At 43.8% G+C, this 72,089-nt stretch overlaps 1 protein-coding gene across 1 annotated transcript; it reads left to right on the top strand.

Moving 5' to 3' along the window:
- Positions 1-18,590: 18,590 nt before the first annotated feature.
- APLN (apelin) lies at positions 18,591-57,754 on the top strand. Its single transcript, XM_069212970.1, has 3 exons — positions 18,591-18,804; positions 49,934-50,105; positions 55,769-57,754. The coding sequence occupies exons 1-2, from the start codon at positions 18,738-18,740 to the stop codon at positions 50,098-50,100; spliced, it is 234 nt and encodes a 77-aa protein (XP_069069071.1). The 5' UTR covers positions 18,591-18,737; the 3' UTR covers positions 50,101-50,105; positions 55,769-57,754.
- The last annotated feature ends 14,335 nt before the right edge of the window (positions 57,755-72,089 follow it).

The raw sequence follows: 72,089 nt of genomic DNA on the forward strand, positions 1-72,089 counted from the left end.
TGTCATGGCGGTTCAACTGCTGCATCCTTGGCGGTTCGACTGCCAGAATATGATGCTGGTGGTCGAACTGCCACAAGACCGACACCGCTGCCAGGATCTTGGATACCGATGTGTTGACAGTGAGGAAAGCCATTGTCAAGCACAGCTGTGCCGATGTTGACACCGCTGGGCTGATCATGACTTGCCATTCTTCCTGCTTTTTCATGGCAGGGGCTAAGCAATTAAAAGGCTGCCAGAAAGGTTGAGACGGAGCCATGGGGGGGAGGCTTGCACCAGACATGCCCATTTCATAAGCAGTGCACAGGATCCCCTGCCAACACAGTCAGAATGCACAATGTCTACAATGGCAACAATGTGCATTCCAACTGTGCTGGAGGCACAGACAATGCGGCGGCACTGGCCTCCGTTCTCCCTTAGAGCCAAAGCCAATGCTGCTGCACTGTCTCCACTGTCCGCCCCCACAGGAACATTATAATAAGGAGGTGGGGAGGCTGCCGGCTTAGCGGCTTCCTCCCCACCACCGCATTGGCGGTCCAGCGGTCGGACCGCCAATTTCGTAATAAGGCCCAGAATAGTTACACAAATATTAAAATATAACATTTCTCATCCACAACAAATAAATTAAATATGACTTACTGTTCTGTAGCTGCAGATCCTTCTCACTCAGTATCCTTGTAGTCAAAAAAGTATAATCCACCAAAAATGGAAATATATATATTTTTTTTTTTTAAAGCCCCCCCAAAAATGCAAAAATAAAATCAATCCAATAGAGATCTGCCAAAGCAATAAAAAATATCTAGGAACAATAAAAAAAACAGAAAAATTGTTTAAAAAAGGAACGCTTCTGGAAAACCAAATAAAAAGGAAATCTAAGTAGCAAATGTTGGTTTATTATAAATCAAAACAGACTTCCTTTAAAGCAAAATGGTAAATACAGATGCTACATTTGTAAAGAAAATCATGTAAAGTAAAACAGAAAACCCACCCACAAAAAACATTACATCACCAAAAGTACATATGCATTACACTTGGAGCCTCATTAGGGGTTTGGCAGTCCGAGGATCGCCATGTTCGCGGTGGCAGTCCAACCACCAAAGGTTGGTGGAGAAGACCTCCAAATCATTGGCTGTGATGCAGAAAGAATCCTGCCACAGCACCGCCTGCACCGCCAGTGCGGTCAGACCACCGCGGTCGATTGAAGCTATAACCAGTCTGGTGGAGACCATGTTTCCACCGGACTCATTACGAAGTTGCACACCGCCAACATTTCTGCCACGGTTGGACCACCATGGAACACCAGGCAGAAATGAACAGTATAAAAGAAGACGCTCATCTCCAAGAAGCCATAATCGTCCGGAGCCACCAGGAAACCACAACTAGATGTCCTCCTGCTGCTCCTGCTCACAGAAAGACAATGGAATCATCGGCAAAGAGGATGACAACAACCATAAGTTCATACACTCACCTGTTGCATTTGTAAAATGTATAATTTGAACTGTAATATAAAATACCACAGGGAGGGGGGTGCAAATCCTATACTCACACGCAACAGTACAGTGACATACACACTCACATACAGCAACAATTACACCCACACCTTCACAGCACGCACACTGCAGCCAGCACACACACACACCATACGTCAATAACACACAGTTATACACGGCAACACAGCACAGGCCCAGCCTCACATCACACATTCAACATACAAACTCATAACAACAACCCCACAACCGCACAAATAGAACCACATGTCAAACACTCACAACATACACTTGCCAGGGACTTCACACACATACAACACAATATACAACCATCTTTGATGGAACACACACAATTGCACTATTATACAATCTAGAAAGCGACACACACATCACACACAGTACACCAAACCTATCATGCCATGCACAATACACGCAGACTCAAACAGTCTAAACACACAAAGCACCACAGCACTACAACAAACACGTGTCATCACTAACACAACACACGACCATTACAGCATTTCGGCTCCATACACATACCCATCACACAAAATACACCCTATTCCTGGGGAATAAAAGCACTGCATCCAACCTCACAGACTGCTCAGACAATACCGGAAGCATCATGCAGCGTGCACACACACACGCACACACAAATACTGGCACACAACCAATGTCAACCAAGAACAACTCAAATCTAGGAAAGGAAAAGCAAGACAAAGATGTAACCAGAAATACCAACAACTGGTTGGTTTAATTTTAGGAAAAATATAGGGAATTAAATAAGATTGTCCAAGGCCATAGGCCAATCCATTGTCTTTAGAAACAGCACCAAAGGCACTAATGAGTGCCCCTACTTGACTGCTGAGGGAGTGGTTGTTTGACGTTTAGGTGTGGATCTCTTGGGCGTGTATTTGTGGAAGGTATGCTTGTGGGAGGTGGGTGTCTGTTAGTTGGGTGAGTGGGTGTGTTAATGTGTCTTGGGCTGAGGGGGTGGAGCTGCTTGGGGATGCAATGGTGGATGGGTGGCTGTCTGTTGCTGTGGTGACTACAGGCATGGTGGATGTGCTGCATGAGGGCATATCTGTGGTGACTTGGATGGATGTCTGAGAGTCTGCTGGGGTGCTGTCTGTGGGTAGGATAGGTGTGGTGGCTGGATCTGTGAATGTTGGTGTGGTGTCTGCAGGTGTTACAACTGTGATGCTGGGAGTGGTGGGGGTATTAGGGCAGGTCTTGACTGTTGCTATGCTAGCAGGTGAATGTTGTCTGTGTGCGTGCTGGTGGTGTGTCTTGTGTTGCTCATGTTTGTCTACACTACCCTTGGATGTTGAGGTGGATGCATGCCTGTCTGATTGTGTGCTTTGGCTGGGCCAGGGAAGGGGAATTCGGACTGGGAAGAGGAAGGTGGAGGGGGATGGTAGACAAGGGGTGACTGGCTGCTGTCAGTGTGGAGGCCAGAGCCTGAAAAGATCTCTTTAGGCCAGCAAGTGCACCATGAATGCCCTCCAGGAACACATTGCTCTGTTTGTGTTGCCAGTCACTGGATGACATTCATGATGGTTGACTGACCCATAGAGATTGACCTCAGGAGGTCAATAGCCTCTTTACTTAGGGCAGCAGGGCTATCAGGGGCTGGGGCAGAGGTACATGCAGCAAAGGAGATGCCCACCCTCTTGGCATGGCCAACTGGGTGGTGAGCTACAGGAAGGGTGGTGATAGAATGGGGTGGCGGACAGAGAGGGTACTGAGGTGGTCCCAGATGGGTCTGCCACCACTAGGAAGTGGCCACTGGAGGAGGATTCCAAAGAAGATGAAGTGGATCGGGTCTGCCCCGTGGCACTTCCCTTGCCCTCCGGGCCACTGGGTCCCTTGATTTTGGTGATCTCATGACAAGAGGTCCCGTGGCCAGTTGCTTCCCCACTCAGCTGTGCCCCGTCTCCTTTGCCTGCTGGGGCTGATGGTGAAAAACAGAAAGTCAGGTATGGTCATCATATTCACAAGATAATGCTTCCATAATACAGTAAACATAAGTCTCATTACATCGTGTTCACCAACACCACCAGAAAGTACCAGTAAAGTGCCAACAACATGTCACAACAAAATATGATCTATGTCCATTAATATAAACATTGTTATACAGCAGCTAAGCTACACAACTGGCACCTATAATACCGAGAATCAAGTTGACCAATCGCACTGACCATACCATGAAAAGGTGACTTTGCCACATGATACACGTTCCCTATACACAAAAACGTAGTCAAGCACCAATCCAGCAATAGTTTAGGAATGTGAAATTGCTTACCACTAATCAAAAACACATACTCAATACAGTGTAGATAAGCCATACCTTCTTTATTTCACACAGTTACAACCATACACTATGGACATATCGAAACTTCCTATAGATTTCAATTTTAGGTTAAGGAATCAGAACACATGTCACACACACATCCACCAATAGTGATGTATCAAGGATTGAAATTACAATGTGTACCAAGTCATCTAGGTCATTGGTCTTCTGAAAATAACCTTTACCAGTCAAGTAAGAGCCGAGTAAGCTTAGACCTATGTCCCACACACAACCACAAGATGTCAAAAAGACTGTACCATACATATGGACTAGTACACTGTGCAGAAAGATGACAATCAGATATATCTAATCATGCAATTAGTCCATCAATAGGCCACTGACTGAGTGGTAATATCACTACACACACTTCAGACATGGTAAGCCTTACATCAGTCTGCGTCAGATTCTCAGACATTGGTGGCTCGTGGGAGGAAAAATGGGTGGGGCGGCACAGTGTGGGACAAAAAAATATTTAATAATTTGTTTACAAAACATACCTTACTCGCCAGACTGCTACGATCTGCTCCTCGGTCCTCCACTGCAGGCATGGACTCCCAGACTGCCCTTCATCCAATCCTAACAGTGCTTTCATGCTGCTGGCAGTGTGAAAGCAGCGTTGGGATTGGACAGAGAACCCAGCCAGGGCGCTCCAAGGCAGAGTGAAAGTCTCTGCCTGCTTTTTCCAACCAGCAATGCAGTGCCGGGTCGGAGAGAGCCTAGTGCGCATGTGTATTTGGCCGGCCCGAGACGGCCAGCCAAACAAACATGTGCACTGAGGGGGAGTGCTCTGCACTCCCCCTCCGTCCCTGTCATTGCCTGTGGCCCCACCCGTTTTACACCCAGTTTGTTATCGTTTTCTTGTATAAGTTTTGCTGCTGCTGTCGAGGGGGATGACGCTCCTCCGCCATAGTGGAGGAGCCACCCCTGTTCCAGAGCCAAAACACATGTGTTGCTAACATGATAGGTACACCTACCATGATGCAAGCCACAAGCCTAGATACACTTACAATACAACTCACATGTATATGTGAACTATCACACTTGTACCACATAGGTGTCATTGCCAACATTGGGTTCCCAAAAAGCCAGGACTCAGTTGCCACATCCTTCATAGCAACAGTAATTAGACATAACTATTCCCACTGTTGATTAATTACTGAGCCTTTCAATTGATGCATGGTGTTGATACATATCTGTCAAGAATGTAACTGTGAATAAGCTACCATTGCCTGTGAATCACGCCTACTACTGTATGCCCAAGGACAAAGCTGTGCTGCCACTTTCCACTAACAAAACATTAGCAAGGTAGTAACATTGCTCGCCTCTGATACCAATATATGTGTGCCCATAGAAATGTTGCAACACCTCAGTGGTATCCAACATGCATGTGGTCTACTCTGATGGAACTTTACAAATGTCTATGTACATCCCTCACTTACCAAGGGGGACTCCCTTGTAACAGGGGGGAAGATGTTAACCTTGACTGTCATGTGACATGTCAGATGGACATCACAGCCCCACCTGCTACTGTCACTTATCAGAAAGCATTAGAAAACTAGAGATGACATGAATATGTCTGACTCCATGTTGTACACAGACAGGAATCTTGAGACATTGCAGAGGACAGAAATCAAGTACCTACACCCCTTACCACCATGACATTGTGAGGATTGAACTGTTGGTGGGTATGTAGAATCACCAGTGTAGAAAATGCTGTATAACTGTACACATATGATGCAGTCATATGTGCACCATAATATGCTATTATACTTAGGGGACAACATAGTTGAGTAAAAGGTCTCCAAATACATTGGTATGTGCACACCTGAGTGCTATAGATGGCTACGGTACACTGATGTGTACACAGGAGATCTGTGACACTTTGCACTTACCACATTGTCAGAGCTAACATTCTGTTCCCTCACTCAATCAGCTGGTAAAGGGACAAACATGAGTTAGATCTGTACTTACCCCCTTTCCGCTGCTGTGCTGCCTTCGAATGCCCATCCGACTCAGGGTAGGCCACCGCCAAAATGCAGGCCATTAGGGGGGTCATGGTCTGATGGGCACCCCATCCTCGTTGGGAGTACATCCCGAGTTAGGCCTCTGGGGTCTTTCGGGCCCAACATCTCAGGTCCTCCCACCTCTTCCAAAAGTGGGCATTTCACCGACTGGGGACCCCCAGGGTCTGCACTTTCTTGGCAATGGCATGCCAAATTCACTTTTCTGATGGGCGTTGACCTACATGGACAACACAGAAAAAAAGAAGATCATGTCTGCATGTACCATACTAAAACAGGCAGGGTTACCCCCTAGTTAGTACAAGAAGCCAAACACAGATAGTCTTGAACATCGCCTCCACTGATAGATTAGCCTATGCAGTCATGCCATATGTGAGGTGGACACAGGCAGATAACATGCATCTCCAGCACCAGCTTTCATGTTATCACATATGACCAGACAGCAAACACATATGCAAATATGCTATTTCAGGAAGAGTCTGGTATACCAACTCCACTAACCTTGTGCAACAGTCACAAGGTGGGGCAGGGAACATACATCAAACACTCTCCACAATGTCTCAGCACTCTAAACCTGTCACCAAACATAAGTACGTGACCAGGAACATATCCCAATCTATCACAACTTTGGCACCCTACAAACTTTAAGGATACAATTAGAAACATTTCCCATTAGCATGTGCTTAGAACAACAAAGTATAGCTGTGCTAATGACATATTTATGAACATGGTGCACTTACCTGCTCCTCTTATGCATACAGAGCTGTCCAAACAGGTGTATAACCTCCACCAACAGCTTCTCCAGCTCCTTGGGTGAGAATCCAGGGGCCCTATCACCTGTAGGTCATTGCATGATTGCTCCCAGAGGCAATGGTATTTGTGCCTATTATATGTGAAACATGACACCTATGTCATTATCATAGAGACGTTCAGTGACATGCGTATCCATATCCATTTCCAATTCATTAATGAGGTAAGGGGATGACATTGCAGCAATAAGCCATTATTCCCCTAGGTATGTCCTGTGTACCATGTTTAAACGTTTGGATATGGCATGTCCACACATTATGTGTGACATATGTATTTTCACACTTACAACTGATAGACATACCTTCTTATATTCCTTCTTCTAGTTACCATGGAATGAGAAGGGTCAGACAACCTCTGGTGTACCGTCTACTAGCAGACCTGCATACCATGGAGGATTGACATGTCATCTAGATCTACCGCCTGGTTAGGTAGACAGTCAGGGATTGCTGTTGTCGATTGGAGCCAGATCTGATGCCTGCCATTCGTCATCCCAAAAGCATTCCACACATTGTGCAAGTCATGTCAGTGCTGAACTTCCTGGCCACAGGATCCTTTCAAAATCCTGTGGCCCTAACTGCAGGGATGTCAAAGCCTATGTTCAGTTTGGTGTTGAAGGATGCTCTCTCAGCACTGTTGAAACACTTGGACAGCTACATCCGATTTCCACAACGTGAAGATTTGACCCATGTGAAGGCTGATTTTTTGATTTGGCACATATCCCACATGTGGTGGGAGCTATTGATGGTACCCATGTAGCATTGGTTCCCCAAATGGCAATGAACAGATGTATAGGAACAGGAAGAACTACCACTCCATAAATTTCCAAGTAGTCTGGCGGACCTCTACATTTCCCAAGTATGTGCAAAGTACCTGGGTTCAGCTCATGATGCCTTCATCATGCGTAACAGCAATATCCCACTGCTAATGACATGGCAGTGCACAGAGAGGGCCTGGCTGATGGGTAAGTTATATATGCGATGTGTGTCAGTATTTTATGTCTGCTGCCAAATGTAGGGATGTCCAAGATTAATTTTGCAGACATGTAACTATTCCTTACAGGGGATTCTGGCTACCCAAACCTTCCCTGTTTGTTTACACCAGTGAGGTTCTTGACCACGCCAGGGGAAGTTCACTTCAATGAGGCCCACAGAAGAACAAGGCATGTGGTCAGCAGACTCTTGGGCTTCTAAAGGCTAGATTTTGTTGCATTAATAAGTCTGATAGAGCCCTCCTCTACTCTTCCGCCAAAGTGTGTCAAATCATTGCTGCCTGCTGCACGCTCCACAACCTCGTCCTGAGACATCAGATCTTGGATATACCAGATGAGGGGGAGCCAGCAGTTCCAGTGGGTGAGAATGCAGAAATGCCAAGTGAGGATGACTGTGATGAGGATGAAGGTGGAGACATATGGGCAGATCTCATAAATTAGTACTTCATCTGACTGTAGGTATATATTGTTCTGTAAAGACAATGACTCAGTGGGCGATTGGGGGGCTTAGAGATGTTTGAGATGGGTCTTTGTATTACCATCAGACAGGACATATCTCTGGTGCATGCAAAATTGTACATAGAGTTGTGACTATCGTGATGATCTCTTTTGTTCATGTTTGTTACACTGAACAATCAGTGTTACTATTGTGTTTAGGACAAGTTTTTATAAGTCTTCATTACCATTAACTGCCTATACCTTTTGTATTGCATTTTTACTTTGCATAATTCTCACAAGGTCATCCTCATATGGTCAATTCTGAATTGTGTCACAAGCAGGTGGGACTTTCAGGTCTGACATGTGAAATTAACATGGCTAGATCTAGGTACTCTATGGTATCATATTGATGATGTCAGAGTTCCATGCCCAGAATGTCAGGACACTGGGATGGTAGTGTTCTGTTCCTCACAATAGACCTGTGTGCCATGTTATCTGGGTCCAATGGTATCATGTGTGTGATCTTGTGTCTCTGACATGTCATCCTATGCAATCCATAATCTCAACCTTCTCAATGGTTTGATGAATATACTATTTAACTGGTATGTAGCTGTCACTGTGTTTCCTCATTGCAGGCCACTGTGAGTGTGTGTCAAAACTGACATAGGTGAGCAGCATGCCTTCAGATACCTGACCATGGTAAATGGAAGATCCCATGACTGGGCACAGTTTTACTGACCTCTGTCTGTATTATAGGGTATGTTTATTTGAGAGGTATGGTATGGGTATGTGATAAGGCTTTAGCTGATGACACATTGACCAAATCTGTTTGCCTACTTGAATAGACAACGACTGACATGTCCCTGAATTCATTTGTCTGTGGGTTGCTTGTTATTCACACCTATGCTGAAGCATTAAATTGTGAAGCTGCACTGCACTGTGTGATCTTTGGCATCTATGTGCAGGAAGGTGAAATAAATAGAAATAGGAGTGTGTTCATTTGTATCACTGTACATAAATATAACCCAGATTCTACAGTATATGTGAGATGGGACTTAACAGAATTGGTACATATGTGAATATAAGGTTTAAGCAACATATTTCAGAGTTAGCTGTTTAATATAGCTGAAAACTGATTCCAAACATGATATGTGGTTTAGTTGTGTTTATTTACAAGTACACAGGAAAATTATAGGATTGGGATCAAATCATACTGTGCTAATGGTGAAGGGTTCAGTCATGGTGGATGAAATCATCAAGGTAGCTGCTACAACATTTGGAGTCTCAAGTCCAGTGCCCTTATACCACTGGAAAACGGAGAGTGGTTGTAAAACAGTCAACAGGGTGTATCTGTGACACACAAGGGGAACCAATGAGTGGAAAATCACTTCCTGGCAGTGGTTGAAGTCTTGGCATCTGCTCCTCCTGACTGTTTTGGTGGATGTCCACGTTTGCAGGGGGTTCCTCGGCTACAGAGGCTGTGGTATATGAGGCATGTCCTTCCCCTTGCAGACCCTCCATTCCACTGGCAGCCACAGATGTAGAAGGGACTGATATTAAATGGTCAATGGAAAGGGTCTGCTGTTGTGGACATAACTTACTCAGGGTGGTATTAATGTCTCTCAGCATTCCTCTGAGGGAGGCCATGTTGGCATTGTGAGCCTCCCACTTTTGCAAGACTTCCTGGTGGTTGTCCCTCTGCAGCTGCTTTACCTCCACCACCTTGGCAAGAACCTGGCACATCACACCTTGGGTCTGTTGGTAGGCTTCCAAGACTTGGTAGATGGTGTCCTGGCCAGTTGTATTCCTAGGAGCCTCAATCCGTTGGCCACCATCCCTCCCATGCACCCTGTCCCCACATGTTGGTGCCCTTGGCACAGTTTGCCCACTCCCACTGGTGCCAGGTCCTTCATTGTCAGGGTTTTCTAGTGGTGACTCCGGTACCTGTACTGGGGGGCACGTGATGGTTGTAACTGTCCTTGGAACACAGGTTTATGGGTGCATGCTTGTTTGGGATGTAGATGCAACAGAGTTGGGAGGAGTCAATGTAGGCAGGGTGAATCTGACAGTTGTAGACTGACTGACCAGGTGTCCCAGATGGACCAGAGTCATCCTCAATGTCCTCACATCCAGGGGTGTTGTCATCACTGATGGCTTCATCCAGGGGGAAGTGGCTGTCTCAGGTGTAATCTCCATGGTCACAATGGGTAGGTGACCTGTTGAGGAAGTGGAACAGACAGTTAAATGTAATGCAACATGTGTATCAAACCTTCACGGGTAGATATGCTTTGAGCTGTGTACAGAGGGGCTTTGCTTAATGCCCTGATATGACAGTGACACCTGCTTTCAAATCTGTAGTACAGCTATATGGGATACAGAGATTCCCTATATCATACAACTCGCTGCAAGATATCAGATTAGCATGGCAGTTGGATGTCTGTTGATAGACTCATAGCTTGTCTGCTGTTTAACTTTATATTGTTCATGTTACCTCCCAGTTAGCAGTAGCTCAGTACTGAGTCACCAGACAGCTGCAGAATGCAAATTGGAAACTGACCTGTCAATCAGCTTAGGAGTGACCATTCTACCTGGCCATATGTATCAGGTTACACCTAGTACAGCATACTGCAGATATTTGAATTCTCCCCAGGTGAGTATATTTCAATGGGTGATGGGAGGTAAAAGGACCATTTTAGCAGAGAACACAGCTGTAGCTGTGTGTTGGTGGTATTCTACCAGCAGATGCCCATAGCATTGCTGTCATTGCCCATGACTGTATAATTGTTGATCATTCAGGTGGGTCTAGTTGATTGTGTAGTTAACATGCAAGGCTGCTTTCATTATGGTACACTGTTCTGATTTGCTTAAAGGTAGAACAGTGCCTGCTGGGAGTTGTAGTGCTGTCAGTCCCTATACTACCTATGCCATTCACACACACTGTACCCCCAGGTGAGTTTAGTTGACATGTGGAATGCCAATGAGGGGTATTTTGACAGTTGAACAAAGGGGTGATGAGTGTGTTAGCTGTTAAGATATCAAAAGTTGATCAGTGAGCATGCAAGACGGAACTTTATTGTGACATTTTCAGTGCTTTGACTAACCCGACTCCACTCCCCCACATATTCCTGTCAAGCCCTTCTCCTCCATGATCTGAATGATGGGGGAGGAGGTGGCGACCCACTGCCAGTCTTGAGGACAGCCAGCTGGTGCCTTGCGGCCATGGAATGTACCTTACCCCTGAGGTCATTCTTCATCTTCCTGATGTCCACCCTTATGCGTGGATAGCTGCCTACAGAATTCACCCTGTCGACTATTCTTTGCCACATCTCAGTTTTCCTGGGAAAAGAGGTTTGTTGGACTTGGGTTCCTAATAGGTGTGGCTCTACTCTGATGATTTTGTCCACCATGACCCTCAACTCATTGTCTGTGAAGCGGGGATGTTTTTGTGGGGACATGGTAGTGGTGGACAACACAAACAGGTTTGGGTGCTGTGTTGTGTGTGGGTGACAGGTGGTATCTGATGTGTGGAGAACAAATTGTGTGATGTGTATGATGTGCAGGTGTGAGGTGAATGGTATTTTAAATGTGGAAGGGTGCCTATTCTATGGTTCTGTATTTTGAAATGGCGCTCTGTCTTCTGTGTGTGGCATTCGGGTTGCAAAGGATTGTGATATGTGAAGGGGTGTGATTTATAGTACTGTTTGTGGATGTGTTGGGTCTGTTGAAGTGTGTCAGGAGTGTGGAATTCAAACTATCCAATTTAGTGTATTGTATTACTGGGCTGACCACCGACCGCTGTGGATCCTGCACCGCCATTGACTTTCCACCATGGAATAACCACTATTGTGATTTGTGGGTTATAATAGGTTCAGAGGATCTTTGAAGGGCTGACGGAGCTTGTGGTGGAACCACCTCTTTCCCACCCTTCTGAGTCCTGGTGGTGTTGGGATTTTGGCTGGGTTTTGGCAGTCCTGGCTATGTGACTCATAATACGGTGGTCTGTATGACCGCAAACATGGCGGTCTTTTTGTGGCCCCCACCACGGCGGTCTTGCCAAAGGACCGCCAAACTCATAATGAGACCGTTAATCATCAAAAAGCAAGTAACATAACACTGTATCATATGACATATTGATATATTTCTAATACACTGTATGAAAACCTGAACCAACACTCTAGAGAAAATCAATACAATTAGTACAACTAAATGTACTGGACCCCACAAACAACACTATAACTAACCAGTAGAACTCTGACACTCAAAACCCTAAAAAAAGCTTTAAAAAGGGCTTATCTGTTCTAACAATCAGCAGCGCTTTACTGCAACCTGGATCCCAGAAAATTAAGCACAAATGACGCAAATAAACTACAAAATAAATGGTAACATTAAACAAAATTGCTACTACATGAAACTGAAAAAAGACTATCTTCCAAAAGAAATGAATGGAAAAATAATTTTAAAATGTTGAGTAATGTTTTTGTAAAGTATAAATCAAATAATAATATAAAAATATACATATATATTTAATATATACTGGAAAAGTATGTTAAACTTATGTTAAGAAGATGTAAATGAAATAATTTAATTAATGTTAAAAAATGTTTAACAATAGAAACAAACCTGAAAAATGCAAATCATACAATACTTTTTCAATTTGATTTATATTGCTTATTTAATAGTGTAAATGTATTATTTGCATTGATATATGAATGTTTTATCACTAGAAATATATATTTTTTAAACGTACAAATATACATTTAAAAAACTTTGAAAAAAGTGTAGCTATGTACATAATAACATTAATTATTACAAATATACGACCAACTACTTTTTAAATTATCTTTCCAAGCACAAACAATACTAATTAAATTACATAAACTAATCCTACTACATAGAAATAAATGTTAACACTGAAATTGTTAAATTAAATATTGACACTCCAACTTAAACCGATTTGGAGAAAGTGATGGACAGTAAAGGGGTGACATATTCTATTCCCACTTCAATGTGAACCATTTTGAAGAAGGTGTTGGACACTAAGGGCCTCATTACGGGTTTGGCTGCCAACAGACCCCCAGACTTGCCGTGACAGTCATGTCTGCCGCCGGTTTGGCAGTCTGACCACCAAATTAAGAGTTTGGTGGTCGGAGAGCTAAAGGACCATCGTCTCTGCCGGGAACAATGTTGTCCGGCGGGTTGACGGTGGTGAAGGTTGTAATCAGCCAAGGCAGCGCTGAAGTCACCGCTGCCCTGCTGATTATGACCTGGTTCTCCACCAGCCTTTTCATAGCGGTTTCATCGCCATGAAAAGGCTGGTGGAGAAAAGGTGCAGGGGGGCACGGGGGGCACGGCACTGCCCATGGAATGGGCAGTGCAGGGGTCCCACTGCCCATCACCTTCATAATGCACAGACTGTGCGCATTACGTGGGTGCTGGTGCCCCCTGCAGGTGGCAGCATTGCCGCCGGCTCGATTACGAGCCGGCAACAATGCTGCTACCACTTTCCTGCTCAGCTGATGGGCGGAAACATTTGTTGTTTGACACTCCACTCTATGACATGCCATTCCACTCTATGCCACTCTACCCTATGACTCTCCCTAGGCCCTTCCATACTACTCTATAACACATTACTCCACTATACTCCACTAATCTACGCTATACCACTCCACCCTATGCCAATCTATGCCACTCTATGCCACTCCACTCTATGCCACTCCACTCTACGGCACTCCACTCTATGGCACTCCATTCTATGGTACTCTACTTTACTCTATAACACTCTACTCTATGACACTCCACTCTACAATGTTCCATTCTATGAAACTCCACTCTACAACACTCTACTTCCCTCTAGACACTTCTATTCTATGGCAACCTACTCCACTCTGCACCACTCTACTCTACACCACTCCGCTCTATACCACTCTACTCCACTCCATTCTATGACACTCTACTCCACTCTACAACACTCTACTTCTCCTCACTCTCCTCTACTATATGACCCTCTACTGTGTCCATGACACTCCATGACACTCTATGCCACTCCATTCTATGACACTCTATTCCACTCTGTGACTATCTACTCTATTTGAAGCCAATCTACTCTACTGTATGTAATTCCTACAATACCACTCCATGCCACTTTACTCCACTCTATGCCACTCCACTCTGCTCTACTCCATACCATGCTACACCACTCTACTGTACAGCACTCTATGCCACTCTACTCTTCTCCATGACACTCTACTCCACTCTACACCTCTCTACTGTATGCCCTTCTTCTCTATTCCACTCCACTCCACTCCCTCCACTCTACTCCCTCCATGAGAATCCACAACACTCCACTCTACTCTGCTCCACTCTACACCACTCCACAACCCTCTATGCCACTTCATGACACAGTATGCCACTCCATTCTATGCCACTCTACTCCACTCTATGCCACTCCACTCTACAACAATCTTCTCTACGCTATGCCACACACTCTACTCCACTGTTTCCAACTCCAGCTATGCCACTCCATGCCACTCTACTCTACTCCAATCTACAACACTCTATGCCACTCCACTCTACTACACTCTACAACACTACTCCACTCTAAGCCACTCCACTGTATGACACTGCACTCATCTCCATGCACCTCCATTCAGTGCTCTTCCACTATCCTCCAGTCCACGCCCTCCATGAAATTCCACAACACTCTGTCACTCCACTCTACACCACTCAACAATACTGTAACCCATGCCACAACACTCTATGCCAGTCCACAACACTTCATGACACTCCTCTCTACTCTACTTCTGCACGTATGCCTTCCTGCCAAACTCTAAATGACACCCTGAATCCCTAGATGTTTTAATACAAATTCCAGCAAATTACAACTGAAGAAAATTCTAAATCATGCATTGCTTTTAGGTCACATCCTACCAGACAGCACAGCTGTGTGGTTTGCTAAAGACATCTTGGGAACTTTCAGAAGGCTGACCTTGTAATGCATTCCCCTTCTTGATTACCATTGGTTTTGTGGTTTGTAATAAACACTTTCTGGCTTTCTGTTTGCTGGCTTTATTTGCTTTAGGCTGTCCTGGTTAAGTTCATCCTTTCCGTTGCCTAAAGTGTGTTTTCTGTATTCTTCCACAAACTCACTTTCTATTAACAAGCCTAAAATCTTGTTCTTATCTCATCACATTTGCTGTGCATTTAAAGAGCGAGGTCAAATGTCAGGTGCTGTCTTCTAAGGGAGCTTATTTACTTTTCTTTTCCTGACTTCAAAGTGAAAGGATTTATGTGTTAATCTTGGGGGATACTGGGGCAAGAAATAGTTTTTTTCTAGCACAAAGCAACATTTAAATGACCTGTGTAAGTATATCAGAATATATCAGAATTGTGAACGAATAAATGAAGCACATTTTTGTGTGTGTTGGAAGCAACTACTTTAATATGATCAAAACAAATCATTAAACTAGGTGATGCAATTTACACACATTTTTGTCTGTGCACTGTATAGTTTTAGAAGTAAAGCTGTATCTCTGTGCAAATGTAATGGTCACTTCAATTGAAAATGTGTTGTCTGTAATGGCAGTGTTTCATCACACCATGAAAACTCCACTCTATGCCAGTCCAGTCTACTCTGCACCACTCCACACCACAGCACTGTAATCCGCACCACTCCACTTTACAACGCTCCATTCCACTGTACTCTGCACCACTCCACTCTACTCCACTGCACTTTAAGTTACTTCATGCTATGCCTGTCTACTCTACCTTGTATCACTCTACTCTATGCCAATGCACTCTCTGCTACTCTACTTTACACCACTGCATTCTTCACCTCTGCACTCTGCACCACTCCAGTCTAGGCCACACCAATCTACTCTAAACACCTTATGCTATTGTACTCTATGCCACTCTGTAACATGCACTATAAGTCACTGCCCTTTATGCCAATACACTCTATGCCAATGCACTTTATTCTGCATCACTTAACTTTATGCTCCACACTCTATGCCAATCCACTGTTCACCACTTTAATCTGCTCTGCACCGCTGCAATCTATTCCATTGCACTCTATACCATTTTACTCTACGTCATTACACTTTATGCCACTCAACACAACTGCACTCTACTCTGCATCACTCCACTTTAGACCACTTCACTCTACTATGACAAAATCTACTCCATGCCACTGCACTCCATACTACTCTTCTCCACTCTGTGCCAGTCTACTCTATGTCATTGCACTCTACACTACTCTATTCCTAACCAGTGCACTCCACACCAGTTTACTCTACACAACTGTACTCTATGTCACTGCACTCTACTCTGCATCACTGTACTCTACACCGCTGCTTTCTACGCCACACTACTCCACTCTATACCACTGCACTCTGACATTCTAATGTGCAACACTGCACTCTCTGCCACTGAACTCTATGCCACTCTATTATGCACTACTCGACTCTACATCACTGCACTCTATGCCATTGCACTCTACCCCACTCGACTCAACTGTGTGCCACTACCCTCTGCATCACTCTGCACAACACTATGCCACTCTATTCCATGCCACTCTATGCCACTTTATGCCACTCTACTCTGTGCCACTCTACTCTATGCTACTTTCCTCTGCATCACTGCAATCTACACCACTGCATTCTACAACGCTGCATTGTATGCTGCTGAATTCAATGCCAGTACACTCAATGCCACTATACTCTGCAAGACTCTGGTGGTCATTATGAACACAGCGGTAACAACCGCCGTGTTCATGCTGGCGGTCAAAACACTGACCGCCAGCGACCCCGGAACCCCGCCATCCAAATATTGAACATTTCTGTGGGCCGGCGGGCGGAAACATTGTTTCCGCCCGCCAGTTCACAGAAAGGCCCGGCCAGGACATTGACGGCAGCTCCCTCTGTGCGGCAGGTGCAGCTGCACCCATCGTGCAGATCACTGCCCGAAAATCGGGGCAGTGACCTGCGCTATGGGGCACTGTAACAGGGCCTCTGCACTGCCCATGCAAAGTGCATGGGCAGTGCAGGGGCACCCAGGGGTTCCCCGGGGCACTCCCTCCACCAGCCTTTCCCTGGCGGGTGAACCCGCCAAAGAAAGGCTGGTGGAAATGGAAACATTATCCGAAGGGTAGTGCTTGGATAGTGTTTCCACTCACCGCCAGGCTGCCTGACGGGGGAAGCCTAGCAGTGATGAGGGCTGCCGAAGGCGGCCCTCACCATGTTCGTAATGCAGCGAGTTGGCCCGCCATGCCGGCTGGCGGATTCAGGCCTCTGTGCCAATATGCAATACTCTATACCAGTTCACTCTACTCTATGCCGCTCCAGTGTATGCCACTCTATACGACTCTACACTATGCCACTCCAATACAGGACACTCTCTGCCACTTAGCTCTTCGAGACTCTACTCCACTCTTTGCCATTCCACTCTTCGACACTCCATGCCAGTCTACTCTTACCTTTAGCCATGATGAACAGCAGCATCGCTAGTGAACAACATGGCTGCTAAAACAAGTTGGAAAAGCCAATAGCTCTTGTGTAGGCGAGAGCAATTGGCTTTGCCCATGCTTTTTATATCCAGCAGCCGAAAAAACTTGCAGTGATAATATTTGGGCATATGTTCTGATCTAGTGGTGTGGATGAATAGGGCTTGGAGTATAATATCAGGTTGTAAAACTTGGATAAATTACTTTGTCTCATCTGTGTATTTGTAGTATTAAATGCCAATGTTGAGCGCAATTTGAAAAGGCAGAAACCTCTTGTAAGTATGATATAAAAAATTGCATTTATTGACCAACAATCATTAGTTGGAAGCCTGCATTTTCCGTATGTATATGATCAGCGAAGCATCACTTACTTACGCACAGTGTGTGGATTTTATATACACGTCTTAATATAAAGACCATTGCATGATAGCGACTCCCTCTGACCGCCCCACAAGATGAGTGAGTGCATGGTAGCTATGAAAGCCTTCCATGCTGTCTCCTACACAGTGCATCTGAGAGCCGTGGGGCGCATTGGATACTTCGACGCGTGATTTTAAAATGGAAAGACCCAGAACTATAAATGGACAGCAATTCAGAATTTTATATGTAATCTGGCAAAGGTAGACATCAGGAAAAACCTATCTGTTCCCAAATGTTTTCCTACAGATGTGGAGGAAACAAGACGAGTAACTGGTTAATGTCGAGGTTTCCTTTTCCTTCAGAAAATAAAGTTTCCTGTGCACGAACCCAAGTAGCTGGAAACCTTCTGGCATGGATCCAAGCTGCATTGTAATGTGAGTGTTTGTCAAAGCCAAATGCTTTTGTTGCACTAACTCCCCCATTCGCCTGTTCAATTCATGGTGCGGGCGCTAAGAGGGAGAGGGGGTAGGGGAGGTCCCCGGTGCCACCGCTCCACTGACCACATGACCAACTGGGCTCTCATCCAAAGCAGCCAGCTCCAATACAAAACGCAGCCCCCATAGTGAGTGAGAGCATTCAGTTCAGTGCAGCTCAGCCTGGCACAGCAGAGCCCCCACCTCCAGAGCCCGCCTTCTCCAGACTCAGAGAGGCTGCAGCGTGGATTCTGCTCACACGGAGCGCTGCTGCTAACGCTGTCAGGCTCTCTCCCAGCCCGGGGGCATCAAACATGAATCTCAGCCTGTGGACCTTGGCGCTGCTCCTGCTCTTCCTAACCTTGACGTCGGTCAGTGGAGGTGAGTCTGCCATTGGTGCACAGCCTGGCGTAAACTTGACGGCCAGGAGCGCGTCCCGCGAGGCTGGTACCCCGCTGGGGGCTTACTTTAATTGTTCGCCGAGGGGTTATTATTCCCTGAGCTAATGATTAACAGCCAGGGTTGAATGACCAGTCAAGTTTGTGCACTTTGACATTACTTTTGGTGTCCGAGCTTGAAAAAATGCATGTGTGTTTTAAGTTTGCAACTGTATTTTTTAAATTGTAAATTAATTAATAGGATTGTTCTTGACAATGAAACGCAATTCATCATTAAATACGAGGGCACGCCGAGGAGGCCTCTGCCAATTATTTCAAGTTAGAAACATGTTTCGAGCAGGAATATAATTGTATTTTATCACTAAAATGTAACATCATAAGTCAACAGTTTTCACTTCTGACTGGAATGCGTGCATGCTTTTGTGTACTTGGTTGTAGCACGTTTGCCCTGACTGCATTTTGTAGTAGCTCACAGTCAAGGGAGAATGCGAATTTCTGGTGTTCTATTATAATGGCGATATTTTATGATGTTTGGAAGGAAACGTTTATTTTTCAGATTAGAAAACCTAACGGCAGTGGTAAATAGTATGAATCGTCTAAGATCGCATAAGCCAATCGAGCTGGATAACTGATAAGCAATCAGTACTTGTAGAGCGCGGCTTATCGCCCGTGCGGTCTCAAGGCGCAGTTGTGGGCGTGCTGATCACCATAAGAGCCAGGTCTTGATATTAGGGTACAAGCCTTGTTTTTTAGTACACTGCTTAACACCGCAACCTCATCTTCTCCCTGGAGCGATTGTGACGGGAGCTGTGTGAAAGGGCAGTGATTGCAAGCACTGCATATTCTCAGGAATGCAAGAGTTAGAAGTACGGAGTTTTGTAACCGGTGCCTTCCAGCAAGCTGCTTTCAATGCTGAGTGAGCGTGTGTGCTATGTCACGCCAGTCAGCTTTGGTGGGAGTAGTTTTCAACATCAAATGATGCTGTGCTTTGGTGAATGGATGGATGGATGGGTTAAAGTGGCGGCCTGAGTTAGATTTTTGCTGAATATTAAAAATAACCATCAAGCAGTTCTGTCCAGGCTGCATGGGATGTCGTCACCAGCCGAGGAGCTGTAAGGAAGCTGCCTGCTATGTGGCATCTCCCTCGAGTGTGGAAAGCTGAGCACACCCTGAGTCTGGCTTGTGCTCCATCTGTCTGCATGGCTTTGGCATGTGTGCACTTGTTGAGTGAACACTTTCTCTCCTACCCACAGCCTGCTGCTGAGGCATAGCGCAGGCTGTGTGCTGAACACATAGGGGCTGGGCTGTGGCACGTCCACGCTTGGACGTTACCTTCTTTTGTAAGATGGTGGCACGCCTCTCGGTGCACACCTGGAGATCCAGAGAGCGGGGCGCCTGCATTCAAACTGCCTCCTGGACGCAGAACAGACGGCTGTGTTTAATAAAACGCAATACACCACGGAATCATTTCTGTAAATGTGCAGTGAGCGTGTTTTGTCATTTACGTGCGGACTTTCCGAGGAGGGGCACGCGCAGCCACAGAAGAATCCACCTGGAGCCACCTGACGGCATTATTCCGATGTTACAAGCTCATCTCTCCACTGCTGGCTCTGGTTTGAAGATATACGCCGTGAGGCGGTCCCCGGGGAGGAAGAGCTCTGGTGCTATATAAACATCGACCATTCTGACATCCTGAGAGGCTCGCTACCTCGCCCGCGAATGGGCTCTGTTGCCAGGTCCCTCTCCGCCCGAACCTGTTTCTAAGAGCCGGCTGCCAATGGAAGGGGTAGGGCGTGCTCGAGCCGCTTTATTTTCTGTCTGGCATTCAGCATGCCACCCTCGTGCCAGCCTGCCTCCATGAAGGTCGAGGGCAGCGGATGGTAGTATTTCAACTGAACTCGAGAGACACGGAGGGCAAAAAGACAGCGCGAAGAGACAAGGAGAAGCTGTAGAAAAGGGAAAAGAAGCGGGAGGAAGAATTGGCGTTGCACTATATATGCACATTGAGAGAGAAAGAGAAGCATGGGCGCGAGTAGGGTTACATAGGTAGATAGATAGATAGATAGATAGATAGATAGATAGATAGATAGATAGATAGATAGATAGATAGATAGATAGATAGATAGATAGATAGATAGATAGATCGCCGAGTATTTAATGGACATTGCCTCTCACGTAAAATGCATTTTGTACGGGTGGGATTCGCCATGCCGCGCTGAGAGTGCAGAAATAAACTTGACAAGGAGTGGGAATGCTTGTCAGGCGTTTGTCGCACGATGCTATGACCTGCATTTGGCATTAGAGAGCAACATACTGCAAATGTCCCCTGGTTTATAGAGCTGGTTGTTCCACAGAAAGAATTCAATGTGCTGTAGCATGCAATGCCTTTTACTTGGCCATCATAAATTATACAGTGGTACATTAGCTTTCAAGGCCACAGAAGGCTCTTATAAAGATGCCTCACGGGGAAGATTGGGCTTTCTAGTTTTTAATACACTGGAAGCCAAGTCCATCTGCCCACGGAGAGGCAGGGTGCCAGTAGCAGCAGTGCGGCCCTACAGGCAGATTCAAGCTCAGGATCCCCAGCCAGGGGTATCAGACCTGCTACAGGATTATATAAAACAGTCAGCTCTCTGGAAGGAGGCATTGGTCATGTGCCACACCCCCAGTTTTTGCATAAGTGGAGTGCATTAGGTCCTGTCTCTTGTCTTTGTGACACATAAGATGACCACCACTGATCCAGGTGCATGATCCCCACGTCTCCACGTATTCTTGGCACTCACGTGGAACACAGAGCAGTCTGCAAACCCAACATACAAAGAAATGCCCAGTTCGAAGAGTACTGGATTCATAAGGAAAGACAGTTTCCCTACTGCATGAAACAGACACTCCTGTAAAGAGCAAGAGTTCCTTTACAAAACCCGTAGGTGTGATTTATTTGTCCTGAAATCAGCTTTATCTTTAATGCTCCCACAGCAGTTGAAGCTCAGCAAGCAATCATAAGCCCTCGGTCTTCCAGACGGTTTAGAGAAAGCACCCCAAGACCATGGCGTTTTCATAGGGTGGTACACATCCATATAACTGGACTACCTACAGACCTGTCAGCGTGTTTAGTTTGAGCCCATTGCTCTAAACCCTGCCACTGAACCAATTATGGAAAGCACTTAATGCAAGACTATAGGACTAATCTTCAAAAGCATATTCAGCAAATACTTACAACCATGCACGACACCTGGAAACTTAATCATTCAGGTCCTCGCATGAAACAGCCACAGTTGTGGCACAAAAAATACTTCAGTAGGCTGTAAAGCATTCACACTGGGAATACACTACATCTCAGAACACATGAGTGCGCAGCACAGCTCCTGCAGCTCAGTCTGCTACCATAGGTCTTCTTCAACGCATCCCCATGGAAATAGCTGAAGCTGTCTACTTAATCATCACCCCTTAAATCAACCTTCACTCACTCCGTTGACATAATACCGAACCAAGCAGCTGTACAAGATTTTGGTGATGGCGTTCCAACCAACAATTTTAATGAATGCTTCCACACAAATATTAAAAGTGCAGACTAAGCATAGATTCTCTGCACATCCAAATTATATGACAAGAGAATACACTATTCTTAAAACCACCCATCTCCATGTGGATTTGCTAGTTTCACATCTGCCATGCTAATATGAGTATGACCGAGGGCTGTGCTTGGTTTTTGATGGTGGTTTTAGATCTTGGACAACAGGGCTGGAACTCATGTTTTTATCATCAGATTTTCACCCAGAGCATGAGAGACTGGCAGAAAATGGAGAAAGAAGACAGAAGGGACAGAAAAGAAAAACAGTGATAAAGGGAGATCTCAGTTATGTAAAAATGAACCTGCAAGTGTGAGATAAAACAAAAGAGAGTGTCGGGAGGAAGAAGAAAGATGCATGAAGTGGAAAGAAAACTAAGAAACCTCGGTATTTGCAGCCCTGACATTTAGTAGTTACAGTGTTGGACCCCTAAGAAACACTTTGGGCTTCTGCACTTACTGGAAGAGAGAATGGTAGAATGGCAGAAGAAGTGCAGGTGTCATGGGGCAGATATTTGGAAGGAGTACCAATAGGAAAGCACTGACTGCACTCAGACATTATCACCTGAATATAAGACTCCGAGTCTAAAAAGATGCATTTCATACAAGATGGTTTAAAATCTTTGCAGCCTATCAAAATGAACAGAGAAAGTACACAGAGTGCTTGTTCAGAAAACAGGTCCCTATTAGACACATGCGTTGCTGTAAGTTGAGAGATATTTGTGATGCATGAAGGGTTTGGGAGTTTGTAAAGTCTGTGCAAAGTTCACTGTGCAAAGATAGTTTCCTATTATTAATTGCAGTTAAGCCTGTTCTTCTTGTATGGATGAAGCAAGGTTCAACCACCCAAACATACATTGAACGGTTAATAAAACAAACTCTGGTTCTTTGAATCATCCTTGATGTAGACTGGTATGGCAAGGTGACACTTTAGAGATGTTTCTATCCTTTTATGTATTGCCTTAGTCAGAGTCATGCCATTATTATCACCTTTAGGACAAAAATGTAGGTGCCCAAATGGACAAGCTGCCTTTAAAGAGGCAACAGGAAACCTCATTGTGCCAATGTGTGTCAAAGGCACACATGTTCAACACAAACAGAAGTTAAGAGAGTGTTTTTCACCCAGGGCTGAAAGGGTTAATGAAAAGCAGACTTTTTCAAAGCAGTGTTGAGAAGGCTCCCTAGAATCCGGGCTGTGTGATTCCTGTGTGATAATCTTTAGACACCTCTCACCCAGATGGGGGATGAAAGGCAGAGCGTGTGAGCCTAGAAACTAAAGGACTTCAGTGGAGCCAGAGCGCATGCAGGAACCAAGGCGGGGCCGGGCCATGCCATCGAGAGGGCACGAGGGGAGCACCTGCCTTCATGCCGCCACGGCCCTGCTTCACAATAGCGTTTGATGCACCGTTCCTTCCTTTCAAGCTAGAATCAAAGAAGGTGTGATAACAATTTAGTGCGTTTCCCTTGATTAATATGTCTGTCTATGCAATCTGTCTTCCTTTCACCGAGCTTAGCCCTCTGTGCATACAGTTCACCTTTTGACAACAATCTCAGATCATCTCAAAATCCCCTCAATGCTACCGCTCTATTGGCCAACTTAGCTTGGAACTCTATGAAATCCTACGTATACCTAAACATGTTAATTAGAGTATTCGGGCAAGACATACCACATAGCTCCAGGCTCGATTGCACAATGATCCTGTCACATGCAACGGAACAGTTACATGACTATTTCACTTACATTGGTGTCCGCTGAACAACTGTACTTGATGGCAGAAAACATACTCTTTCATTGCTTAGAAATTCCAAATTGTCAAGTGAGATTAGTCACAAGTTCAATACATCCCAAAGCCTATCCTTGAAATACCTTCTCCAACCAGGCACCTAATTGATAATTCAGAAAGTGCATTATTTATGTCAATCAGATATGTAGGAAATTGTAAAGGCTATCCATGACCATCCAACTCACTGGTCACAGTTGTGAAGTTTCGAAAACTTGGGCCCGGTACACACACGTTTTACACCTCCAAGAAAAACATAGGTGTACAATCAAGTAATCTCCATACATGAATGACAACATCTTCATTCACAGAGCTAGAATCTGTAGATATCTATGCCCACAGATAGAACTATGTATGGTGGAAAATCCACTTGCACATCAGACTTTGTGCGGTGAAGGGTTGGATGGTGAAAAGGGTGTGTGGCAAGTGACATTTGTGAATCATATTTCATTGCTACATCCTCTTTCAGCTCTCCATTCATTGCTCTCCAGTCAGGTTTAGGCTCTACAGATGCCATTTAATAGACCACTACATTTGCTTAACATATGGAATTCAGGCCAGTGCCTTTCATTGTCTGGGCAGGAATATGCCAGGTGAAACATGCCCAGTTCTGGGTTGTCCAACTGGGAGGAGGTCTCTCACCTGTAGTCCTCTCCTTTATTCCTAGGTATGTTTGGTGATGTGTTTTATTTCATTGTATCAATGTATATGCTGCTTCTTATTTTTATTTTTTTAAATCATACCCCCATTACGTCTTTTCACTTATTCTTCTAGGTTCTTGTAGGAAAAATGTCTCTTTTAACATGATTAGCCCCCTTCTTTTTGCCAGGTATTTGTTATGGTTTCAAAGTTGTTAGTGCCCAGGGCCCCTGCTGACCAGATTCCCTGGTCCAGATCTCTTTCCCAAAACTGTTGTGATGCATTGACATAATTGGAAACACCTTTAGGTGCCCCTATAAGTACTAAGTAAATGGTACTAAAGTACCCCGGGCATGGGGGACTAAAGGGGGGGGGGGCTGAGGGCAACAGCACAGCTTATGCCACCCTCAGGGACTATGTATTCACGTGCACCCAGCATTGCCATTGAAGGATGAGAGTCCTGGTGCAATCCTAAATTGCAAAACTGACATGGCATACAGCCTGTGTGCCCTGTCCACTACACACTGCACACAATGTAGGTAAGTCACCCCTCTGGCAGGCTGTCCAGCCCTAAGACAGGGTGCACTATACTGCATGTGTGGCCATAGATGCATGAGCAATATGCCCCTCATGTATCCCTGCCAAAACTGGGACATAGTAAGTGAACAAAGCAGCCATTTTACATGCATGTGCTGGACACTGGTCAGTACAAGTTTCACAGCTACATGATGGCCACTCTGCACACTAGGTTGTTAGGTATCAAACAAATCAGAATTAATAATCCGAACTAGTACCAGTATTGGAATTATTGCAAAATGTACACTGGGTCACCGTAGAGGTGCCCCCTGCAAAAGTTAACTACCCTGGCATGGTTGCTGGATTGTCACAACCAGCCTGCAACCACCAAATAGTATTCTGGAACCCTGGGTGAGAGCTCGTGCTCTCTGGGTCCAAAGAACAAGGCCCTTCCTGGGCAGAAGTGTTACACCTCACCCCCCCAGAAATGTGCACAGCCCTTCCTAAGAGCTTCAAAGGGCTTTCCACAATTGAAACTTCACCCCCAGCCCTGCCGCTAGAAGCAGATGGCCGCCCCTGTTGCAAACCCCCACTTTTGGTAGGAGCAACAGCAGAAAAATGCACAAAGGACAGGAGTAATGGCCATCCCTAGTTTGCACCACCCTTAAGGTGTTGCATGCGAGGTGACCCCTCTATTTCATTTTCCTCCATCTTGCATGACAGGAAAATAGCCGATTGGGGACAGGGAAGTGACCTCTGTCCACAGGAAATAGTCACATAGTAGGTGTAGCCACCCTGAGGTAGATGACCCATTGGTCACTACTAAGTACTCCCCTAAATGTCAACTTAATGCAATATTTAGTGGGAACCCCCAGACCTGCAGATCAGATTTCAAGGACACAAGAAGACCAGCAACAAAGAAGACCCAAGGCTACAGAACTGCATTTCTGCCGCACAAAGTAAAAGGTGCTAAACCCTGCCTGCTGCACCCAAGACTCGATGATCACTGCTGAGGGGTTGCTCGGACATCGGACAGCCTTGCATCAAACAGACTTTAAAAATCCCCAGAAGACTGCCACTCTTCTAAAAATTGCCGAAGATCTTCCTTGGGAGTGAAGGCATCACAGACCTGCAAAAAAGACCAAAGGATCAGTGAAGTCCAGTAAAATGACCGGCTGCTGAGCAAGGAAGGGGATACTGCAGCCAGACCAAATTTAACCCAACAGACTGTGAGGACAAAACCCTGCAAGTGTCCCAAGTATGGTGGCACTGCAACCTCTAGTGGCTGAACCATGCAATCGCCCCAGGTACTGGTCACTCAACATCGGACACTAGGAAGGAAAGTCCATTCTGGAATCCAAAAGGACCAGGAGGAATCCCAAGTCAAGGAACTTCAGAAACCACTGGAACCACCCGCCATAGTGACCCTGTTGACCTGCAAGCGATCCTCAAAGTGACCTACCTCCTGCTTCCAAGGGCACCTTTGTGCTCAGTTCTTGGCTCATCTATCTGCTCTGCACCCGGCCTCCCTGGGCCCTGCAACGCAGAACCAGCTGTGCTCTAAGGGTCCCCCACCCCTTGCAACCTCTATACTCATTGATTTTCGAAGTAGTCCCCCACAGTGGTCCTGCACAAGCTCCAAGTACTTTTCAGCAACTCTTCCCGCCAAAACCAGAAACCACCTGAACTCCTCCGGCTGGCCCACAGAACTTCTTGGGACCTTGACCTAAGAACAAAATGAGACATTGGTAAATGCATTGTTAATTTTATATGCACTTTTAAAGTTTTCTCCCATTGATTCCTATGGTTCATAACTACACACAAAAGACTATTTTTGCTAAACTTTGGAAAATCATAACTTAAAAAGTACTTACCCGATTTTGATGATCTTGGTCTTAAAAATGTTATAAAAATCTAAAGTATTTTTGTAAATTGGTCTTGAGTTATTCCTTTGAGTGTGTGTCTTGCTTTATTGATAGTGTGAGTACAATAAATGCTTTGCACTTCTCTAAAATAGGCCTAACTGTTCGACCAAGCTATCCATAAAAATTAGAGCATTAGGTGGTTTAGTTTTTACCTCTGTAAAGCAACATTTGGTTACCTGGACTCTTTGCAGAGTGTGCCCAGCTTTACACCTTAAATAGAGATAGCCTCCTATAGTTTGTTCAGACTCACTTGCCCCTTTGGAAATCTCTAGGTAAGGATTTTGACTAGATGATACCCAATGCAGACTAAATATAGTTTAGTTGGAGTTAAGTCAAGAGTCCATGCATCATTTCATAAGGAACAAAGTTAACCCTGGTTTGGTATTGATGAACTGCTTGTTTTGAGGATTACCAGTATTTACTAGCACATTCCTAGAATCCTCCAATGTCTGCCACAGAAGCCATGGTTACCAGTGCAAAATGTGAGAAAACATGGGGCACATGTTCAAACGTAGGGTGATTTTATCAACTGTGAGTGTTTGACAGCTGTTCAGATTTTGCCTCTCACTCTGCCTGCCAGGCACACCCTGCTTTATAGTTTCCTTTAAATCTGTGAATGGATGAACCAGAACTGGTTATGTATCAACAGCTAACACTTGTGTGGATTGGAGTTATTTCATTGATCCTTCACTGCTTGGCCTGTGGTTTAAGGCTCTTTATGCCCCCTTCTACCGTCATACAACATGTGTAAGATCTTGCAGCAGTACCTGCCATCCCCCATCTTCTCCTCAACAAATGAAAAATAACAAGTATAAACTCCACTAAACAGAGGCAACCATTTACTTTCTAAACTGGTTCCATGTAATTACAGTTATTACATCACACACTATAGCTGATATTATTGTCCTATCTTTTAGGTTCCCGAAATAGTTCAATAGTTTACAAGTGGTCACCAAATTCACTGCTTTGCAGTCACCATCGGTGTCACAGCTGCCCTACCCTTAAAGTTTTTTCATTGAAGTTCTATAGTAAAAATGATTCTATTTGGTTCCATTTCTGACAGGACTGCCCACAAATCAAGGCTATCTCATCAAACACGTCTACGGATGGTGTTACACTGCACAACAGTTTACAAAACAACTGTCTAATTTAGTTTACCAACACTTATGAAAACATCACGGGAAAGAAAATCACGTGTAACTCATTGGTTTCTACTTTCATGCACTTTCCCAACAAATATCCACGTGATATCATTGTTTCCCAGCTGGACCAGCAGGTTCAAAGCTCACTTCTTCCACCAATCCTGAAACAAGGTTCACTCCTTACTCCTCTTCTCGTGCTGTTGGGACTTGGGTGGCTCAAACATGACTCACCTATAATGCCCCTAAGCTACCCTCCAGTGAACGTATCCCACTCCTACACAATTATGTCATGGATCCTGCCTAATATACAATCCGACTCTGTGAAAGTGAAACAGCAAAATGTGTTCTTTGGAGAATTAGTTAGATCAGGAGGGATTTATAAAGCAGAAGAGCTACTAATGTTTGTTTCGAAGAACTACAAGGAGAATCCTCTTCCTGGGACAAAAATAAGCACCACACACATCAGAACTGTAACCTGCACGCAGATTACAATCTGGGTTGCAAATTTACAGATCATGAAGCTGTGTTTTACTAGGCTACATATGCACAAAAGAAGAAGAGCTCTTGTATGTGGATTTCCTAATAGAATAAGTCTCTTGTATTCTGAGCTAAGACATGGTTGTGGTGGGATCTCAGCGCCGGGGTGTGCTGTTACACATATGGCAAGCAGACATTAGGTTTGTGGTGTGCTTATTTTGGCAGCAATTATGCACACTTGGGCCAGTGTTGCAGCCAATTACAAATGCAGCCGATTGAGGCAGCATAGTTTTCTAAACATTGTCACATATGCTGTGGCTGGCATCTTGTGTTGTTTGCTTTTGAAGTCGATGTTAATCCTCATTCAGAGAGAGACTCTATTCGTAGCCTTTTTTCTTTAAGCACTATATATTAACACCACATATTGAAATGATATTCTCAAGCAAACGTAGCATCACAATTGATGTATATGTATTCAAATAAATTGTGACTTATGTAGTGACTACAATAAAATAAATATCTGAAAAATGTTCGATTGCACACGACTCTGACACATGAAACTAAATGTTATTTTTGTCTACAACAGTTTTATTTTTAGTAAAATAGCCTTGCCTTTGTTAAACTGGAATTTTAAGAGAGATTGATGGAAACAGAACTCATATTATTCAAAGCCGAAAACTGGCCATAAAATGTAGGAATGGGGCTGCGGCTTTGTAGTGATGAGCTCCCAGAAGTGAGAATCCTTTCATGCAGAAGGCAAGTGAATAGGTCCCATCTCTGCTCTCCCTTAAAGCAGGATGCTTTAAAGCCTCCCCAAGTGACCTCAAGTGACTGAGCAGCCTATAATATATCCATGTGTTTTGTCTCTGACAGAGGGCCATGACTCTCCTCCTTTACCCCTAACTGTTTAAACTGCTTTTAGGAGAACAACTTCCGCAGATCACAAGACTTCATAAAATTCCAGAAAGCATCTCCTGCAGGGCCCCGTTTTCAGGTCAATGCACACTGTCAGGGAGACATGTGTGATAGTAAATTATCCTCAGTCTCTCTCTGAAACCATTCAATATTGACCCCTTCAGGTATTATCCCTTGTTCCTTCTTGTTCAAATATAAATCAGGGCATCATAATCGAGCTTTGTCCTTGAGTGGACCTATAGAGAGTGCATGTGCCGTTTTGAAGAATGCATACATTCTTCATTCTACTTTTCAGCCAAAACAAACACAGTTGCTTTTGCTTGACAACTAGAAGTGTTGTTGGTGGCAAAGTAGGTCTTGGGGTTAACAGTGTCTATTTCCTTATGTCTTACATATATTTGGTGAGGAAAAGTCTCGAATCTCTTGAGTGGTCCCCCGCTCTTTGCTGCTCCATTAGACATCTCCATAGCTGCCTGGCTTCTCCATGGCTGTCTGTGTACCTGACTGGATAAGCCGATCTGGATCTCAGAGGATTTTAATTATCACACAGACGTCTGTCTATGTGAAGGTATCAGTATCATCTTATGTATTCTTCTGCGTGGTGTTTTAGCAGAAAATTAAATATCGAAACGCTGTGCTGCTTATATTACAGAGAAGTGGAAGCATATATCCAGTTTTTAAGCTATGCAAACCTAGGAAATTCTCCAAAACACAATCAATTTCATACAGAGATGTGTTTACTTAAATAAGTACATTTCTCTTAAGCATAGTAGCAGGACAATGGGCAGAGTTCTATGGGTGGTCTCACGCTATGTCAATGCAAACGTTTTTCACAGAAGGAATGTAATGTCATGTCTCACATGGTCGCAATGATACCACTTTCAGTACTCTGCAAGGGATTGTACAGCCAGCCCAGGCCACAGATGATGCTGCTTTCAGCCTCAATATGAGCTTCACACATGAAGCACATGAAGAGATCCAATATAATAATGTGCTGAACTTCAAAGGGTGGGTCAAATCAATGCTGAGGAATTTTGAAATCTTTTAATATCGTTTGTAACAGGCCTACAATTACATGTTGATATTCTGCACCGTTAAAACCTGCCACTCATCCTTGCTCTACCTGGTGTTGCACAGGCTTTTGAAAGTGCATGGGCCAGTGCCTGCCCACCTCCTCTATAATAAGGAATGGCGCTGCTGTGCAACCGTATCCAATACATTTGTCTCCTCTCTGAAACCTTGTGATTACACTTTTTGAATCATGGATTTGTGTAAATCCTTGAGAATCAGACCTAGTTTATATAACGTTAGATGCTTGTAATGTATGTGCTAGACAAACGACCATTGAGTCCTTCAATGTACCCAACTTTATTTTAGACTAATCGATGATCAGTCCAGTATCTCTGAAATATTTCAAATACCCAACTGATTGAAGACAGAGTCCACCTTCGAACTTGTACACATGAACTGTGTTCATTGAAGAACTAAGCATGTTCATATGTCTTTGCACCAGGGATATTAAAAATTGCATGGTCTGATTTTAATTAGGCAAACTTTACATTTGACTGCTGTATAACAATGGCCTTTTTTGAGGACTATACAGTCACTATGAGTTGCTCCTTATTAGAGTCTAGTGAACTGCCTCATCTGGACTCTCTGCCCTTGAAAATGGCTACTAATTTGTTTCCACTATGCTATGAATATTTACCTAAACATAGTCATTCTGACCTTCCTTGTGATGGTGCTGGCTACCCATCATACTGAATATGATGGAAGCACATACAAAACTGGCTTTTAATTTAATGAGCCCTTTACGTTGTGAGATAGCCTTTCATGACCCGTATAGATAGTTTTTCTCAGTCCAGAATAGAGGGTTTGTTGGCCTGCCAGGTCCCAGTACATTTGAGCCTAGCTTGTACACACTCATGCAAGCCTTTCCTGGTACCCACCTGCACTCTCCATCTGCACCAACAGAAGAGGTTACAGAGCCCATTCGTGTTAGCTGGCTCCCCCACTGCTTAAACCGACCTATCATCCGCTTTCCCTCTTTGCGTATCACATGGGCAATTAAGTTATGATATATGTGTTAGTGCCACAGTGGGTAAATTGTGTAAAATTATCGAAGATCCTTGGTATCATAGTGGACATGTGAAATGTTGTATTGGATTCAATCTGGTTATATACGTGTGTGTAATATATAATCTGTGCACACCTTACACTTCTATTAGTACTCGCTGGTAGCTTCCCACTATCCGAGATTTGTCAATCTAACCAGATTTTTTAGTACACTGTTTAAAGTAATCTCAGGGTGCTGCATTCAGCATAAACCCTGGCCTGCGTGTACCATAATGCACAGAAAAACAAGACAACAGGATAATCCACTGATACTTTGCATATCTTTGACATCAACCTTGCAGATTATCATGATTTGTAAGTGTGTTTCAGGAGGAAATCCTCAGTTTATAAGGTGAGCCTTTAGTAACGTACGGAGGGGCGGCTATATGTGAATCAATGCAGACTGTAGAGGAGGCATGTTCATATGATATCCGTATGTGTGTGCACACGTGAACATACTGCAGGAGAGGAACAAAGATCCATAACAGTAGTCTGTGAACGGCAAGAACCCGGAAGTGGCAGATTTAAAAGGAGCATGGTCATTGTTGACATTTGTTAACAGGAATTTGATGCAGTGTCTTTCCTTCCCCTAGTGCACCAACAAGGCTCTTTTCATTCTGATAACAAACCCCATCCTGTTAGGACAACTCAAAGTGGAAGAGCGCAAAACAACAAGTGACAGCAGTGCCTCTCCAGCAGGTCAGTGGTCGGTCGCGGAAACGGATAATGCCCGTCCTGAACACATCCCAATGTGTGGCAGCACATCCGGGTTCAAACCAAAGAATCGTCTCTCCTTGACATACTTGTTACACTGTAAACAATTTTCACTGCAGTGTCATGGAGTTCTGTTAATTGGTTTTTGCACTATTTACACTTCATATACATCATGGAAACGACCAAGAAGTGTGATTCTTTCTTTCCACGTCGTGAGTCATCCCGATGAAGTAAAAAACATAGACGGTACAAGAAGCTAATTTGCAGTAGAGTTGCACAGCTGTGTCCTACTTCTGTGTCTGATTTATTTAAAGTCGACACTTAGAAAACTGCGTTTATGTGCAAGCAGACCAGTGCCAGGTTAGCTGTTCACACTCACAGTAGGGTTGAATTTCAACCCCCTGCTATTTTGTGGTAATTCCATCTTTAGAAGGGCTGGGCCCTTCCTGGACACTCGTCTTCTCATCTAGATCCCACAGAAATCAAAGGTGCAAACATTCCCTATTACTAATAGAATTTGCACTCTGTAATTTACAAGTACATGAACTGACTAGACCAGAAATGGGGAATACTCGTGTAAATGGTGTTAGCATCCATTTTGCATGCATTATTACTGCACATTTTGTTTACTTTTTCATGTTTTGCTTACTGTTACTACTTGTTGAGATGAAAAGAGAAAGAGCGGGCTTCTGCATTGTGCTATTCGCGCTCAAGTACTAAAACTGCCACAAATAGTGTTATTGTCCATTTTGTCACTAGTCAGAGAGTCTAACAGTAGCCCTCGTTGTTCTGCATCTTTAGCTCTAGCCAATAACAGCCTAAGATTGATTGTCATCCCTCTAACCAATATATAGCCAAGACAATATAATACAACCTTACTTTGGGAGAGTGTGTGCTGAATGATTATAAAAAGTTTGATTTAACGCGCATGTAATCCTTTAATTATTCAGTAAAGGACATTGCTTTATTCTCAAAACATAGTTGTAGCATAAAAAACCTGGGTGTATTGACGCCCTTGTGTCCTGAAGTATAACCAGTGCTTAATTTGTGCTTGTTGTTTCCAGTGTGGGGCACCAGCAATTATTTTTGAGGGCCAGCACTTATTTTTCTGCCTCAAGCTTTTACTGCAAGCAAAAGACACATATGGGAAAGACCGAGGAAGAGAAAAACGTAAAAACATCACAATAGGAAAAAGCAGAAATCAGCAAGAGTGTGCTGAAGGGGCAGGGAGTGGCTGTAAATGGATTGAAGAGGCCCGAAATGACTTAAGGATTACGCTGCCTCAGTATTCCATGTTCGAACATTTAATTGCAGCAGTTGTGTGTTTAAAAGGAGGGCTTTGGGCACTGGCATGTTTTTATTTACAAATTAAGCATTGAGTATAACACACCTACTACTGCCTGCATTTTGCTATAGTAGCAGCTTCTGATACCTTTATTACACGTACGTCTTCGGCTGTGCTCGCCAAAAGCTTTCCACTGCCTGACATGCACATGTTAATGTCAATTTTATGGTGGGGGTGCTGCATTTGTTTGTTATCATAAATAGTGGTCTGCATACACCAGAATGCATAGAAAAAAAAAAGTCAAAGTGAAAGACCAACAACCAACAAAAGTCAATTTGATATCCTGTATCATGTAGGATACCTGACAAAAATTCATATATCTTCCATTCACCAGACTAGGAATCCTCCATCTCTCTTTAGAGTCAGGAATGCACTAGGTTTCAGACTGCTGTGTTTCCACTGGCTCAACTGGCAGACACCTTTAACTGATGACCCATGGGCCTTTGGTCCACTGGTCAAGTATAGCAGTTGTTCAATTATAAATTGTTCCTGTTTGGGAACACCTGGGAAAGTCTGGCGGTCCTGAATAGGAAACTAAAGAAATTACCTCCATCCACTGGAAGAAAACTCCCAGTACATTAAGGGCATTCCTATTTTGTGTTTTAATGTCAAAACTTCCCTTTGGAAGTTTGCCTTTCAAAAACAATATACTTTGCTGAGCAGACACTTTAAACATGATGCCATGTCTGCAAAGCTTCAGTACCTTCAGCTGAGGAAAAACACAGAGATCCCTCGAAGAATGACAGAGACCCCTGACTGGTTGAGATCTCTAAGTGAAGTGGGCGGCCTTTTTACAGAGGAGTTGAGGACATCCCTCTGCTGACCAGGAGGACGAGCGGACTGTCCACCATATTCTAAGTATCCTTTAAAGTTCTTTGGTGTCCCTTCTGCAACTTCTTACTCTTTGCATAGGCCACAGAAGGTGGGGAACAGAGGGTCATAAGCACTCTCTAGACCCTCGGGAGGTCCTCCTTGAGCCTTGAGCCACACTTTATCATAACCTCAAGAAATGCGATGTGGAATGATACCTTTACAATACTATTCATTATTTAAACACAATTTATATGAAAATGTATTCAATGCACCGGAGGAAGAAAATATATACAAAATATCAAATTGAGAGTAAGTAAAACGGCCGAATAATTTAGTTTTTCGTGGAAATATTTTTTTTCTTATCCTTAAGAAGCCTTAGTCGTCAATAAGAAAAGTTCTTTCTGACAGCCTGAATGCAAGATATGTATATACAGAAGCAGGTTTGCACATGTTTAATTTGGTGCAGACATCCTTACAGCCAATAGATTACTTGCCCAGGCTTTGCCCGAGTTGCACATGGCCCTCGTATTTAGGAAGACCTTCCCTTGCAAAAAAACAAATCAAGATTATACATGTATTGCCCACCCCTTCCATGAAATAGCCCAGGCACCCTAAATACCACTAAATATAGCTTGTTAAAATCAACGCAGTCCGCAGCTCCTGCCTTTATGACTTTACTTCACATCGTTGTAAAACTAGGATTTTCAGTTATTTGTTGTTTCCAAAGTGACAGATGCCACAAGAAAAGACTGTGCGTGTTCATTAGATTATCCGTGCCTTCAGAACAATGGTCATGCAGAAGGTGTCTTATTGCATTCTTTGTCCTTGGACACTGCATGCCTTAGGACCCGGAGTAGCCAGGCGCTGAACACTCGTCGTTAAATGCTGATCACAGAACTTATGCATAGGAAGTCCAGGAATGGACCCGGCAACTCGCAGTTCAATGAAAAACTTGATTTATAAAGAGTACACCACAACCCTTGGAGTGGGGATAACATAATGGTGATGCTGACTATAGGAATTCAGCAATCCAAATCGAAGATTTCAAAATATTCTATGAAAATGTGTGTGTATTCAAAGGAAGTGCCCTGAGTACTCCAATCAAGGCTGGAAAGCTTTTGACGCCTTGGGGAAGGTAATGTGCACATCATCAGTGCTCAGGGCACCTGACTTTGGCTAAGAGTTCATCTTGCAGACAGATGCATCAGACATGGCCTTTGTGCTGTTCTCTCACAGCTGAATGACGAGGGCTTCAACCACCCTTTACCCTTCATCAGCAGGAGAGTATTTCCCCCAGCAACAGATGGGAGTGCAAAGGTGCAATGGAAGAAGTTGAGACCATACTTGTTTGGGATTCACTTCTGGGTTCAGACAGACCACAGACCTCTCAGATGGCTAATGCAGATGGAGAACCCCGAACTGTTGAGAGGGTCCATTTCACTATACGGAATGTACCACTTTGTGAAACATTTCTAAGAGAATATTCCATTATATTGTCTTCAAATATCTGTCAACTTCCTCCATGACTTTCAGTCATCCCTAATTTTTAGCTAACTGCACTGAGCATGCAGAGACTTGTAAACCCATACTTATCATGGCACAATTGGAAATCTAAGTCCTATTAATTTAGGTTCTGTTGGCTAAAAAGCTTGGTTTGAGGTCACATACCGGACAGAGGGCCAGTTGAAAGCTAGGTGTCCAAAAAGTGTCTTGCTTATACCAGTCCCACAAAGGCACAATTGGCGATTTAATTTGTGCTCTCAAGTATCCTCAGTAGATGATACCATATGAATACGCATGAAATAGAGATATAAGAAGAGCCCAATTCACAACACTTTAACAGTGAGTAATTCAACTGAAACACTGTGCACACATATTCCAAACTGGATATACAGAAGGAGGTTCAGTGTACTGTTGAGTGTGTAGATGTCACTTATGAGTGCACAAGTTCTGCTGCATATGCAGATTTTTCTGCAGTCACCTGTGGATTGTTCCAAGGGGAGTGGCACAGGAGTTGGTCATGTAAATGATCTGAACACCCACATAATGCCAGCATGGATATTCAAAAACTAAACTAGGCATATGTGTGAATGTGAACGTGAGCAAGTGCATGGAATAAACCCATTAATCTAGGACGTGTGAGGGAAAATAACTCTTCTCATAGAAATTAGGGGTGGCCAATATGTTCCAATCCACTGGTGGAGTTGGCAGAGTTTTGACCACTTCGCATTACACTTTAAATACAGAGTTCCAGCGTATTCCACCAACCACGTGGCAGAGTTTTTTCTCACACACAGCTCGCAAACAGCAAGCTAGTGAGCATGAGTGAGATTTGGCATCCTCTAGCATGATTTTCAGTTGCTTGGAGGGCACCCTGGTGATATTTCTCTAGCATGGGTGGTTGCCTCAGGTCATGACCGTTTGTGCCCTCTACACCTCCGTGTGGTGAAGTTTGTGCTGATTTTTCAGCATGGAACCATCTCCCAGTGCTAAATCACAGCACCAACAGCGTGCATAACATGCTTATATCTACATGTTAATAGAATTCCGTGGAATCTTGCAGAGTTTTTTTGTAACTCCACAAAATTATGCAGAGTTAAACTCCATGAGTTCCACTCAGGTCTAGTATACATGTTTTATGTGTGAGGAAAAGAGGGGAAAAGATATTTGGGACACCTTACAAATATCCTAACTTAACACCCAGAGACGGCCCCTCTGCTATGGCGGAGGAGCATCACCCTGTTGTGGAAAGTAAAATAAAGAGGTAATAAAAGTATTTTTCAGTTTGGCCGGCCATTCAAACTGAAATGCGCACTTAGAAGCGCACCACCACGCCACCTCCACTTGTTGATGTGGAGGATGCTTGCCCCACCCCCGCCTACGAAAGCAGAAGAATAAAACGATAATAAAATACTGGGTGGGTGGGGGCAGCATCCTCCACGTCAACAAGTGGAAGAGGAGTGGTGATGCGCTTCTATGTGCTCATATCAGTTTTGCCTGCCGTCTGAGGCTGGACAAACTGATATGGAAACTTTGAACTCTCCACCGGCTGTGTTGCACAGCTGGGTGGAGACTAAGGGCAGTGTCCCACTCCCTCCCTGAGTGGCATTTCTGCCTGCTCAGGCAAATCCCAGCGTCTCGCTCCTGCTGGTAACTGCATGAGAGAAGCGTTGGGATTGGATGGGAAGGGAGGAAGAAGACGAGAGGCAGCTGGAGCGGCGGAACACAGAGGTGACAGGTAAGTTTATTTATTTTTTTATTGCACCCCCCGCACACCCTGCTCTGTGCGATGCCGCCCGTTCCCTGCTCCATACGCTGCCCCCCACCCCTTCTTGACAGCAGCCACACCTGTTAATGCCTGCAGAATTTCTGTAGTGTAGGAATACACAATCATAAGCTTAGGTAAGGTAGGAGTACCCCAGGGAAGTTACAAAGTTTATAGAATGAGCTTGTAATTCCTTACACTTCCTAAATCAGGTAAAAAGTTACAGATTTCGGCTATGCCCAAGCAGATGATTATGCATCAGGAAACATTCAGTTTGTTTCTGAATCAAACACAAATTGAATTTCTGAAGATATCTTTAGAGGCAGGCAATTCCACTGTAGGTTCACAAGGGCAGGAGCCATTCCTGATCTTTAAGATTTCCCCAAGAAAAATGTACATGCAATTAAGTTATATTGAAATAATGTAGACACTGGTTATCTGGAACCATGCGAAATGCCATGAATCCATACCACATGGGCCCAATCTCCTATCTACTCACATTTTCTCTATGTTAGCAAAAGTGTTGCTTAGTGGTGTTACATTGTATCAGTCATTACTGAAGAGGAATCTTGTATAATCATCTGTGCAACCCCATGTTTTTTAAACTGCAAATCTCTCTTTGATGAGCTTGCTGATTGTTGTATGCACTCCTAAATTCAAGTTGTCTACAATAGAAAGCATTTTAGAGCTTTTTGACAAAGACTGATGCATTTTAAACTCAGCCATTTATTCCGAGCAGCAACCAATAGGTGACATGGACAATGAGTAGTGCATAGTATGTGACTGAGACATGAGTAACCCTCTGTGTGTGACATGGACCATGGGCAACACTATGGAGGTGACAAGGACCAGAGTGATGCCTTCTTGATAACATGATCCCTTTTTATATGATCTTCAAGTGACAATTAAGGTCCCTTCTGGTTACTTGCATAAACCTATACCATATGTCTTATTGACATGAAGCACGCAGAAGGCTGTGATGACATCAGAGTAATCATTTGAGCTGGAATACTCATGGTGTCAGGGATAATGGTAATGCCCTACATAAACTCTTACTTCTGCATGTTTTTACTGAGACATACATTGTACCACACGTCTATTTGCTTGTACTTTTGGAAATTAATACAAATTGTAGAAGCATAAGACTGAGATTTTTTAAGGAGACAACTGAGGGCCTAATTTAGAGTTTGGTGGATGGGGTTACTCTGTCACAAACATGACGGATATCCTGTCCACCATATTATGATCCAATTATATTCTATGGGAATCGTAATGTAGTGGACAGGATGTCTGTCACATTTGTGATGGAATAACCCACCCGCCAAACTCTAAATCAGGCCCTTAGTTTCTAACATGGTTGTCTCACATGCAGTAGTTTATTTTACATGGCCTGGCCATAATGTTTGCTGTGTTTGCAGCAGCTTCAAATGTTGGACATACATTGAATCACCTCGACTTATGTCACATAAAAACATATCATTTAGAAAGTATGTGATACAACGTTGTCTTGGGACTAGAGCTCTGTAAGCCCAGTGGGGCTTCAAGGTGATATGCGACAGCGTACACCAAAAGGGGAATTATAGCAAACAATCTCCTTAGAGTTCCAGGTGGGCGCCAGGCACTTCTCCTGGTTAGTAGTCTAAGGCCTCTGGGTAACATCATGCTAGCCATCAAGCCCCCAGAAGGAAGGACTGGGACAGCAGGCCGTCTCCAGGTGGGAGAGTGTCTTTAAAGAAATAACGAGTACTTATTAACTCTAGTAGCAAAATAAATGTGATAAAACACGTCTGCCACCTGCCAGAAGGCTTTCCTAGCAAGCCTCAAAACAAAGATACTGTACTTTTAAGGACCTAGGCGACCCCTCCAAGGGACACGGATTATTTACGTGGAACTACAAAGTCACACTCATACATGTGTTTGTGCTTTGTCACCTGTTTTTAAATAAGGATTTTTTTCTATCAAATTTCCTGCTTGCTAATCTTCTTGGTATTGAGTGTTTCCTCCTCATGGATGAAAAGAGCATGTGTGAGTAAAAAAAGACACATTGCTTGTGCAAGCCCCCAGTTACTTGATGGAGAGGTGCAACACAAGCCACTTTGGCTCCTGTGACTCCCAGGAGACTCCAACTCGGCACAAGACCTCTGAGTATGTGTTATGTCACGTTAAGAGCATTTTATATAAAATAGTTCTACCATTCCTACGGCCCTGCAGCGTTTTTGCAAACTGGGTTTTCCATTACGTTCTGGGATACTTATTGATTGGAGTCAAGGTGGTCGGTAGGCATTGATTAGCTTACGCTTGCTGTTGCTTAGTAGTGAACTATCTTGGGTAGTAGAAGTATCGGGAGGCAGCCTATGTAAACTTATGTCAGATCAGGAAGCGCGGCCCCATCATGATCCCCAATGTCACTGAGTTAGTGAACGGGCTGCTCTCTAAGCGGCAGGGTTGATTAAAAAACTAACAACAACTCAGTCTCGGCCAATCTTTTTTAAACGACAATTAACTTTGAAACCACCAGCCGTGACACCCTTAAAGCACCCAGAGGCGAGCGGCAGCTAGGCCAGTGGTGACTTCCCTCAGCAGACATCGTCAACCCTTGGCCATTAAAGCACCGCGTTTCTCCACAAAGGAGTCCGTGCTGCGGGCGGTAAAAGCCACTTCGGGGTTCTGACAGGAGCCAGAAGCACTCGCCAGTCTGAAGCGTACTCCATGCTGTCAGCGGATGCCTGCCGTGGCATTATACAGGCTCGCTCGGAACAGTTGGGGAACAATTATCCTGCACACAATTCACGTCACTAAAAGCGCGCGCAGCTACGCAGCGCGCCTTCCTGCAGAGATGGCTGCAGTTAAACCCTATTAACAAGGCCCCAATTAAGTGTCAGCTTGACACTGAGCATGCCAATAGTTACCTTTGTGCGCCAGATGAACAGCTTCGCTATTTGCTTGATCCTGTGGAGTTCCAACAATTCAAGGTAAAAAAAACTGTGGTCTTTTCTTCTCTAAATATTTTCTCTCTCTAAATCCAGTTTTCTGCCCGCTCATCTTATGGCCATTTGTCACCTTATTGCCTTCCTGCATGCATGGCACACTACATAACAGTGTCTCCTTTTCTGCAGTGCTCACCGTAATGTCTGTGGCGTACCACACAGCATGGCGTCCGCCGCAGGAATGTGAACAATATCTCACATATTTAATGGCCTTGAGCTGAATGGGGGCCCCTGAAGGGTTGTGGGTGCCCTCTGAACCCCCTCTTACCCCCTCACTGAAAGATTGAGGGCCCCCTTCAACACAGGGGCTGCGGGGTCTTGCATTATGCCCCTGCGTAGTATGCATTCTTGTTCCCGGCGCTAATATTCGCCATGAAACATTGAGTAAATACATCAATACACTTCCTTCTAACCAGAAAGGAAGGCTATGTGAAGGAAACTCTGTGCTGGGAACGTCTTTGCCATTACCTTCGGTCTGCCAATAGGAAGAGCAGAGACCCTAAAAGGTTTTATTTCTCAATATATAAAATATTAATCAACATGAATATCACGAGGCTCCCAGCAACCACCCTCAAACTCCGCCCTTCCATGTGCATCTGTAACCCTAGGGAAGGCTAGTGTTTTTCCAGTGATCGGAGATTGCAGTAAGAGCTGCTCAGAAATCAGGAAATACCAGGGAAATCAGAAATACCTCACTTGGTCACCCTGGTTAGTCCTCATTTCACACTCAGTGTTTCTTCTAAAGATTTCACACCACACTGGTGGTGTTCCTGTGGGGCTCATAATTCCGATGGAGCCAGTGACTTCTGAGCAGGTATATCTACCCAAAACAAAGATTGTGAGATAGAGGTCACAAAACACCCAGGTTCCAGCTTGTTTCTCAGAGACAGAGTGCCCTAGTGTCTCTGATGGAAGGCAGATTGAATTCCTAAATGGAGTCAGCTTTGAACACAGAGCATGCACAAGGACAGGAATTTCTGACAGTCGAGCTTTACCTGTAGTTACTCTACTTGTAAAAATGTCCCAATGCAATCTAAATTATATACTTTCAAAAGTGGCACACTTTGCACTTTTCATAGTGTGCACAGGTTGACGGGTTTCATGGCTCAGTTTAATCAGGTACAAGGTTTGTATACTTCTGACTATCGACCCCTAGAAAATTGACCTACAAGAATATCGTTGACAGATTATCAAGAGGCACAATATTGGAAGGCAAGTGCATATAGAACAGAAACGTTTTACTATTTATATTTCATATACACCATGATCTACAAACCATACACACATATATATATATTTACTTATTCACTAAAAAAAAATAAAGGTTACAGGGACGTTATAGTTAGGCTCACACTTTAAAAGTACAAAACCATACAAATTCACCAGTTATAGTTATAGTTACTTCAACTAACTATAACTCGTGCCCTAAGGTAACTATAACTTGCGCCCCTTATAGTTTGTCCTCGATATTCTGTGCCTTCAATATTCTAGTTTCGATACTCAGAGTGCACACCACTGTAGAAGTTTGTTGCAAAAAAAAGTTTTGTAAGAGAAATATGTTGCAAACGTTTTGCCCACTAAAAATCTATAATTTGTTTAGTTATATTCCAGTTAAGCTATATTCAGCAGACATTTCCGCTCTCTGTTTGTTCTCTTTAATTCTGCAAAGTTTGTGGAATTCAGGAAGATTGCAAAGTTTTAAAAACAAGCTTCACAAAGTTGCAGTGCACAAAGTTTGCATGTTTGCATACCCCGAATCCACGTACCCAAGGCCTAATATTTCTCTCTAGGTTTAATGATGTTACAGTTTTTATAATTTCTAAGTCCAACCCACTTCTCTCGATGGACAGATGAAGGCCTCCTTCAGAAGACGTCTATGGGACTTTCACCAGGTCTGCGCTGTCCAATAATAATTTTTAAAAAACTGAATTGAACCACATGGATTTTAAGTGGGCTTTCAGCAAAACACTCCATGCACCATTTTATTCCTAATTACAAATAGCTCAGTAATAACACATACTTCCCTACTCAGAGCTGAAACTCTTGGACTATTTTGGGTCCCCGCCCCCTAATAAATTCCGCCAGGTATCAACTGGTGAAATTTGTGTGGTGAACAAATTGTGACGTTTGTACACTGCCTCTTCTCCCTTGGAATAAGAACACTTAGGTTCATATTGAGGGTCACAGGATAAAATACTGAAAGAATATATCTGCATGCCTCCTTTCAACGCCAGTAACATAGGGAAAGATGGAGTTAGTAATGAAAGAAGCAATGGAAATCCGTTAATACCGGTGAAACATGCTGTGCTAGACCAGCATCAGTATGAAACAGCAGCAAGTTCCTGGAAAATAGTGTTGGCTGAGAGGTTGTTTCAAGGAACTTGGACAATTTTTGAAGCGAAGTGCTATATAAATAGTGACACAAACCAATGCAAGGACTAAACTCGTCTCTTCCCCTCCCCTGCAGAGACCAGATGCACGCAGGAGGAGTGGCCGGAGATCTCTCTTGCAGACCCCCTTCCAGATGTGCAGCTGTTCACATCTGTCCTCTGTGCGGGAGGGACGGGGCAGTTTGCAAGAGTCCGGTTGCACCGCGGTATAAATCAAGCCCGTGCCTTCATTTCTCACCAGGAACATGCGATGTGGACTCAGCTGACAGTCGGAAGCTCGGTGGGTAAACGCACATCCCTGCTTCCTAAAGACAAGCCCAGCTGTTCAGGGAAGATATGGAGAGCGCAGCAGACCAGCCCTGCTGAGTGCTTTGGGCCGAAACAAGGGGGAAGAATGTATGCATATATGAGATAATGCAGATATCAGATTGCTACAGACTGTATGTTGCACCATACAAGGGGTAACCCCTCCCCCTTGCCCTGGGCCAGGGCAGTGTTCCAGGGGCTTAACTCTGCCCGTGTCTCTTTGTACGAATGCTAATTGGTCATTTTTCACACTGGAGAGGATTAATTGAAGCACAATGGGCCCTGAGCCTTCAGTGGTCGGCGCCCTAGAACTGCTGACATTTCTCGAGAGATTAGCCCATATTTCCCCTCCTTAAACCCATTCCTGCCGTGAAGTGAGGTTTTGTCAGGGACACACACGTTAGTAAAAGGGCTGTTCTTTAAACTCGAAGTAGTATAACCTAATTGTGCTGTATCACTGAGCAGTTTTGCAAAAATGGAGAAAGGAAAATATTTTCTATCCTAGTAATAACCCTATATATTGGTACCCGAGCATTTGACCTCAAACAGAAAGAATGCTAAGCTAGCCTGCCTCAATGCGGGCTCGCTCTCTGCAGGTCACATACAGATGCCTGCAGTGGTCTCTTAACACATGGAGCTCTCTTACCTTCCATGGTTCATTCTATTTGAACTGAGACAGTGTTAAAGCGAGAAAGAGTGACAGTGAGAAACAGAGTGGGCGCATGCGTAGATGGTGTCCAAACACAGGGAAAGCAACAGTTAAAGTGAACTAAGAGAATGGAGCATTCAATTGGTGCACACTCACTGCAGAACATGTCACACTCAAGGGGTGAGCGATTTCAAAGCCGGTGGCAATATAGATATATGGAAAGGAGGTAAACGTTTAAGTTGACTAATGCGACAGATGTCTGCGTGCAGCTTGATAAGGAACATAGGTCTTGAGCTGCTACATGAATGTACGTAACACCTCAAATCCTACGTTTTGAGCACATGCTACGAAGAGGATGGAATAGTGTACAATTACTTGGTCCCTGGAGGGGTGTATAAGAGAAACAAACCAGTGTAGAGGCAGGAAGATCTTGCTTCAAGGAGCACAATTCAAGGAGCTGACGAACATTTCACCTGCAGGACCTAAGCTGGAAACCAACAGGTGAACAACAGAGCATGGAAAGGTACCAGCACTGTTCAGCAAATATCCAGATAGTAGACTGTCTCATGACACGGATAGGAGGTACTGAAGATCTCATCCCAGATGCCTGTGCTTCCAATCATCAATACAGGATCTCGTCCCACCTCTTAGCGCCTTCAGATTCGGGTACATGACAATGCAGCGCATATTGAGTCAGTTGAACAGCATAGCTTTAGAGACTGGGACTATCCCAGCATTGTGTGAGCAGGAGCAGTATCGCTCACCCTTTGACACCTTGGTTTTACCCTCCCGCATGCCCCATCTTTCTTTCCATTTTCTGGTGTCATGCTTTCCTAATTCGCACTGTCCAGAGAAAGATGCAAAGATATGATCTTCCTTTAAAATGTAAAAAACAAGTTTGCTGGCTCCTCCCAGGAACCTTCTGATGCATCCTCTTGACACTACACTGGTCTCTTCATCTCGTATATCCAGCTCCATCCTCCAAGTAGCTCAGCGAAACTTCATCTTCTCTGTCATAACGGACTACTCTCATAGCGCTTCATCACCTACATTTCCAGCGCTAAAAAAGTGAAGCACTTATCCTCTTCAAAATCGCACATTTCAGAATTATGAAAGGTAAACTGAATAAGTATGTTTCTGATTGCACGCTGCCATGTACGGTCTCTTCAAATAATGCCCATTCCTGTAAAGAAAAACCAGCGGTCTCGCTGTACATTTATAGGCAGTGGTCTGTGCGTAGCAGCAGCATCCAACATCTGGTTGGATGATGCCCAACCGATTGCCGCTCATTAAACAACACTGAAAATAATGTCAACAGATTGCTATTTGTTAAACTACATTGAACATAATACCAGCAGATGGCCAACTATTAAACTACACTGAAAAAAACCCTGTTTAATCTATATCTTGAACCTTTTGGCAAGATTTTAGGAAAATCTGGACTCCGTTATCATAAATATGTAGTAGATACCCAAATCTACCTGAAGACTTCTTCCCCTGAAGATAGCTGTCATCTCCGCTCCTCTCTTGAAAAGGTTCAAAATGAATGTCTATCCACCACTTAAAACTTAATCCAATGACAACTAAATTTCTATTAATCTATCCAAAAAAATGCAACCTCTCTATCCAAGAGTGCCTATAATCCTCTTCTCCCCTCAACTGGAATCTGGCCACTGTGGAGAATGACACCTCAGGAAACAATTCTCGGCACACACCAAAAGGCACATGCCACCAGCTAAGGCTGGCCTGGGGCCTCAGGCTGTTCTTTCATGAGCATGATTTGAAGCCTGTGGTACAAGCACTGGTTCTTTCTAGGCGATTATGGCAACTCACTCCTTTCTGGTGTTATTAAAGCATATTGTGCTCCTCTGAGAGCAGTGCTCTACTCTGCTGCTCATTTTGTGACAGACCACAGGAAATTCAGCCACTTCTCTCATATGCTCTCTGCGTTGCTCTCCATAGATGTAAGAGCCAAATTTAAGATTCCACATATTGCTCATAATTCCTCCACAACTCCACTACCTCCCACCTGGTTGGAAAGCTAAAAGTCTGACAAGCTCAACAAGGATCAAAAACACTGATTCCATCCCCAAACCTCTGACCTCTAGGCAAGAAACAAGGTTTAGAAATGTCCTCCTACTAGACCTTCATGCAACCTCTAATCTGCTCACATTCAGAAAGGAACTCAAAATCCTTCTACTTGAGAAACATTTTGGTTAAAGTGAGGAGTGTTGTGCATCTCCAATGTCGGTTTGACCTGTCTTTCCTATTATAAAGTATTTGTACTCTCTGCTCTGTGGTTACTTACTGCTGCTTTACCGCAAAGGTTAGCTAACTGCTTCTTATCCAGTAATGTACCTGATGGTATGACCTGTTTGTTCATGGGTTTTTTATGTTCCATAACCAGTACTTACCTCCTGCACTTTTGTGAAGTGCTCTCATGTCTTTCGGTAAAGTCCATGCCATATACAAGCTTCAATAAATACAAATACAATAAGAATCCAAGTAATTGAAATCTGATACTGCGCTATGTGGAAGGTGAGAAAGGGAGGAAGGAACACTTGGGTGTGCGGGAAGCTATTGTACAGTCCAATGGTTCCTGTTAGGAAAGTAGTTTAAAAATCTGGCAAACACTGTGGGCTCTTATCCATCACATTCTTTTTTGTCTTTCCTGATTACAGCAAAGCAGCCCACTTCACCATAGTACTGAGCCTTTACAGACTGGTCTTTTGCAGCTCACATTCATTGGGAGGAACTTTGTGCGTATTGCTATAGAGAGAACAGCTTCCAGCCACTTGGAAAAGGATTTATGCATGATTGCTCATTGTGTGCCCAAGGAATTAACTGGGGTTGTGCCTTTCTATGAATACGGGAACTTTCTACTCCACTTGCTAACAAGCAAAATGTCAGCTAGTCGGACGGGTTGCATGCATGGCTCTGCCAGATGGGGGAAATACGAATGACTTCAGTGTTCATTATCCTGAGACTAGGGCCAGAGGAATTATGCAGCAAGGGTTCACTAGATTAAGTGGCAGGGTTGACTAAAATGAGTGGCAAGACAATCAAGTTAGGTGGCATAATGTGGAACATTCTGTTACAGAATTATTAGACTAATTTGCAGTTTTTACTCAAATTTATACTGGCTGGGCAAAAATTTCACCTCAACAGGACAAGTTTAACAGTGCACCATATCAATCACTAACGAATTGGGAACCAACAACTAATTGTTATAAACAGCATGGCATGGAGGGGCACAATTGTGGGGCATTTTTCTAGTAACGTTTGATACATTGGCTCTACAAACAATATCCCTTTGTTGTTGAAATTACTAATTATACAACCGAAGATTGATTATGACGCAACCCCGGCTGCAGAATAGTCTAATTACAGTGGACCTTACTGAGAGGCATGACATTATTATTAGCATTGCTAATGGGAATGAGATTTAAATTGATAACTCATCAATAAACTGGAGTTCAGTCGATGACCTTGACCTTCCTCAAGGTCCCATCACATACTGCAAACTGCTCTGTCACCTCTGCAAGGTGACCTCGATTACAACTTGTAAAACGAGCAGCATTCAAACTTGTGCCATGGTAATTTAATGATGATAATGGAGGTGCCCCTTCATACTCGCTAGTAACTGAGAAATTGGCATTTGCCCAATCACCGGAAGGATATCTAGCAGGAGGTAGTGTAGCTGTTGCATCTGTCGAGGATTCGAGGGGCTAAACTTTGTTTTACTGTCTCACACCCGCGGAATGCACGAGGAGGCTTGTCTTTCATTGGAAAAGAACCTGGCAGGAGCCAGTGAGACAGGAGGCAGCCCTGCTTGGCAGCGATGCAAGAAACTGAGATGGTTCTGTGTCACATCTGCTGTTTCAACATTCCGCCAAATGCCTTGTGGGTTCATGCACCCTCCAATTATTTAATGTGTGAGAGGAGAAGGGAATCGGGTTGCCTCAATGAAGCGTTAGGTTTTCCTTTGCTTTTTGCTGGGTCTGTTTTCAGCGCGGATAAGCGAAAGTGAAAGCGGACTTTGTTGGTCGCTATCCCCTATCCGAGTATTCCTGAAGTGTAATGCGATGCAGAAGTCTTGACAAGGACCAACTTTCCATTTTGACTTATGTTTAGTTTGCCACGTTAATTGTTGTGCTATCTTGTTTGTTATTAAAGAGCTCGAGATTCTACATTTACATTGAGTTACAAAACTAAGATGTGTATGATGGCAAAACACTTTGACAAAAACAATAGGGTAATTGACTAATTGCAAATGCATTCATAGCTAGCCTTGCAGAGGAGACGAAGCGAAGATAGTCGTATCTGCAGTAAACCCAGTGCTTAATTTGTAAATTAAAATGTGCCGGTGCTCAAAGGCCTCCTCTGAAACACGCGGCTGCTGCAATTAAACGTGCGAGCCCGGAATACTGAGGCAGCATAATCCTAAAGGCATCTCGGGCCTCTTCAATCTATTTAAAGCCCCTCCATGCTCCCTCAGCGCACTTTTGCAGCTTTCTACCTTTGTGACGTTTTCTCGTTTTTCTCTTCCTCCGTCTTTCCCATATGTGTCTTTTGCTCTCAGCAAATGCTTGAGGCAGAAGAATGAGCGCCGGCCCGGAAACAACAAGCACAAATTAAGCACTGAGTAAACCAGTGGGGGAGATAAATCAGAGGACTAGTGGGTCTTAGGTACTGGCCTCCAAAATGATGATTACAATCCAATTGTCAACAGCAGCAGCATGCATTCTTTGTATAAACTGGGAATAGTAAGCACCAAAGAATGTAGTTTATTGTGTAAATGACTGATAGTTTAACATCATCAAGCAACAGAGATGAGCAGTTCGAAGTTGGGCTGTTGGTGAAAGATGACCAGAAACCGACAATTGAGAAGTGTTTTAAGGGATTAGATCTGACATCATGAGAGTGGAAACCATTAAGATGATTATGAAAGGGGAATTAAAAACATTTGTTTTAGTACATTTCGAATACGATCTGGATGTCTCTAAATTAACGTTTTTACAAATCATTGGAAATATGGCATAATATTAGTTGGGAGGTTCGGCGAAGTAAAGCATCTGCTGTAGAAGTCTTTATATGACCCCATATTTAGAGGTTTGAATCCTGCTGTATCAACTCAACTTTACATCCTTCTGAGGTTAACCAAATGACTACCACTGAGATGTGCAACACTATACATCTGCTACCTGTAAAAAGCACCAAAATACTAGGGCGAAAGAGCACTGGCCAAGTGTATTGTGTTACATGAGCTGTAAATCTCAGGGGGGGCAGGCAGCTTCAGAGGAAACACGAGAGCAATGCAAATGTTAACCGATTTTAGCAAACATAGGCCCCTTCTTGATTTTCTGCTTTACCCTTATTATTTTGATGAATACACTTTTGCAAAAGTTGAGGTTCTGGGCCTATGGACAGGTGATGCAAAACCAAAATATGCACTGAATTAATACATTTTTGTGGACCCACATATATCAAAACGTCTCAAACAGAAACGTTGGAAAAGTAGTCTTCCTTGACCCTTTGCACTAACATATACCTTTCCATCCACAGCTCCACTGGCGGAAGTCTCCAATGGAAAGGAACCAGAGGAAGATAATATTAGGAACCTGGTAAACCCAAAGGGAGTGCGAAATGGAATGGCCCACCGGCAGGGAAACTGGAGGAAGTATCGTAGACAAAGACCACGTCTCTCCCACAAAGGGCCAATGCCTTTCTAATGCAGGTACTGCTTGTGCAATTCTTTAACTCCTTATCTATTTCATCATCATTATATTTCACTCTACGTTGCACCTCCTCCTCCTCTCTAATGCCTTTTCCTAAATCTAGAGTATTCCCACAATGGTAGTTCTGTATTTGTAGCTGTAAAGGATATTTTCCCATTTTACTAAAATGTGAAGTTCTAAAAAGAAAAAGCATGTGGATAAAATGTTTATCTATAGCAATTCACAAACAATTCAGACACACTGTATAAAGATTATATATAATGTGTATAGATTTCTTGACACATGATTTGTAACCTTAATCCTGAACCTGCAGTTTTTTAAGAGTAAAAGTAAAAGCACAGTTGCACATTTAAATATTTACTTTTTTATGTGGAAAATACTTTTTATGACACACAAATTCCTTTCTCTGTTCACACTGAAAAAGCAAATGCTTTGGATTTTGCTTACCTGTTACTTTTTATGAATGCATTTATTGTTGGTTATCTGTAATCATAACACACACTCACAAGCTTTAGGCCTGACGCCACAGCGGCACCATTTCTAACCAAATCATTAGCAGGTAAATTAAACAAAGAATCACAAAGGAAATATTTTCACCACGTGTGCCTATTTGATGTAGTCAGGTGACGAGAATGGCTGTGAATATTAGAAATGGACTTTGAAAATGTTGGTGAATGTTCACAACCTTGTAACTTTTGAAGTCATTGACAGAATTTGAAATGTTTCTTACCATAATACCTTCGTTGTAACACCCCTCCCCTCGCCCCTATCTAAAGCTTACAATGCATGCACTTCTGGCAGATGTTGCCCAGTTGTAAACTCGCTGCAACAATCTGCAGAGCCTTATTGTGTAAATCATGACCTGCTGTTTCCGAAGGAAGTGCAAATACAACATTGTAGACGCTTTCATCCACTTACATGTTGTTTAAAAGAAAACTCTTCCATGGATCACCTCATGGACCACCCTGTTCAGAATCTGGTATGAAGCAGAGCTGGAGTGTTGTTCACTCACATGGAAGCAGGAATTGATAAATTACCTCCTAACAGTGAATCCGCTCCTTAAACAAGCAGTGTAGTGAAGATCTTCAAACGACACAGAGCAGGCCAGTCCCATTGAGAACAATAAAGAAGACTAAGCCCATAAGGTGACAGGTCCAAAGGGACAACGAGGTAGGCTTCCCCGTCAAACCCCAACGCAGCTTTGAATCAGGTTATGGGAACCATGTGCTACTGTTCACCGTGTCGAAGCAACCACTCCCCCCATGTGTGCAATAAGGTAATGGGGGGGTTTCTCCTATGGTACGAGCTATGGTGTAGGAACCAGCGTGTTGACTTTATAGCAGACCTTGATGCACAGAAAAGTGCACAAGTTGCATGAAGTTAAAAAGCAACTCAGAAAGAAACTTCATGAATCTCTTTAGAAAAGCAAAGAAGAAAAAGGCATCAGATCTCCCTTTGGAACACACACCTTAAACCACATCTACATATGTTTGAAAGGGACTGTACGAGGGTTCAACATGTGTATATAAAAGACTCTGGTTTCGCTCGGCTGTAGGGAGTTTGCCAAAAAAACATGATTCTAGGAGGGAAGTAGATAATAATGACAACTGGGCATGGCTAGGTACCTTACCCCTTGGGATGGTTAGTTCAAGGCAAAGGATGCAGCAGGACTGCACATCTCTGCTTTGTTTTACATTCTTGTCGCACTATGAGGCAGATTTATGAAACATGGCCCTGCACCTAGTGCAGCACTCCTTTTCTTGCGCCCTTTGGCGCCCCTTTAGCGCCACGATGTGTGCGCCATATTTAAAATATGGCGCACCATGGCTGTTGTCAGGTGTACTAGTGTCATAATTTTTTACGCTAGTCAGGCGCTTTGCAGGATAAGTGTAAAAAAGTATCTTAGATTTCTTTGTGCCATTTTTCGTCCTCCTTAGCACCAGAACAACCTCCCTTGCACACATTATGCCTGGCCCAGGTATAATGGGGCACAAGGGGTTACAAAGTGGCGCAATGCAAGCATTGCTCCACTTTGTATACATGGTGCAGCGTTTTTGGCCTTCCAGCGCCACATTAGCGTAAAAAAAAAAAAAAACGCTAATGTGGCATTGAAATGGCGCTACGCCCTCCTAAATCTGGGCCCATGTATTTTTGGAGAATGGCAGTAGCACCTGCTGATTGGAAGAAACACTATCTCCTTCAAGACTTTATAAAGACCTCCATTCTACTTGATATTTTGTTTGTGAAACATACCAATGTCATTACTACATATCTAATTGTAAAAGTAAATGTATGCTACAAAATAAAAGCAAAATCTCTCTGCAAAACTCAAATTCGACAAAACAGAACACACTTTTTGCCATTGATGGCATCAATGCCTGGTCAAGACTCAAAAACATTTATGCAGGAAAATAATTGATGTAGTCAGTTTATGGAATCATCACTGCAGTGCAGCAAAATATATCCTGTTTGAGGGAGAGTGCAGGATTCCTCTAGTCCTATCAGAGAGGAGCATGCACTTCCTGATCCACAGGAGACTTTCCTCTTGGTTACCTGTGAATGGAATGTGCCGGAAGAAGGGAGGAAATAATGCTTCCAGGCTGTCACGCTCGCTCCTGGGAGTGTTTTGTGTTGGCATGTGAGAAGCAATGCAGAGTCCTTTAGGAGGGTGCAGCCATTAACTAATTGGACTAGTTTATGTGTAGGTATTTAGTTTCTCCTCCCTGAACAGCTCTGTGTCTTCATGAATAGTGAAACGGTAGTCTGTGAAGAGTGAACAGCGTCAAGGTGATGTGATCTCTTGCTTCAAGATGAAGTTAGAGTGTGGCTTCCAAACCTTGAATTCAGTGGAGTCTCTTAATAGATATTTAAGAGGCCAAAACAAAAGGTGCCAGTTTGCTTAGTTCAGGTTAGACAGTACTCTGGAGGTTGTTACCTCAACTATTTGTGGGAAGACCAATTATGGGAATATTTGTATTAAATTCTAAATGCAAAAATATGTTTTAATTGCATAGTTGATTTTGGGTTTGAGTGATAAATGTGAATGGAACTATTATTGACTGTTTTAAAAGGGTGTGCATTTGGATGTAAGATAAATAATCAAGTTAGTTGTGATGTAGTCAGCAGTGCATTGACTTAGAGAAATAGTTTTGTCTTCATTGGGTTTGTGCATGCAATTGTTGTATGGCAGTGAGCGCACTAACTCTTACATTTCTTCATGCCGATAGAGTCCTTGAGAGGATTTGTATTTATTTTAAGAGTTTGTTACATGTAACCCACATAATTACAGGGGATACCGCAAATGATTGGATACATTTTAGTGTGTGTTGATGAAGAGAGGTATTAGTGTAGCGCCGCAAGGAATTCAGCAAAACAGCTTGCCGCCTTCGAATGGACACAGTGTTGCAAGACCTTTTGAGATCTCTGTGACAGAAACAAGGACATTCAGCTGAGGGACAGGTTATGGACTCCAGTGCTATTAGGGAATCAATTGGGATGGTGTTTTGTTTCCTGAGGAGTGAATTAATGTTGGTCGTTGATCTGTTGGACAACCTTATCAGCGGCAGACGTTCAAGTGCATTAGTAATATATTAGTTATCTATTGTTGAAGTCCGTCAATGTTTTGAGGAAGGGATGCCGCCTAAAGATTCTATTTGTATCACCTACTCCTCACCTAAGACTGATAATGGCATACTAATATATCTGCAAGAATTCCTAATTAGCAGGAGTTGTTCTATTTTTGTGGGCTATTGAATCAGCAGATACTGGAAATATTTGGGCCCGTATTTATACTTTTTGACGCTAAACTGCGATAACGCAGTTTAGCGTCAAAAAATTTTGCACCGGCTAACGCCATTCTGAAGCACCATGCGGGCGCCGTATTTATTGAATGGCGTTAGCCGGCGCAAGCAGACCGGCGCTGCCTGGTGTGCGTGGAAAAAAAACACGTACACCAGGCAGCGCCGGCGTAGGGAAAAATGGCGTTAGGGCGTCTTAAAAATGGCGCAAGTCAGGTTGACGCAAAAAAAAACGTCTTAACCCGATTTGCGCCATTTTAAACGACGCCCAGACGCCATTTACATGACTCCTGCCTTAGTAAAGACAGGAGTCATGCCCCCTTGCCCAATGGCCATGCCCAGGGGACTTCTGTCCCCTGGGCATGGTCATTGGGCATTGTGGCATGTAGGGGGGCACAAATCAGGCCCCCCTATGCCCCAAAAAAATTAAAAAAAATAAAAAATGTATACTTACCTGAACTTACCTGAATGTCGCTGGGATGGGTCCCTCCATCCTTGGGTGTCCTCCTGGGGTGGGCAAGGGTGGCAGGGGGGGTCCCTGGGGGCATGGGAGGGCAGCTGTGGGCTCATTTTGAGCCCACAGGTCCCTTAACGCCTGCCCTGACCCAGGCGTTAAAAAGTGGCGCAAATGCGGGGTTTTCTGCCCCGCCAACTCCCGGGCGTGATTTTTGCCCGGGAGTATAAATACGACGCATTTGCGGCGCAGTCATTTTTTTGGACGGGAACGCCTACCTTGCATCTCATTAACGCAAGGAAGGCGTTCACGCTAAAAAATGACGCTCTTTACTCATACTTTGGCGCTAGACGCGTCTAGCGCCAAAGTATAAATATGGCGTTAGTTTTGCGCCGAATTTGCGTCGAAAAAAACGACGCTAATTCGGCGCAAATGGAGTATAAATATGCCCCTTGGTCACTGGACCCACACCAGCTAAGAACGAATTCTGATTTCATCTAATTGCACATCAGATTGATAGAGAATTGATTTCTCCTGTTGCTATCTGTTGTCCTAAATATTACACTGCCTTTCTTGGTATCCCATATCTTGACACCTCCCCCTGGATGTGTAAATAAATCTTGGTATGGATTTGGAAAACAAATAAGTGCCCATGGTGCAGTGGGCATTTTAATACTATGGTAGGTCCAGTACCATTGATACACCAACACTATGAAGTAGGTGAGAGGATGGATCTACAGGCTACATGCAGTTTTAATCCTCTTGTTTCAATCGATATCACACCAACTGAACTCCAACAGTGAAATAAAGAATACATCTAGAAGTAGGAGAGAGGGCTCATCAAACAGTGATAAGGAAAGACATAATTCTCTAGAAAACACTTCAGGATGGGGAACCATCTAGATAAATAGAAATTTGGTTACTACCTTGGTATCTCATGTGACATCATACTCAACTCAAGGTTTACTTTGTGCATCCTCTCTTGTTGGAAGCATTTTGGTGGTAGCAACTGCGTTCTGGACCCTTTCCTTTCTACTGTGTGTTTTTCTATCCATAAGCATAATCTAACTTGATAATGTGGGCTCATAACTTTAGCTTGTTAATGCAAACAGTGGGTTTCTTGAGGACATTCACTTGGCATACATTGCTGTTTTCATGTTTAAAAAACCTATACTTACCTTGAACTTCACATTATTCTGTTTCCTTAGCTAAGCCATAACCTTGATCTCAGTGAAACAGTGAAAGGACCGAGTTCTATTATCAAACCTAATCATTGCTCTTTGCTTCAGATTCACAGAATGCTGGTGGTGGCCCACGTGTATGACCTTTCTAAACATTGCAGAGTTTTAATTAGATTTTATATTAATTGCAATGCACGGTGCTAATAACATGCTTCTCCTCTTGTCTTCAGTTGTCCTGCAATAGAAGATATCCCCGTCATCTCCTGTGTCTGCTTGTCTGTCTTGGAGCAGTGAGGAATCTCTGACTAACTAAGAGAAATTGTAATTGTCTTGTACCAAACGCTGATGAATCTTCTCTCGAAGAATATACCAGACTTTTCTTCAAAGCCCTTCCTCTGTCATCGTGAATTAAAGAACTGTTGCACCATTTACAGTTGCTTGGATGGAGACAGTTTTGACTTTATGTGGACCTATGTGGACGGGCAACGCGTTCATTGTTTCTTTTTGTTTCACTGCTTGAAACTTCTACTGGGAAACGTTACTGCACTTTGTCCTTCTGTCAAGACCCCTGTCTAACTTATATTTCCCCTCGCCATTCCCTCATAACCTGCAAGTGTGGCAGGGTATTTTATTGTATATAGTTCAATATTTGCTAGAGGCTTCTTAGAGTATATGTAAGTACCGTGTCTGCGTAATGGATAAATGCGCCCACATGGGGTGCCAATACAGCTGAGCTACTATTCATTTCTAATTTGGTGTCCACAAGACAACCCAGAAACATTGTTATTCATATGTTAGAGAATAGATCTACAAAGTCATACTTGTCTGAACGTTTTTGCAGGTCTGCTGGAGAAAATAGGAACTCATAAAGATGAAGAACAGTGTAATCTTGTATGTGTATGCATGTAGCAAACGTTCCACTGAGCAAACGCAGCCTCCTCCTACAACAAACTATTGTTTTTTTCAGTGAGGGGAAGAAGAACTGAGAAAGAGCATGGTGATGTTTGTGTTTTTTTAATCACAAAGGAAGAGCTAAAATGTGGGAGTCACTCTCCATCTTTAGCAAAAGCAGTTCTCATTTCCAGATCTATTGTATTATACTGGCAGACTCAAGCACAAACCAGTTTCAGCCGCTGCAGGAACAGGTGCCCAATTTCCCTGCAGAACAGTCTTTTATTCACTGGACAATATTCAAGACAGATAGAGGTAATCCTGAGCAGTAGCTCATCACACATGGGACAAAGTCATACATATCTTGCTATCGTCCAGCCTATAAGATCCTATGAAGTATAGTGCTGTTTTCTTTGGGAAAACAGAAGCATTTTCTAAGGCAAAATGAATGTAAAGGAGCAGCATCTTGCCATTTCCAAATATTCAGCAGCCACCCGGTAGCTTAATATTGTAGCTTGATGGAGTGCTAGTGTTTCGTGCCTGGGTTTTCTGTTCTGTAATACAATTGACTTGTGCAGTACCATAAAATATGTCATGAAATGTGATGTTCCAAACACACTGAAATGAAACATATCCTATGAATGGCTGGACATCCCCACGAGAGCAGTAGGGATCATCTCTATTAACTCCAACACATAGCACTTGACCGTTAATGCCAGAGGAACCAAATGATCTGTACTCAATCTTTAAAAAAAACAACAGTGACAACTATGTTGTAGTGTTCATCCAATAAAAATCCTGTTTATGTTCTATTTACTGAAGACAGGTAAAAAGTCCAAAGTTGCAACAAACATGAAGCTTACAGGGCCAGGAGTTGCAGAATATTGGATGGTTGGGAGGGGAGAGTGGCCATACACAGGTGTATCCTGTAATACCTCAGAAATGAGGTTCAAATCCTCACAGTCTGTACACAAAATCTCATGTCCGGTTGGAGACAGAAAACCGAAGAGGGCACAGCATGGCTGACACTGACTCGCTGGTATCAGATGAGCTTTCTTGGTGCCCTCCTGTCCTACAGGATAATATCGATCTCTAGGTAGGTTCTGTTGGCTCTCCTGTGTGATTCAGTATTAATGAGCGGATACTTTTGAAAAGCACTTTAAGTCAGAAGGAGGAATGCAACTCCTCAGACTTGTAACTGTCAAAATATGAACCCTTTCAAATCTGTACAACATTGTCATAACCGCCAACAGCGCTCGTCCCCTTGATTGAACCATTGCATTATGTATGTATATACACTTGAAAATAAAATTATTTTTGTTAAATATTGATAGCTCAATTTTATTCATTTTTAAAAGGTTCACTCCCTAAGGATTCGTATCTTTAACCTTGTTCAGATAACTTTCCGGTGCTATGGCAACGGCCTTAGGTAGTGTTGTGTTGCGAACTGAAAGAGTGAATGATTGCGTCTCACTATCACCGCGGTCCTCTTCAGGAGGCTCAAAAGTGGAGCAGTACAGCGAGTTACAAAGCACACACGGGTGGTGGTGGTCCGGCGAACAATACAGAGCAATCCCTCCCAAGGATGAAGAAGGCACCGAAATGCAGTCGGATTTCTATGCTATGTGAAAGCTTACACTAAGAGCTCTTGTTGAACCTCTCTCCTGTTTCCCCCAAAAAACCTGAAAATCTATTATCATTTTTTTGCTAGAGTTCTTGAAGATGTAGCATTCAGTGCTGTTTTCAAGATGTACAGAATTATTTTGTTTATGCTTTGGCATATTTGTAGGCATTGTGGCAAGTGACAAACGAGTTTACGGGTTTTTTAAATTGAAGTCTAAATGTACATGGAAATTGTGCCCACGTTGGATGACTGTGTGGCGTGGTTTCATGGCTGATGTAGTTATTCGCGCAGAACGAATGCTGACTGGTGCCACGACTTTAAAAGTCCTAATTGTTGTTGCCCATGTATCGGCAAAATAGTTACATCTTTACAGGCAAACTCCTTAATACCACGACAACACGCAGAAAAATTGGAAAGTAATGTACGTATTTATTCTGGACAAAGTAATCCCTCGAGGAACTGATTTTGTAAACAAGGGAGAGCTCGGAAAAGTGACGTGCTGTGGGGCTTTTCTGGACATTTTCAAAGCACATGAGATTGCAACCAGAATTAGACTAACCTAGTCCACAAGCAGGCCCATAATACATCACCACCAAGTCACTTAAATCCTTTTGTTAATCTGGGTACAGCATGTTTGAGGTGATGTATAACTTAAAATAGATACCGCAGAGAAAACCAGAAAGGGTTAATTGGAATCAGTGGAAAGTACAGATTTATTACTTTTTTGTTTGTAGGCCTAAATTGTTTCTTCCCATATCCAATGATGGGAGACTTGCCATCACCAACTAGCAATCCAGCTGCCTCGTTTTATGCCAAAGTATTGTGATACCAACAAATGCTGATAAGTGTGTGAAAGGACACAGGCCCTCATTCTGACCTTGGCGGTCTTTTCGCAAGACCGCCGAGTTACCGCCGCGGTAAAGACCGCCGACCGCGGCGGTATGCCGCTGCGCGTATTCCGACCGCTGGGAGCGTTCTGCCGGAAAACCGCCAGCAGCCACACTGGCGGTCGGCGGGAAAGTGGAGACTGGTCAACCTCCACCGCCACGCCAGCAGAACACCGCCCCCAGAATTACGACCCACATTTCTGTGTGGCGGTCTTCTGTTGGCGGTCTTCTGTTGGCGGTCACGTCCCTATGGCTCCCGTCGCCTCCCGGAGGACCAACGCACAAGGTAAGTTGATCGTCCGTGAGGGGAGGGGGTGGGGGGGTGTTGTGTGATGTGTGCGTGCATGGGGGTGTGTAGAGGGGGTGTGTGAGTGCGTGCATGCGGGCGGGGGGTGCTGCTGTGCCTATGGGCAATGTGTGTAGTTCGGCGGGTGCGCATGTTGGCATGTATGTGTGCGGGTATGTGCCCCCGTTGTGTATGTGTGTGTGTAGGGGGTGTGCATATGTGCATGTTGGGGGTGCGTGCATGTCGGGGTGCGTGTATGTGCATGTCGGGGTGGGGGGGGCAGGGGGTTCGTACCACCTCTGGGGGGGGTGGAGGGTGTGGGGGGAGGACTCGTGGGGGGTAGTGGGGGGTGGGGGAGACCCCTATCAGTGCCAGGGAAGGAATTCCCTGGCCCCGATAGTGGCTACCGCCATGGTTCGCATGGCGGTTCCCGACCGCCAAAAAACGCGGCGGTAAGCAGGGTCATGATACGGTTGGCGGTCTTGGGTCGACCGCCGGGCCGGAGTGCGCAAACTCCAGCCCGTCGGTCATGACCGCCGTGGCGGTCGGAGTGGGAAAGTGGCGGTCGATCGCGGCGGTGACCGCCGCGGTCAGAATGCCATTTTTTGGACCGCCGGTCTGTTCGCGGTCCGACCGCCGCCTCTCCGCCGACCGCCAAGGTCAGAATGAGGGCCACAGTGTTGTGGAACTGTTTGGCCCTGCTGCTCGCTTCCTAGCTACGGGAATGGGCTATAGAAGACCATGAGTACAGATTAGAGCAACTCGAGAGGGAGTATATACAGTCATAGGATTATAGGTGAATCGAACAAGTTCATCAGCACTCACTTGTAATTTGCAAAACCAAAAGACTCCGGGACTGAATAAGATCTTGGCTGACAGGTTTACTCTATCACAAACGCGATGGATATCCCGTCCACCTAATTATGATTCCATTATATCCTAAGGAACTTGTAATATGGTGGATGGAATATCCGTCACGGTTGTGATGGAGTATTTCATCAACCAAGATCATAATCAGGCCCTCAGGGCCTGATTTAGATCTTGGCGGAAGGGAATACTCCCTCAAAAATGTGACAGATATCCCGTCCGCCGTATTACGATCCCATTATATGTTATGAAGATTGTAATACAGTGGATGGGATATTCGTCATGTTCATGATGGAGTCACCCCACTGCCAAAATCTAAGGACATTAGGAGTGGCTGATACATTTCGATCCAGGAACAACAGTTACTGGGCGCATCAGAATTACAACCTTTTCTTTTCTACACAGAAATTTTGGCTGCTGAAATGTGTAATGCCTGTTATTTTTCTGTCCCTGTAATTATTGGAACCCCCACACCCCGTAACAGTAATTCTGAGGGAGGGAAATCATAGATGTTAATCCGTGCCACTCATTATCGAGGGCTTGGAGTGCATTACATTGCTGAGAAATGTCACTGTGGACAGCACAGCTCCATTATCCTACCAGAGAGGTATTGATTAGTTTAGTCAGTGGATGAATCCTGGTTGGAGTGACTAAACACTGACACTTCTGAAGTGTACACTACCAGAATACCTCTGTCAAAATAACGAATCACATAAAAATTGTGCCCTTAACATTGTTTACAAAAATATCACCCATTATCTATTACTTCATTTTGGTGTTACCCGGTTTTCTCTTGAGACATATTTGCTTGTGGCTCTTGCTAGACATGAAACAGAAACGTCTGGAAAACGTAATCCATACGTACCTTTTGATTATTTGTGCATGTTAGACTTTCATTTGTTTCAAGATATAAGCTAAAATTGCCACGTACATTTTGAAATTCAATCGTTTTCACGACAAGACATTTAACCAACACTCCCCTTCTTTCATTTGCCTTTGGCAAAATAAGGATGCCAGGGCATCTCACTGTATTGGTGTGGATCTAAGCCTCTGGCTGCCTGAACGTGATGGTGATACGGGACTACTTAGCATATTAATTGGTATTTTAACAATAGCACCTCTTGTGAGAAAGAGATTGAGCAGATCAACCAAAATCAACTTTCTCAGGATTATAATGTTACATTCTTTTCATTTAGCCAGTTGATTGCTTAGAGATACTAAAGTTTGCCTAGAATTGGAGAGAAAAGTTTAGTTTGTGCTCAACGGCGTGGCAACCATCTCGTTCTGCACTGGTAAACCCTTTTCAGACCGCATTCGTGTGACAAAGAGTATCTGGCAAACTGTGTGGATGAAAGAAATCACTAGACCGAGGGAGGAAATAAAGAAATAAAGTTGATACTTATATAAATATTAATGTTGTTTGTATAATTCTTATAAAATTCTAATTGATATGAAATGGAAACGTTTAGGCATGAAGTGATACTTTCCATCTTTTTCTGCTCTGTAAAAACTTGTACTGTTTAAATACATCTTTATAATAAAGAGATGCAATTAAAAGAGAGGCCGATATCTTGCACTAAATGTTTATTCGCCGCTCACTTTGCTGACACTTATGCCCCCACTTCTCTAAAAGAAAATGCGAACTATTCACTCTGGGTTCCTCTCAGAGGCGCCAGAAGAAGGCTACGAAGCTCTGTTATCTACTGGAACAAAATCAGTCAACACTGAGGCCTCTTCAGACTTCTGTCCCTCTTCTAGGATTCCGGGGATAGGAAGACGACTGTACAAAACAAACAAAGGCTGGTACGTAAAGTGCAGTTTTTTTCCTTGCTCAACTTTAAGGCAGTGTAAGTGTACTGGTGAGACTGGCACCATTCCTTACTGTATGGCTGAAATTGGGGCCCCTGCCTTCATTACATAGATATAGCATGGCTACCCCGAGCGGATGGTGGGAATGAGCAGTGGTGTAACACACAATTATTCCCTCCCCCCTGCAGAATGTGGTGAGGGGGCTCCTAAGCCTCTCATATTTTACAGATATGCATTGTCTTTGGCTGAATGGCGCCCCCCCTCGGAGGGTTGGAGGCTGCCTGGATGGTAGGGGGCTTCCCTGCACTGCAGGGGTTACAGGAGCCTGTGTTATGTTTGGTGATGTGAGGACAAGCGTTAATGTATAAGACAATGCATGTGACAGAACAAATGACAATGACAACTTTGTTTATAAGATTGCTGCAGGTTTATTGATTAAGCATTTCAGGTTAGCTTACAGGTGATCAAGGTGTCAGCGGTAAGTTAATTGCCCAGTTGACACCCACCCTGAGAAAGCTAGAGCTGTCCTGTTGGTGGTACCAACACTATGGGTATGCAGAATGTTTCATTCCACATGTGGAGCTGGCAGAATCTGGCACCTTGATGTTATTCTTGTAACAAGGCATTCTGGCCAAATTCCACCAATCTCATTGTGGTGGAATTTGTTCCTGCAAGACTCCAGAAATGTGAGCAAGATTTGCCCTCCCCTACTGCCATTTTCTAATGCACATGGTTGCAGGTGGTCACGGTCAGAGGGCTGCTTCTCTGGTGGATTTTCTACCCGAGCGGCAGCAAAATCAGCTCAGGTGGCCGTGTGCTCATGCACACTGCATGGAGTCATTCACACTCATTTCTCAGTGCTGCTCGTGCTATTGGTGCTAAATTACTGCACGAGCAGATCGACATGTTTATTTCTGCCCATTGGTGGAGCTCCAAGGATTCTTTCTGAGTTTTCATGTAACTCTGCTGAATTCCATGGAGTGAAACTCTGCAGTTCCTCCCACTCCTAATAAACACCAGTGGACTTACATTCTTTTCACTGAAAGTGAGTTGCCACCCTGTTCTTTCACTTTGAGTCATAGCCCTTACAAGTCATAGTGAGACCAAGGCCAGTCTCTACTGTTGCTCATGATTCCAACTATTCCAGGAGGGATTACAGAGTGCCCTTATGTCATCTCATGCCACACCTTAATGACTCCCAATGACCTGAGGAATTCCATTTTTGGCTCCAAAACCCACTATTTGGAGCCTCAAGGAGTTGGTTAAAGGATTAGAATCACCCTGTAATGCTTTGTGATGATGAAATAAACCTTCACAGCCAAGTCCTTATTTTTCCTTGTTTGGATGTACGTAGGGTGGGTGGGTAGCGAACCCTAATCACAAAGAGGCTCAGGCCACTCTCATGACCTCTTTTAAGACGCCCTTTGGCCTCACCCCTCCCCTCCGAACCCATAAGGCAATAAACTAAAAAGGGAGCTCTCTCCACCTACGCTGGTCTTTTAGGAACAATCCTGCAATCCATTTAGCAGGGGAGCAACACTAGGAAGCTGTCCCCTCTATGTCATATTGCTTGCGACACGGCCAGCCACAATCCCTAAATTATTGGGGCAGAAAAACCCTCAGTGAAGTGAAAGTCTACAAAATAGATACATTAATAACTCTGTCATATTGAACAAAAAACATGTGAAGTGAAGAATTCAGCAGCCAGCCCTCTAGTGTTCACAGGAAGAGGCTCCTGTCTCTATTTAAGCTACAGCCACATGTTCCAGTATTCCCCACTATCTCAGTGTGGAAGCACACCATCAGCAAGCAGAGGCAACTCAGCAACATCTCCACCACCAAAGGCGGCCACCTGCCTAACCCCAGTCAGAAACAATGCTGTTGCACAAACTCACTACTCAGTAAAGCTGACTGTTCTACAAACACATACAATTAATTAATAGTGTCTCGTTTTTCCCTTCATTGATTACTATCATTTTTAATCACAAGGTACTCCAAAGGCTTCCCTTTTTATCACTTGGCTTTAGGGTAGGTTTCTGAGTATCACAGAGATCGCACATTTATGCACCAGCACAAACTGTGAACAACTAGCTAGACTTCTTTGAGTATCAATGTACTCCTGCACATACTGTTCTTACCTACCATTTAGAAATAAGGACACATAGGTTAATTCAAAGGCTACTTCCCCACAAGGTGGCTAAGCAGAAACTATAATATGATGATTCCCTCTGAGCAGATACTGTTCGCCATGTCCTTCAGAGCATACTCTTAGTGCACATACACACTCCAGTGTTGACTTCTAAGACCATGATGCAAGGATGCCTGTGTCGCAGACAAGATTGTTTCTGTGCAGGAAGGGACACCTTCCTGAACAAAAACAATTAATGGAGGCTTTTTCCTCTTTTTATGTGTGCTGCAGAATGCAGCACTCATAGAAAGAGGAAAAAAAGAGGAGAAATAAAGAAATTGATCCTCGTTGTGCCTCCCTTGGGGAGGCGTAAGATTTTGACGCATTCCCAGATTTACAGATCCTTGTCAATCTGGGAACGCTTCAAATCCCATGGGTGTTGCATCGGAAAACCTGACGCAATGCCCGTGGAATGCCTCCCTGACGCAATGTTGGCAACGCAGCGACCTGCGCTGCATTGCCTTACACCATATTTACAAGGCTATTAAAAGCCATGCAAAGCAGCTTTGTGTGGCCTTGTAGATATGGGCCTGCACAATGTGTGCCAGAGCGTCACAAAAAGTGATGTGCCGGAGGCACACAGGGCTTGTAAATAAGCCCTATGTATTTAATGTTTGATCAATGGCAAATTATGCATGTAAACATAAAAATCCAAGTTAATAAAACACATATATTCATTCATAATTCACATTAACAGCATACATCATTTTAAATTACAGTTACATAATACTATTAACAGCCTAGCTACATTCAACATTCATAACAAATGTTTTTTAAGGGAATCCAGAAATTAAAAATATTCATTTTTCCAACACGTGTACTATCATAATCCTTATGATTATATCTTACCCCTTTTAGCATCTGCGTTCTTAAATAATATTGCAAAAATGATCCTAATTTATTACGTAGTGTTCTGTTCTCACATTTCATTATATACTCTAACATCACCAGCATTTGACGAACATTTAATCTCCTTATAGATCTTGCAAAAAAAGTTAAGGTGTTGAAAGGTTGATGATCGCTAATTATAAAGCTGATGCATGGCACGCATCTAAATTTCCTTATTTTTTATTCTCCATTTTATCTGAATAATTATCTGTCTCAATCTTAATTTTAACATTCATCTTCTCTCTTCTTTTGATTTAATTTTTCTAAGAAAACAATGAAATGAACCTTTTCCCTCTGGATAATTCACATGAACATATCTAATATCCTTCCTACATAAAGTAAAATTGGAACAATATGATGGTGGTTTATTTGCAGACTTAAAAATTGGTGTCCATACATTTCTGCTCTTTATATATTCCATCTTTATACTCAGTAAGCTCAGCATAGATTTTAACCTGAGTATGTTCTTATTTCATTGTATATCTGGTATTAACTCTATATACTTAATCAACAAATATAAAAAATAATCAGTGTGTACAATGTTTAAACAATACCAATAATTTAAAATTATTTTATATAGTTTATAACTTGTATTAACCAAACCCAACACTAATCCTAAAACATGTTCTGGAGAACCAACCCATTTTTTCCACATGGAACCATCAGAAGACTTGGGGCCTCATTATGACTTTGGTGGTCCCACCAGGTGACCGCCAAAGCCAAGGGGAGGACACCATGCCGGCGGCCTCCCCCCCATCATATTGCAATGCTTCCACTTGGCTGACCGGTGGGAACATTGTACTATGATGTTCCAGCTGGGCTGATCACTGGAACAGTTCTACGGTAATTATCCTCGGAATGGGCAAAGCAGACAGTGCCCATTCTGGGGGTGCTGGGCAGAGGGTCCCCGAGCACTGACTTACTGCCAGCCTTTTCATGGCAGGGTCCCCCCCGTGGAAAGGCTAGCGGTAAGTGGGGTTATGATCAGCATGGAAGCTCTAAGTTCAGAGCTGCTGTGGCTGAGCACATCCTCGACTGCCGTCAGCCTGTCAGGAACCATGTTCCCAGTGGTGATGGTGGTCCCCAGGTGGTCTAACCGCCAGAGTCACAATGTGGCGGTCAGACCGCCTGGAGTGCGGCAGTCCGACTGTCACCGTGAGTCTGGTAGTCCTTATACTGCCAGACTCATAATGACCCCTTTAATTTTGTTATCATATTTTCCCCCGAAATTTCAGTTCCACAAAATAATACACTAAACATTTTCAATCATGTTTGTTTCTTTGAGCACATCAGCTGATTTATGAGTTAATATGTTGTCTAATTTCTTTAACACACTTACCATGTCATTTGCTTGACCCACCACATTATTCACAAATATTACAATTCAGATTCTAAGAAAATGTAACCCCTGAGTAATCATACTATTACAAAGCCTCAGAATTTATTTTCTAGATTTCTTTTTGGCTTTTCTTTTGCCAAATATAATTTTCTTTGTTATACCTAAATCAATTTTTAAATACTTTTAATTACAAAATGTACAAAAGCATCCAATGACCGTTGCCGCCCTATTAGGGTAACACCCACAAGAAATGTATCATCTGCCTAAATGATACAGTGAATGTGAGTTGTACCTAATTTTGGTGGAAATGTCCTTGCAGACACTTTGGAGAATCTACTGCATATATGCATATATGGAAAACAATAGTGTAGCCAGAATATAGATTTATCAAGTCATTTGGGCCACTATTTACACATAATTGTACTTGGCCCATGCTTCATTATACGCTTCGAGTATAAAGTCTCATTGGTATAGCTCACATTTCCATTTCCCTTCGCAGTCTGGTTTGGTCTATGGAGATGAATGCAGTAGATACATCTATAAACACAGAATAGAGATTACCTTCTTTGGCCTTTATGTATTATTTTTTTACTAGAAATCTAAAAGTAACATAACCACCCAAAGCAGAATTACTAGGTCTATAAACAATTTGAGTAATTGGTAAAATTATCACTGAATCACCCAAGTCTAGAAAATAATTAATATTATGCAAAAATGTTTTCGGATATATCCACAAGAGCTATCCTCCTGTATTTTGCAGGGCAAGTTTGATTTCCTATTATATGTCTTGGTACTTGACTACTCCCTTCCCAGAAGTCTAGAGTCTTGTTTATTTCAGTAATCACATGGAAGAATAGTTACCATCAGTCTGAAAAGATGGACTCTTAGCATTGAAATCACCCATTACAAGTATGAGAATCTTTGGATACTTTAAATCAATATTATCTAATAACATATTTAACAATCTCAAATATTAATGACATTGTTTATCAGGGAAAATTTAGATATTTATTGTAACCAGATTTTTTTATTATCACTCTATCTTTTCTTGCCAACTCAATGACATCTGAAATCCTTTCTATCACAATATTTGATATCATAAATGTGGATTACGCCTAAATTCAATAATGATGGATTCAATATCATTATTCTTCCACAGGTTGGACTTAGTATACGATTACTGAGTACATGTTTTGACATCGCCCATGTTTATTGCACAATAACTATCATTGCTTTTTAAATTCCCAATAGAGTATAATATCTATTTGTATTCCATTTTACACCAGCCATGTTCTATTATGCTACCTTCTAGTGCTTATTTTTAGGGCTCCTATGGATTTGAGGAGATATTTCTGGGCTAATGGTTTCAGCAACACAATTCCAATGTAAAGTTATTTTTTTCAAGGTGTGGCATCCTATCTGTTTCAGTTTTCATAATTATTGAATTCTGATTTGGTTTAAATCTTTATATCAACATTTTTAGCAATCGTTTTTGCTAAATATTGGAGGATGCTTCTCCAGGGTACAATTAGTATTTTCCTGAACCGGCCATTCAAAACTGAACTTCATTATGTCACTCACAGCTTTCAAGGCTCCGAAACATGTAGAGTAGGAAGTCAGGTACATTACATCCCCCACTTCCGCAGCCCCTTTATAATCATACCATCTCCAAGAGATCTATTAAATCATTTGAATTACTAGGAGACAGGTTTTTTTTTTAACTCAACCAAGACCGCACCACTCCTATCCCTCCTGTGATTCACATTGAATTACTAGGAGACAGGTATTTTTAACTCAACCAAAACCCCACCACTCCTATCCCTCCTGTGATTCACATTGACAAGGTTACATCAGTGTTCCCACATATCTCGTAGGTCGTAGCACGCCCTGCTCCGTAGTGGAACAGGAAGAAACCCAGTGATGAAGCATGCCACCAAGGGGTAACCGTGGTGGGTGAAAAAAATCCTTTTTCCTATCCATCCTGTGGTAGTTCTTTTTGTTATGTAGGCTATAAGGAGGGCATACCCAACCCCAAAACCTCCTTATCCCTCTTTGTTTTTGTATTCCTACAATGGCTCCCAGGTGTTGGGAGTGTAGTGCTGTCTAAGCAGCAATAGCACAGAGGTACAGCAGCACAGCTGTAAACTGCAAGTACCTGAACTAGCTTCAGATGATTGTACTACTGAAAATGGGCATGAAGAATATTAACATACAAGTAAATCGAGGACAAAATATTAAGGGACAAAATATCAAAAGGTAAGAGCATGTAGGGAAGTATAAATGTACTATTTCTAACTCCACATCTACATACCTTGAAGATTTATTCACTGCAAGTGCCTATATGTGGAGTTTGGTATTGTAAATTTAGACTTACCTGTTGATATTTTTAGGGTCGAGCGCGCAAGTGCTCTGGCCTGTTGTAATCTCTTTGTGGGCTTTTAACCACACCCATTCTTGCTACTCATCCTTTGTTGTGCTTGTTCTAAATGCTTCATTTTTAGTGGTGCATTTTGTGAAATGTCCCTCCTTTCTGTGCTGAGTTCCCTTCCTAGTGATTTCACTGTTTGAAATTTTTTATTGCCCATCACACTATATCACATTTCCTCCTGTTAGAGCATGTGATGGCCCCTCCTCCAGGTTAGGTGTGCCTTTCATCCCAGCCATGATTGTGAGAAAGTAGCCTCTTTCTAGCCTTGTTACCCGCACTTTTGTCCTGTTTGTGAGTATATGTCAGGGTGTTTTCACTGTCTCACTGGGATCCTGCTAGCCAGGGCCCAGTGCTCATAGTGAAAACCCTATGTTTTCAGTATGTTTGTTATGTGTCACTGGGACCATGCTAGCCAGGACCCCAGTGCTCATAAGTTTGTGGCCTATATGTATGTGTTCCCTGTGTGATGCCTAACTGTCTCACTGAGGCTCTGCTAACCAGAACCTCAGTGGTTATGCTCTCTCTGCTTTCCAAATTGTCACTAACAGGCTATTGACCAATTTCACCAATTCACATTGGCATACTGGAACACCCTTATAATTCCCTAGTATATGGTACTGAGGTACCCAGGGTATTGGGGTTCCAGGAGATCCCTATTGGCTACAGCATTTCTTTTGCCACCCATAGGGAGCTCTGACAATTCTTACACAGCCTGCCACTGCAGCCTGAGTGAAATAACGTCCACGTTATTTCACAGCCATTTACCACTGCACTTAAGTAACTTATAACTCACCTATATGTCTAACCTTCACCTGGTGAAGGTTGGGTGCTAAGTTACTTAGTGTGTGGGCACCCTGGCACTAGCCAAGGTGCCCCCACATCGTTCAGGGCAAATTCCCCGGACTTTGTGAGTGCGGGGACACCATTTCACGCGTGCACTATACATAGGTCACTACCTATGTATAGCGTCACAATGGTGACTCCGAACATGGCCATGCAACATGTCTAAGATCATGGAATTGTCATCCCAATGCCATTCTGGCATTGGAGAGACAATTCCATGGTCCCCCGAGTCTCTAGCACAGACCCGGGTACTGCCAAACTACCTTTCCCTGGGTTTCACTGCAGCTGCTGCTGCTGCCAACCCCTCAGACAGGTTTCTGCCCTCCTGGGGTCCAGCCAGGCCTTGCCCAGGAAGGCAGAACGAAGGACTTCCTCAGAGAAAGGGTGTTACACCCTCTCCCTTTGGAAAAAGGTGTCAGGGCTGGGGAGGAGTAGTCTCCCCCAGCCTCTGGAAATGCTTTGATGGGCACAGATGGTGGCCATCTCTGCATAAGCCAGTCTACACCGGTTCAGGGATCCCCCAGCCCTGCTCTGGCGCGAAGCTGGACAAAGGAAAGGGGAGTGACCACTCCCCTGACCTGCACCTCCCAGGGGAGGTGCCCAGAGCTCCTCCAGCGTGCCCCAGACCTCTGCCATCTTGGATTCAGAGGTGTGCTGGCACACTGGACTGCTCTGAGCGGCCAGGGCCAGCAGGTGACATCAGAGACTCCTTCTGATAGGCTCTTACCTGTGTTACTAGCCTATCCTCCTTCCTAGGCAGCCAAACTTCCTTTTCTGGCTATTTAGGGTCTCTGCTTTGGGGAATTCTTCAGATACCGAATGCAAGAGCTCACCAGAGTTCCTCTGCACTTCTCTCTTCACATTGTGCATATGACACCAGTGGTATAGTAGGAGCTTTGCATGTCTCCTAGTTCAGCCAAAGCTGCTCTCCTATAGCTACCTTCTATCAGCCTAAGCTGCTAGAAACACCTCTTCTACACTAATAAGGGATAACTGGACTTGGTACAGAGTGTAAGTACCCCTTGGTACCCACTACAAGCCAGGCCAGCCTCCTACATTGGTGGCAGCGGTGGGATCATGAAATTGTCTCCCCAATGCCACATTGTTGCTCAGCTAAAAAACTTCAAACAGGGTGGTTTACATCCCCACAGGGAAGTAACCATATAGTGGATGATAAAGGGAGTAACCAGTCTATTGTAGAGCTACTCTCCACTTATTACCACTTAGACAATAAAGTCTCAACTGGCCAAGGTTAGCCTTATTGTCCTTCGTTTGGGGGGGTTGTGTGAGAAAGTAGCCTCTTTCTAGCCTTGTTACCCCCACTTTCGGCCTGTTTGTGAGTATATGTCAGGGTGTTTTCACTGTCTCACTGGGATCCTGCTAGCCAGGCCCAGTGCTTATAGTGAAAACCATATGTTTTCAGTATGTTTGTTATGTGTCACTGGGACCCTGCTAGCCAGGACCCCAGTGCTCATAAGTTTGTGGCCTATATGTATGTGTTCCCTGTGTGATGCCTAACTGTCTCACTGAGACTCTGCTAACCAGAACCTCAGTGGTTATGCTCTCTCTGCTTTCCAAATTGTCACTAACAGGCTAGTGACCAATTTCACCAATTCACATTGGCATATTGGAACACCCTTATAATTCCCTTGTATATGGTACTGAGGTACCCAGGGTATTGGGGTTCCAGGAGACCTCTATGGGCTGCAGCATTTCTTTTGCCACCCATAGGGAGCTCTGACAATTCTTACACAGGCCTGCCACTGCAGCCTGAGTGAAATAACGTCCAAGTTATTTCACAGCCATTTACCACTGCACTTAAGTAACTTATAAGTCACCTATATGTCTAACCTTCACCTGATGAAGGTTGGGTGCTAAGTTACTTAGTGTGTGGGCACCCTGGCACTAGCCAAGGTGCCCCCACATCGTTCAGGGCAAATTCCCCGGACTTTGTGAGTGCAGGGACACCATTTCACGCGTGCACTATACATAGGTCACTACCTATGTATAGCGTCACAATGGTAACTCCGAACATGGCCATGTAACATGTCTAAGATCATGGAATTGTCATCCCAATGCCATTCTGGCATTGGGGAGACAATTCCATGATTCCCCGAGTCTCTAGCACCGACCCGGGTACTGCCAAACTACCTTTCCCGGGGTTTCACTGCAGCTGCTGCCAACCCCTCAGACAGGTTTCTGCCCTCCTGGGGTCCAGCCAGGCCTGGCCCAGGAAGGCAGAACAAAGGACTTCCTCAGAGAGAGGGTGTTACACCCTCTCCCTTTGGAAAAAGGTGTCAGGGCTGGGGAGGAGTAGCCTCCCCCAGCCTCTGGAAATGCTTTGATGGGCACAGATGGTGCCCATCTCTGCATAAGCCAGTCTATACCGGTTCAGGGATCCCCCAGCCCTGCTCTGGCGTGAAACTGGACAAAGGAAAGGGGAGTGACCACTCCCCTGACCTGCACCTCCCAGGGGAGGTGCCCAGAGCTCCTCCAGCGTG

Source organism: Pleurodeles waltl, chromosome 2_1, assembly GCF_031143425.1.
Source record: "Pleurodeles waltl isolate 20211129_DDA chromosome 2_1, aPleWal1.hap1.20221129, whole genome shotgun sequence".
NCBI classification, from domain to species: Eukaryota; Metazoa; Chordata; class Amphibia; order Caudata; family Salamandridae; genus Pleurodeles; species Pleurodeles waltl.

What these genes read in the sequence shown, in the direction of transcription:
- APLN (XM_069212970.1), top strand. Translation starts at nt 18,738, where the DNA reads ATGAATCTCAGCCTGTGGACCTTGGCGCTGCTCCTGCTCTTCCTAACC. An exon ending in CTTGACGTCGGTCAGTGGAG is followed by an intron (nt 18,805 to 49,933) that starts GTGAGTCTGCCA and finishes TTCCATCCACAG; the next exon opens with CTCCACTGGCGGAAGTCTCC.